Source organism: Fistularia commersonii, chromosome 4, assembly GCF_037954325.1.
Source record: "Fistularia commersonii isolate RoL2024-O1a breed Wild chromosome 4, RoL_Fcom_v1.0, whole genome shotgun sequence".
NCBI classification, from domain to species: Eukaryota; Metazoa; Chordata; class Actinopteri; order Syngnathiformes; family Fistulariidae; genus Fistularia; species Fistularia commersonii.
In genome coordinates, this window is record NC_141287.1 from 20934989 (window position 1) to 21000231 (window position 65243).

At 44.8% G+C, this 65243-nt stretch overlaps 3 protein-coding genes across 5 annotated transcripts; all 3 read right to left on the minus strand.

The window, feature by feature from the left end:
- Nucleotides 1-2419: 2419 nt before the first annotated feature.
- arsh (arylsulfatase H) lies at nucleotides 2420-13314 on the minus strand. 2 transcript variants are annotated; one of them, XM_086145959.1, is made up of 11 exons: nucleotides 13115-13314; nucleotides 12953-12991; nucleotides 12230-12575; nucleotides 12033-12155; nucleotides 10661-10863; nucleotides 9519-9739; nucleotides 9165-9301; nucleotides 8950-9087; nucleotides 6132-6291; nucleotides 5889-6010; nucleotides 2420-3722 (listed from the first exon to the last, which is right to left on the minus strand). In XM_086145959.1, the coding sequence occupies exons 3-11, from the start codon at nucleotides 12255-12257 to the stop codon at nucleotides 3340-3342; spliced, it is 1515 nt and encodes a 504-aa protein (XP_086002085.1). In that variant the 5' UTR covers nucleotides 12258-12575; nucleotides 12953-12991; nucleotides 13115-13314; the 3' UTR covers nucleotides 2420-3339. The 2 variants fall into 2 exon arrangements, with proteins under 2 accessions (XP_086002085.1, XP_086002084.1); XM_086145958.1 differs by lacking the exon at nucleotides 13115-13314 and having other exon boundaries at nucleotides 12230-12351; nucleotides 12420-12575; nucleotides 12953-13072.
- A 3103-nt stretch (nucleotides 13315-16417) lies between these two features.
- On the minus strand, nucleotides 16418-34689 carry LOC147235105 (uncharacterized). 2 transcript variants are annotated; one of them, XM_086145963.1, is made up of 12 exons: nucleotides 34394-34689; nucleotides 28579-28670; nucleotides 28066-28318; nucleotides 27632-27723; nucleotides 26711-26966; nucleotides 26419-26448; nucleotides 24783-24869; nucleotides 22769-22795; nucleotides 22045-22065; nucleotides 20848-20964; nucleotides 19870-19929; nucleotides 16418-19780 (listed from the first exon to the last, which is right to left on the minus strand). In XM_086145963.1, the coding sequence occupies exons 1-12, from the start codon at nucleotides 34455-34457 to the stop codon at nucleotides 19752-19754; spliced, it is 1128 nt and encodes a 375-aa protein (XP_086002089.1). In that variant the 5' UTR covers nucleotides 34458-34689; the 3' UTR covers nucleotides 16418-19751. The 2 variants fall into 2 exon arrangements, with proteins under 2 accessions (XP_086002089.1, XP_086002088.1); XM_086145962.1 differs by having other exon boundaries at nucleotides 22045-22068.
- A 724-nt stretch (nucleotides 34690-35413) lies between these two features.
- LOC147235106 (sorting nexin-4-like) lies at nucleotides 35414-44319 on the minus strand. The gene is made up of 14 exons (XM_086145961.1): nucleotides 44168-44319; nucleotides 43423-43547; nucleotides 42496-42637; nucleotides 41596-41745; nucleotides 40810-40857; nucleotides 40640-40695; nucleotides 40285-40357; nucleotides 39849-39910; nucleotides 39265-39330; nucleotides 39011-39100; nucleotides 38563-38662; nucleotides 38299-38444; nucleotides 36997-37111; nucleotides 35414-36675 (listed from the first exon to the last, which is right to left on the minus strand). The coding sequence occupies exons 1-14, from the start codon at nucleotides 44261-44263 to the stop codon at nucleotides 36628-36630; spliced, it is 1317 nt and encodes a 438-aa protein (XP_086002087.1). The 5' UTR covers nucleotides 44264-44319; the 3' UTR covers nucleotides 35414-36627.
- Nucleotides 44320-65243: the final 20924 nt, after the last annotated feature.

Genomic DNA, 65243 nt, shown 5'->3' on the forward strand with positions numbered 1-65243 from the left:
CCTTGAATTTGTATTGTTTGTGCGTTTCCCGCAGCTCTTCATCCACCACAAACAGCGTCGGCCTTATTTTAAGAAAATACTAAAGGGCACGGTGCACACAGTGCGTCGGAGACGGTATATAAATCATGAGGGAACATGACAGCTTTACAACATAGGTCAGTGAAATAGAAGAGAGCGCAGCGCCACGGATCAGACAATAATGTGTTCTGCTGATTCTCATGCAAATTTTGTGTTTTCTTTACACACCTGAATAAATAGCAATTTCTGATGAGGTTGAACGATCTCACAAATCTTCTCCTGCAGCCGCAGGATGCGCCTCCTCTGGGGGAATGTTATTTCCATAGGCAAAAATCTCAGAGGGTAAGCGTTAAAGTATCGACAGCAGGGGTGGGACTCGATTAAAAAATAATCTAATTAATTCCAGGCGTTGCGATTAATTAATCAAAATTAATCAAATCGTATTTGCATTGCAATATTTGACACGTGAAAAAAAAAAAAAATTGTTTCGTATCGAATCCATAAACGTCTGCTTCAACTTTAAGTCCTGTTTATGTTCCAATTAATCTACAGACCAAAAGATCAGTACAGAAAACACATTAGTGTCTCTCCTCAACAAGACCCGAGTTACTTCCCAACTGGTCAATTAATCCCATGTTTCTTCCTGGATTTGTGCACCGACAGGATGCTTAGCGACCATCGCTGAACGATATAGTTCATCTTACCGACCTGTATGTTGGCTCCGACATGTTTGTCATTGAGCCATTGGCGGAGGGTCGAGGCCTCGAGGTTCTCGCGTGAAGACCCAAGAACAGCACTTTTGTTTCCACTTCGATCTGGAGGCTTCAAATATTTGAATTTCCCTCCGGCTGCCATCATCCCTGCCTGGACTGTCATGTTGTCAACCTGTGCGTCACCGAAATCGGTTCCCCTTAAACTCCAGCACTGGGAGAAGGTTCCGCGGTGCAAATGAAAGCGCGATTATATTGTGCCGATTTTCTAAACGCACTTTGTAATGTAATTAATTAGTGCTTGAGATGAGGTAAACTCTGCTTACTTATGAAGAAGCTTTTAAATGATGGGGTAACTCCTGCAGGCATCGCTGGGCTAAAACCCATTTACTCGGTCACTGCAGAGGTCATCGGCTGCTTGAGCGAAAGTGGCTCGGGCTCTTGAGTCTTAAATATGCGCTCCCGTTAGCAAACACAAGCCTTTCAATGGCCGCGCCCGATTTAGTTGACAAAAGGGATAAAAATCTTTCACCGATACGGATCGTTTGACGCTTAATGCCAGCACGGGAATTTTCACGTCCGTGAAAAACGTCGAAATCGCAAACACATTTTCCCACGACGAACGAACTTTAAATCTGACAGCTACCCTCAATGTCGGACAAGCAGAAATCGGCAACCGGGTATCTCGGACAAAGCCCTCAGCTCGGTCTTTGTGTGTCGCATCGGTTCGAAATTGCCACGCATTATCATTTCAAGCGGAGTGTATCGGGGGCGATGCATGACAAAGAATGATATTAAACATGCTTTATGGCTCCTCCCGCGACGCTGACCTTTACATAAAAAAAAGAAAAAAAACACCGATCCACCGAAAACACGATAAACCCGGTCTATCTGTGCGTGAACACGCCCGGATCTAAACGTACGGCTCGGCATGAGCGCAGACGTGATGAACAGCCAGAAACACTCCACCCCACCAGCCATCATTAACTTTGATGTACAGCCAAATGTCATTATGTATGGTCGGCTGCATGATTTACCGCGCAAAGATAGAATGGAGTGGCTACTGTAATGAACTTGCGGCGTTTGATGTGCGCGTCTGTGCTGCAGGGAGACGAGTAAATACCATGACAGCGATTGCCGCGATTACAGTGATGATGCCGGTGACATTTTCCTCCTCAATTGCAGATGCGAGTGGAATATCTGGAGGGAGACGATGAGGAGGTGGAGGAAGAAGACGGCGAGGAGATGAAGAAAGCCGTTCCGAAGAGGACGCGGCGATAAAGAAAAAGGAGGAGAGCAATTACAAGGATTCTGCCGTGGAAAACTTTGATGTTTTGACAGTCGTCCGCCGCCGGAGGGAGACGGCGTGGAGCGTTGATGATGATGGGTGACGACGCAGAGGATGGAGAACTTCACGCGGTCTTTACCGCCTTTTATCGCGGGTGGGATACAGTATTTCGAGCCTCGGGGTGTCCTCCTCCGGGTCCGCCCGGCCCACGAGTCCTTGATCGGTGCCGTGACCTTCTTGGATGACCTTTTCTGAAAGGGCCTAAATGACAATTCCCTTTCCGGGGTGAAAATCTATCAAACTGTCATCGAAACAAGGCCGGCGCAGAAAGGGAGGAGAAAGCAGCGGTAATAAAGGGATAGAGAACGACAAGAGCAGAACACAAACCCTGCCTCGGCGTGTCCAAGGTTTTGCGATTTTGGTTTTAATTGCATGCCTTTTTGAAGCAATGCATTTCAAACAAATTGAAATTATACTACACAGAATTCTGGCAGATTTGACATTTCATCAGCAATCCTCTCACACCGCTTACACGTGATTGTTTCCTTTAAAAAAAAAAAGCCACTTCTTCTTCGCCGATGGACGCTTTGTCTATGACTGTCTATGATTTCAAGATCCATTTAAAGATGGAGGACGCATCCGGAGATGACATAATGGACCAAAGGACCGTCAGAAGAAAATACAGGTTTCATTCGAGGCAATAATCCATTCGCAAACGCACAAGGATACGGCTTATTATTTTCATTCAGAAAAAATCCAAGTCACAGCCTATTAATCATGACATGTTTTCAAGGCCTACTCCAACGGAGACAGTCATAATAATCATTATTTTCACGATTATTTGCTACATTCATGTTAATATTCTGGAGAATTTAAGCTCATTTGTAGGTATTTAATGCGGGTTATTGAGCAGAGGGGGAAATGGATTTTTGGTCATTACAAGATCATTTGGACTCGCGCATTCCAGCGCGAGTCCAAATAACTTAAAACTCATCCAGTGAAGCAAAAATTAAAAAACGCAGTCGTGTTTCGGCCACATGGGAAGCGTTACAGTCGGTCACCCGTCCTCGGTGGGGCGGATTTGCAGCGGATTTGACTTGTTTGCTTTGGCGGGAGCCGGCTTGGTGTGAGGATTCAATTAAGACTGCAGGGCGGCCTCTGGCTCTCAAACACAGTGTGACGCTGCCCTCTAAAGGCGGCATGCGTGAAAACACACCTTCAGGAATCCTGCTTCTATCGAGTCCTCCGTGAGACGTTAAATACCAGACACGATGCTTGACGCCGTTCATTTTTAATTGTGTCCTTCTAAAACGCTACTTATTTCTACTCCACTTTTACTCCGTCTATATGAGCGGCGTCTTCTTTGCAGCCGCAGAACGGGAAGGTCCCGCAGCACGGCTGCAGCCACGGCCTCCACGCGATCTTCTCCCAAGACAGCTGGTTCGTCGCCGTCTCGTCCGCCGTCTCGTCCCGATGTCTCCGGACGGCTTCGGCCGTCGCGGCGAGGATTTCGGCGTACCTCGGCTCGGAGCGAGGGGTCAGCGGTCGGGATTCGGAAGGGTCGCGGAAAAGGTCGTACACCAGCGGCGGGCGGTGGTGCTGCACGTGCTCTCCAAAACAGAGGCAGATCTTGCTGTCGTAGCATCCGCCGGCACCCGGCGGGGAGAAGTTCGGCGTGAAGAAGTGCACTTTGTAGATGGAGTCACCTGCACGCATCCAACAAGAGGATATTATTTGTGCTGAGAAAATAAAAATGGAAAAGACACATTAATATGTGGTTTGACTCTACGAATGTGAAATTCAGAGGGAGCGATTTACGCCTATCGTGTTATTTCGGAGGCGGCGGTTACCAAATGTCACAACTGCGTGCGGAGTAATTAACGCGAGAGAGGAATCTTAAACAAGATAACAAGTTCAGATGTTTTTGGATTTCCCCAGTTGTTCCCCACTGGTTATCTGCCCTTAAGGTTTACATCCCCCAACGCACGCAGAACATTTAAAGATGTTACGTGTCACCGGAGAAGCACGTCACCGGACGTTTTCTCAAGTTATTTGTGTAAACAAGTCAGCCGGGGGAACTTCCAAGCATGAATAAATAATGCATATCTGACTTTAGTTGTTCCTTGGTCATGAAAACCATTCAATTAGGACAAGAATGGCTTCAGTTTGGAAGCGCGGTAAATAAAACACGATTGTCTAAAGTGTGTTTCGGTGTTTGTCTGTGCCATTAAAACCTCATGTATTCATCAAGGGCTCCACTGTGCATCCCATCAGGTTCACTCTGGATGCTGAGTGAGAAATACAGACCTTCACGTGACGTCTCAGAAAATTTGACTATCATCATATATTTCAATATTTTTGTCACTCATTTCGGAAAGTGATCTATTAAATAGATGAAGGACACATAATGTTGTTGACTATAGCTCACGGATACAGGCGTTCCTCACTAAACCACATACTCGATTAATGTCGACGCAAAGTTACGACGGGCTTCGCGATGATATTAAAATACGCCGGAATGTGCTGGCAGCGGAGTTGTGAGTGAATATGTATTGTCGGCGCTTACCTGTGCTTATAATTGACCCATATTCGTGTAAATATAAACATGAAAGGGAAAAAAAAGGGAAAATAGCACGGTGCAAATGGCAGATATGTATGCAAATATTGTACGGCAGCACGGCAGACATGGTGTTTTGCTTAATGACGAAGGCGCTTGATGACAGACCCCTCGGAACGTAGCCCCGTTGTTAAGTGAGGACCACCTGTAATGAACTTAAAAATTGGAGAATTCAGGCAATTTTTTTAAGATGTACCCATAGCATCATCTTCTTCCTCTCTATTCAGCTTTTCCCTTCAGGGGTCGCCACAGTGAAGCAACTTTCTCCATCTAACCCTGTTCTCTGGATCCTCCTCTCTCACACCAACTACCTTCATACCCTCTCTCACTACTTCCTTAAATCTTCTCTTTGGTCTTCCTCTAGCCCTCCTGCCTGGCGGCTCCACCTTCAGCAACGTTCTACCCAGAGCTTCACCATCATTCGGACATGAACTGAGGAGTGTTCATGTCCAAGCCATCTCAGTCATCACTTTGTCTCGGTCATACATGTCCTGCACCCCTGTGACAAATTCTTCTTTTCCTTTGGGCTTTTCCCTTCAGGGCTCTCCACAGCAAATCCACTTTTTCCATCTAACCCTATTCTCTGCATCCTCCTCTCTCACACAAACTGCCTTCATACCCTCTCTCACTACGTCCTTAAATCTTCTCTTTGGTCTTCCTCTAGCCCTCCTGCCTGGCGGCTCCACCTCAGCAACCTTCTACCGGACATCTTCACCATTGTTTGAACTGAGGAGTGTTCATGTCCAAGCCATCTCAGTCATCACTTTGTCACAGTCATACATGTCCTGCACCCCTGTGACAAATTCTTCTTTTCCTTTTGGCTTTTCCCTTCAGGGGTCTCCAAAGCAAATCCAACTTTTCCACCTGACCCTATTCTCTGGATCCTCCTCTCTCACACCAACGACATTCATATTCTCTCTCACTGCATCCATCAATCTTCTCCTTGGTTTTCTTCTAGAACTCCAATTCCAGCATCCGTCTACCAATATATTCACTCTCCCTCCTCTGTCCATGACCCAACAACCTCTTCTCTCCAAAACATCTACCATGTGCCGTCCCTCTGATGGATTCATTCTTGATCCTCTCCATCCTGCTCCCTCCCAAAGAGAACCTCAACATCTTCATCTCTGCGACCTCCAGCTCTGCTTCCCGTCTCATCGTCATTGTCACTGTTTTTCCTGTCTGTACCCGAATATGACGGGGAAATTGAAATATTTTAGTAAAAGCTGCGACGGCGTTTTGGGCCAGAACTCACTGCCAGCTGGGTGCCACCGCGCTGCGTTCAGGTAGCTGCCGCAGTAATGAAACATGAACTCGTGCTCGGAGCGTCCGACTTTGCCCTCCAGCAGCGGCATCAGGTTATAACCGTCTAAGTGTCTGAAAGTGTGCACAATAAACGAGAGAGACTTTCAATAAAAAGGTAGGACATGAGGAAGAAGAACAAAATGACGTCGGTTACAGCGGTGTGAACATTAACAATGGTAACTGTAGGCGTCACCTGTCTGGTTGTGCGTCCTGCGCCAGGTGTTTCAGCGTCGGGTACACGTCCATGAGACTGGTGGGCTCGTCCACCACCCGTCCGGCCGCCAGTCGCCCCGGCCAGCGGAAAATACCCGGCACCCTGATGCCTCCCTCCCAGCCCCCCATGGCCTTTCCACCTGAAGCAGAAGTAGACGGAAATCAGAAGCTTGACTGCGACTTATCATCGCCAACCGCCCCTGATATGGAAATAACACCGATTAGTACAAATTTATTTCCTGTAATTTGCAGACTGTAAGGTGTTACTTTTTCCACACGCTCCAAACAACAACGCTGCTAATTGATAGCTTTTTTTGGGGCTAACGAGCTTCACTCCGCCAAAACATTTATCGTCGTCACATCGGAAAGATGAAATGAGCGAGAAATTCTGAGGCCGTTCAATTCCGACACCGAAAAAGACGACTTTAACTGGCAGGACAAAGAGACTTTTCCTTGTCTTATTTATTAAACACTTAAACACTTAAAATACTTTATAGCTTTGACTTTGACACTTTATATTTTTATTTGTATTTTTTATTCTCCCCCATTTTTCTTTACTGTCTATACAGTTTCCTACTATTATTTATTATTGCTTTGTTTTACTTGAAACTCTGGCACAACAATTTCCTTCAGGATAAATAAAGTTGTTCTTATTCTTATTATTCTTATTATTCATCTTTTTCCATCAGCTGTGCTGTAGCCACTGTTTGGGGGAAAAAAGCAGTACGTGTTTTGGATGTTACCGATATGTATTCCATTACTAGTGTAAATATCTCATGTTCCGACGTGGACGCATGCGGCTAAATATGTAAACATAGATTTATTTTCGTTATCTTTCGACCGTGACGCTTATATTCAGGTGCGCTCAATAATCTGGAAAAAAAAAACTGCAGAAAAATCTAATGTATTGGGGGAAAGATGGGATAATCTCTCATAATGATGCAGACTATCAGTGCCGCACAAAACAGGGTGAAGCTCATTAGCTCAGAGATTAGCCGCATGGATGTTTCATTCCAACTGGCCGATTATCACGCGGTTGCGATACGACGGCGTCGCTCTGCCGCCGCGCCTGACGGCCGGCCTGCAGATCAGACTCCTGCTGTGAATGTTCAGCTGGGTTGGTCTCCACTTATACGGTGCTTTCACACCTTGCGGTTTCAAAAGTGCTTTGCATCGGATTAAGTTCGCCCACTCACACACACACACACTCTCACACACCGATGGCTGCGGAGCTGCAAAGCAAAGTGCTGACCGAACCATCGGGGAGAACCTGGAAGCCGTCCTGGCAACTGAGACGCAGTTACTTAATGACTCCTTTTCTACGTAATCATATACATGCACTTGTAATACACATGTATATATCTGACATATTTTTATATATTTTACATACCTTTTTACTATTTTTATTAATTTATTTCAATCCTAATTGTTCTTTTTATTTTATTTTTATAATTCCGCTATTTTACTCTTTATTTTTATATAGAGTTCTATGTTGATTCTTCCCCATGTGACTCTGTAGCAGGAGCTGCTTTTAATGAAAATAAATTTCCACCTGCGGGATCAATAAGATACAGTGGACCATCACTTTTTGTGGGAGATCCACCACGAAAAAATGAATTTGAAGTAGAGACGTGATCATTTTGATGGTATTTACAGATATATTAACCCTAAACGAACCTCACTCTACCTTTTACGCTCCTCCCTGCATTTGTTTGCTTTACTGATGTTTTTTTTTTTTTCTTCAGAAACATCCTTATAAACAGTTGCTGCATCTGCTTTTTTTCTGGAAAAAAATGTTTTTCTAAAATATTTTGCAAGGCTTTTGCGGCATTTGTTTGGGCGCGAGACCGGTCTCTTCCATTTCTTCCTCTTCTTGTCACTTCTCTTCCTCTTCCTCGCCGGCAGACTTCATCATCTGGACCAGGTCCTCGTCCGTCAACCGATCCGAATGTCTATTAAGCCGTCGATGTCGTCAGGAGTCCAAAGGAGATCTCATATTTTATCAATTTTATAAAATGAAATTTTGTTTCATTTTACTAAATTTTACGACATTTTTACGACATTTTTACGACATTTTTACGACATTTTTACGACATTTTTACTATATTTTACTGTATTCACTATATTTTACTATATTTTTACTATATTTGACTATATTTGACTATATTTGACTATAATAACTATATTTTACTATATTTTACTATATTAGCTGTATTTTGACTATATTTTGACTATATTTTACTATATTTTTACAATATTTTCTGTATTTTACTATATTTTGACTATATTTTGACTATATTCTACTATATTTACTATATTTTACTATATTTTTACTATATCTTTACTATATTTTTACCAAATTTTTACTATATTTCATATTTTCTATATTTACTATATTCTCTGTTTTTTTTTTCTTCTTAGGCTAGAATATGGCTATTTCACCACGAAAACTTTTTTTTAAATACTGCAAAAAAAAACAACAGAAAAAAAACAATAAATTGCGACAGCCAAGTGACAGAAAGAAAACACAAAGTAGCAAGGGTCAACTGTATTCTGATTTGAAAAAAAAAAAAAAAATTTATATATATATATGTATGACTTTTTTTTTCCAGGTGAATTACTGTCACTTTTTATGAATTTTTAAAACTCATTTTCAGATCACCCAGATGAATTGAAATGTAAATAATTGATTCCTTCGCCTTGCCGCGCAGCAGCGCTCGCTGGAATGTGACGCCGACCTCACAACAGCTATTGTCCCATTTATGAAGCGTGTCTTACTGACCACGTTACAGAATTACCCTTATAGATGCCGTTCCAGCCTCCTCTCTGGCCCGTCGTTGGAGAAAAGTCCTCCAAATGCCCTCCGTGGTCTGAGGTGAAGTAGATGAGCGTGTTGTTGGCCAGACCCAGGGAGTCCACTGTCTCTGTGATTTCCCCTAGAAAGCAGGTTTTCGTTCACGGTTTCGGTCGCTTCCGGACGGATTTCTTTGTATCTTAAGCCGCCCTTACTCACCGATCATCCAGTCCATTTCCTCTACGTTGTCGCCATAGCGACCGTGGCGACTTTTGCCGGCGAACGCCGGAGTCTCGAAGAGCGGCGCGTGGGTGTGAGCCATGGAAAAAAACAGGAGGAACGGACGATCTGCGTTTCTGGAGGGAGGAGGGGAAGGTTCGACGAGCGAACAAAGAAACACAAGCCCAATTTTTCACCGTGGGATGTTTTTGAAATGAACCAAGTGGATTAATTCGGCCTGATTTCCTGACTATAGACCTGTGACACCTTGAGTACATTTTATTGAAAATTAATGCATAACTCGCATTCCATGCAGCCATGTCATTTTTCCACTCATGAACACGGTTTCCTCACCTCCTGATAAAACCCCGCGCCTCTCCCAGCAGCCTCTGTGGGAGCGTCTCCACCGTCATGGGCTGCTCGATCACCTCCTCGTTCCTCATGATGATGCAGTTCCACAGCGGGATGAGTTGAAAGGGAAAATACCAAACGGCGGTTGCCAGGACACTGAGACATAAAAGTGGCGCCAAGAGACGTAGATTCACTTTAAAAAGGCCCATGACGCGGACGCACACCTGCAGGAAAAAGGAAAAAAAAAAACACGCACATCCGCCGCCCAGTTAGGCATGGGCGCTGGATCAAAAAAGTCAACTGAATTAAAATTGAAGATTAAAAAAAAAATAATGCACCCCAAAAGTGCTAAAGAAAATAATAAAATAAAAATAAATAAATAAAATAAAAATAAATAAATAAAATAAACTTAAATAACATTAAAAAAATTATATATATATATATATATATATATATATAATTAAAATATGTGAAATTTTATTAAAATAAAATTAAGTAACATTAAAAAAATATCTATATTTTTTTTTTAAGTAACATTAAAAAATTATATATATATAATTTTTTAATGTTACTTAATTTTATTTTAATACAATTTTACATATTTTAATTTTATATATATATATACTTTTTTTTAAGTTATTTAATTTTATTTTATTCATTTATTTTTATTTTATTTCTTTTTTAGCACTTTTTGGGTGCATTTTTTTTATCTTAATTCAGTTGACTTTTTTGATATATATATATATAATTGTATAAAATAGAAAATTAGAATCAAAATTAATAAATAGAATTTTCTGTTTTATTTTCTCTGCCTCAGAGAGGCATGGACGTATGAATTATTGCTGACGATGTTCAGCAACATCTCTTTGTATGCGGCAGGAAAGTTCAAGAATCCCCGTTAAGATGGATGTTTGCCGTCATCGGGAGACTTCAAAAAGCTCTTTAAGGGGTGATTTGTTGCCGCTTCTTGTTGTTTTAGGAGGACACTTCCAGCCTTCTGGCTGATGCAGCTGTGGATTTCACAACAACGGCATCTGGTCCTGTTTTCTACTCATTTTATGTCTTATGGAAAGAAAAAAATAACCCGTCGGCCGACACGATGGATCTGAGAATGCGGTGAGGAAACACTCCTCGAGCCGCCGTACCAACGTGAGAAGTCCAACCCAGAGCAGCATCGCCAGAATCTTAAGTTTCTGCTGCAGCTTTGCCTGGATGTCGCTCCCCTGTCCAGGCACGCAGTCGTTGAAGAAGGTGAAGGGGATGCCGTAGTAGTAGCTGAAGCCGTGGCGGTTGGGGTGGTGGCAGAGATCTCCTCGCCGCTCGCAGTTCACGCCCAGGTGCCATTTACCTGCAACCGCACAGATGCTGTTACTTCTGCAAAACGAGGATCTACTAAATATTGATGCCCTTTTTCTCTTGGGGTGCCCAAATTTACGTACCTCCCTACTTTTATTGAAGTAATTATTGCTCACTTTCTGTAAATCCTATAAACTTCATTTCACTTCTCAAATATCACTGTGTTCGTCCGCTATATGATATATTTAACTGAAATTGCTGATCCGAACAACCAATGATTTATAAAGGAAAATCTTGGAAATGATCAGGGGGTACCCAACTTCTTCATACGACTGTACCAACAGTTTGGGGATGAAAGCAAACTATTTCAGCCACTCGTGCACGATTCTTTCCCGCACCGCGTTCAGGCTAAAGCCAGGTTACTCTGCAGGATCCAAAACAACTACAGGCCGGCGGCACGAGTCTTTCCGGAGGCTTGTAGCAACTCCAACTGTCTGCAGTTTAATACCGGCAGCGCGTGGCTGCAGAGGATGCAATCATCCCTGTGAGTCACCTTCTTTCACTTCTCCAGTGCCTTCAAGCTGCTGAGGGCGCAACTTCACCCCGACGTCACCGCCCGGGTCCCGGAGCAGCTCACGGGACGCCCGCAGCTTGTCGACGTGGACGGCTGCGTCTATTTATTTATGGACGTCTTTTGCTTCCTGTGCATCGTGTATTTGCAAGTGTATTTGCAGTCCCTATGTCCTCTATTGTAAGTCGCTTTGGATAAAAGCGTCTGCCAAATGCAATGTAATGTAATGTAATGCTTTTCTAATTGTCCGTCCATTCATATTCATAGTCATATTTATTAAGACTTATAACTGCCGTGACACAAGAATTTCATAAGAAGTTTTACACGATTCTGGAAGTCTCCCTTGTTGTAGGAGTGAGTCTGTCAGACACTGTTTACCCAGAACCTCCACAGCCATGGAGCCGGTGCCATGCCGCCGGCGTATTTGGTCATTCTACCCCTACCTACTGTTTACCGAAAAGGCGGCTCATGTTCAAATGCACGCCCATCATGAGCTGGTTTATCATAACCAGCGGCTTTGGACGGGGGACAATTCTCAGTTTCATTCTCGAAAATTAAAGAACCAACACTCGGAGGAGTGAAAAAAGGACTGAACCCTGCAGCAGGTTAGCTTAGCCCGTATCGCGTCTAGCATGGAGTTAACGCCTCACCGACCAAGCCGGTGGTGTATCCCTGCCGCTGCAGCCGCTTCGCGAAGGTGGTCTCGCCGGGCGGGATCCCCCCCGAACCTCCGAGGAAGAGCAGAACCTGGATCCCGCTGAGGCTGGACATCCCTGCGGGGGAAACAAGAAAACCGTCGCGCCAAAAGAAGCGAGACGTCATTTCGGGGGGGTTTATTTTGTCGAACCTGAGCGGAGAGCGTAGCGCCCCGTCATGAAGGCCGCCCGGCTCGGGGTGCAGAGGGGAGCGGCCGCGATGTGCTGCGTCAGCTTCACCCCTTCCGAGGCCAGTCGGTCGATGTTGGGGGTCCTGCGGGGACACACGGCGTGCACCACGGGCGCCGGACCACCGGGAATGACCAACTATTCGCCACTGACCTGATGGTGTCGTTCCCGTAGCAACCTACGTCGCCGATCCCGAGGTCGTCCGCCATCACCAGGACGAAGTTGGGCCTCCCGGCTCGGTCCTCTCCCGCGGCGACGGCCCCCCGAGCCAGGATGAGGGGGAGGAGGAAGGGCGCCACCAGGGGGCACCTTGGAGCCAGACAGGGGAAAAGATTGTTCTCACTGGAAAAAATAAAAAACTGGTGAAATCTGGATCCCGACTGCACGCCGACCCTCCCGGAACGGAAACGCCGTGCATGATTTATTACTCTCCCTTCCTGTAAAGAAACAAGAGAGGTGTCTCGTTCCTAAGGAACTAAACTTTGCGTTGACACAAGCTTTGCGTTACAAACCAGCAACAACAACAAAAAAAAACAACTGGCAGGTCTTTGCAAAGCTGGCAAATTGACTGAAAAATAAAGTTGGACTTTCTTTTTGTCAAATCTACCGCTTCCCTGTAGACTGTGGATGGTGAGAAGGGCAAGTTAGAGCAAGAGAAAGTCTGTATTTGATCCATTTGGACTCACCTCATGGCTGCAACACCCAGCCGTGCAGCCTGAACTCGCCTGTGGGGGGAAAAGCCACGCGTTTGTTCGCGGAGAGTCCGCCTTTACCGCACTGACCGGTGTAGACGCGCACACACACACACACGCATACTCATGAACACACACACACACGTACACATTTACCTTCATGTGTCAAATATTTGCTCCAGGTTGACGTCACAATTCGAGGAACACCGGTTTTATGATTTAAATGAAGCCTCCTTGTTGATGGTTGGTGTCAACGTGATGAAACCAGACTGTGTTTACATTTTGGGAAATCTGCCCAAAGGTAAAAATAAAAAGGAACAGAAAGTGAAATATTCAAACACTGTGTTGTTTTGCAATTCCCGTGTTGTATTTTGGATTCTTATGTTATATTAAAAAAAAAAAAAAAAAAAAGGTGAAATGAGCGTTTCGATGTCTCAACAGTGGTAATTTTCCACGCCAGAGTTGCAGTATCTCCAGTGTCCAGAAGATGGCGCCGTTTTCAGGCATGCAAACTGCAGCTTCGTTGAATTTTAATTTACAGAGCAGAGGACAGGTTGAGGAACATCTAGAGAGGCGGAGGTTTGATCTGGAAAGGACAGGAATGAAGACAGAATATATGTGTGTGAATGTGTGTGAAGACTAACATTGGTGAGATGATCTACAAACTGTGACAATGACCAAAAGACAGGAGGCAGAGCTGGAGGACGCAGAGATGAAGATGCTGAGGTTCTTTTTGGGAGTGACCAGGATGGAGAGGATCAGGAATGAGTCCATCAGGGGGACGGCACGAGGTAGATGTTTCGGAGAGAAGGTCAGAGAAGCCGGACTGAGATGGTTGGGTCATGGACAGAGGAGGGAGAGTGGATATATTGGTAGACGGATGCTGGAACTGGAGGTCTAGAGGAAGACCAAATTAGAAGATTGAAATTTATAGACGTCGTGAGAGAGGATATGAGGGTAGTTGGTGTGAGAGAGGAGGATCCAAAGAATAGGGTTAGATGGAGAAGGTTGATTTGCTGTGGAGACCCCTGAAGGGAAAAGCCCAAAGGAAAAGAAGTATTTGTCACAGGGGTGCAGGACATGTATGACCGAGACAGTGATGACTGTGATGGTTTGGACATGAACACTCCTCGGCTCAAACCATGGTGAAGATCTCCGGTAGAAGGTTGCTGAAGGTGGAGCCGCCAGGCAGGAGGTCTAGAGGAAGACCAAAGAGAAGATTTAAGGACGTCGTGAGAGAGGAGGATGCAGAGAATAGGGTTAGATGGAGAAGGTTGATTCGCTGTGGAGACCCCTGAAGGGAAAAGCCCAAAGGAAAAGAGTTACAGAGTAAATGCCCAGGAATTTCTTCCAGATAGTATGATGTTTTCAGAATTTTTTTCAGTATTGGACATATTTGAATATATAGATTATCTCTAGCAGGCCAAATATGAAATGAGGATGATACAGAAAAAACAACAACGATGATGATCATTATACGCTGTTATCACTTAGCTTGTGTAAAGTGTCTCCTGGTTTTGATTTGGCTCAAAGGTATCTTTTGTTGAAATGATTGAAATTTGGCAGCAGATAAAATCCTCCAGATCCAGACAGAGCAGAGCTGTTAAAGCTCTGTAGCGGGAGATTGACTCCGAGGATTATTTTAATCCCTCACTTTACATATGCTTTTCAACTGGCACAGAGAGCAGGTATAAAAATCCACATTTCAAGACGTGGCAAAATAGAAAACTACCCCTCTCCGAGCTCCAACGTCTGAAGAGACGCCCATTTTTAAACCCGATAAAACAACAACATGAGATTATAAAAGGCGTCCGTGATGCTGGTCTGCTTAAGTTTTCACGTAAAAGACTTGAAAATATTGCGCTTAAAAAAAACTCAATGGAACACTTAAACACACAATGTCAATCACACTTGTTTGAAATCAGGAACATGGATTTATTTGGACTTGTTTTGAGGACAATGACATCAACCCAGTGTGTTTTTCCACTTTTCCAGACCTCCATGGGTTCATACATTTGGTTCCCATCATCATTTTTGGTGTGATTTTCTTGTCGGCACATTTGACTATGTCAAGTATTTCATAAGAATAATTCATTCATTCATGTTATTTTAGTGTCCCCTTTATTTTTGGAGCAGTGGGTATCATTAGCACCACATTAGCATAATTGTTGACGCTACCTGTTTGGACATTTTCAGAGGAGGCGCGGTGGAGCTCTGGGTGGAAGGACGCTGAGGTTGGAGCTGCTGGAAAGGACGTCGAGAAGAAACAGGTCTGTCGCGATTGGCTGTGGTCGCTACCTGTTTAGCTTAGCATCGCGTTTCTCAAGGGCAAGCGTTCACCCTCTTGGCTTCAGCGATTCTGATAGTTTTCCTGACATTGAGCCCTGAACAAATATATCCCTTAAACCTCACGTGTCTGGAGGTTTCCTTCATGAAGCCCTGAGAACCTGCGGAGAATCATCTGTCCAGCGTCACCTTAAGGGAATTCAGAGTCCATAAACTTAATGTCCCCGAACGCTTCGGATATTTATTCGGTATAAACCGGGCAGCCGTTGTGCACTCAATCGTCGATTATGAGTAATAAATTGTGCTTTCAACGCTTGGACGGACGATCACAGGGACACTTTTGGAAAATGAAAACAAGTCGATACAAGTCTGTGATTTACTAAAAGCCATTTCTGTGGAACCGTGACTTAGATTTGCCTGAAACAGTCTAAACTTGACCAGACTAGAACAGAAGCTACTGTGAAATAATATTAATAATGACCAAATATACTTGTGTTTGACATCCCTGCTTTGGCTCATATTGGATGTTTTTAAGTTACTGTATGAGAATCTGCGTATTCACAGTTCTATCTGTATATCGCCGTTTGGTAATCATACTAATCACTATCTATTTGTACATAATCTGCACTTAACCATACTTGCACTAGTTGTACATATTCTGCTCATATCTTGTCCACCCATAGTTGCACTTGCTGTAAAAAAAGAAAATTCCACTTATTCTTCAATACTGCATTTATCTGTAAATACCGCACATTCTGTCCATATGCGCCTCTGATTCGATGCTAACCGCATTTCATGACAATAAAGTTGAATAAAAATAATCTAATATTTTGACTGATCGAATGCGAAGCCGAAAACCGACTCTAAACAGGTTTGTTTGTGTAAAAAAAAAAAGAAACACTCTTAACAGGTTTGTTTGTTTGTTCATGCGGGATTTGACAAATGGCGCGCACGTGCATACCTGTGACCAGGTGTGCTTTACAATAAACCAGTCAACATTCATTTTCATGAGACTCCTAAGTGCAAACTGTTTTTCATTTATAAATACCAAACATATCTGTCATCTCAGCTCAACGCTCAATTCCTGACATTTTTTTTCTCCTCCCGGTTTACGAGAGTTGCAGACGTCGCACATCAAGCGTGAAACGTCTCGCACGAAAGTCAGAACTCCACTCCCATGAAAACTGCTGTTTAATTCACTCCTCAAACATTATTTACACAAACAACACAAGTGCCAGATGACAAAAAAAAAAAAAACAAACAAAAAAATAAAATAAAATAAAAAGGCAGAAGGCAGTTTCACATCAAAACACAACAAAACATTTAAATTAAATGGAAAAGTCTTACATTTGTTGAAAGCAGAAGAATTGTGTACATTCACAAAGGGCGGGATAGCGCCTCTTCCACGCAAACTGTGTTGGTAAAAATGCACATTGGCACATTTCATTGCGGCACAGCGACATCCGACTTAGTCTCCACTCTGAGGAACGCTCCAGAGGTGGTGTAAGGCAGGAACGGACCCATGCATCATCGGGGAAGTGCACTTCCGGACCCCCTTGTGTGATTTCCTCGGTGACATTCTAGCTTGTTATACAAGAAAACTAACCGCTCGGGACTGAATGAGTGGCTGGTTCGCGGTTTATCTTCCACTTTGGGGGATTTAACCTCATTTTTTTGGGGTGTGTGTCTCCATCCATATGAGCTATGGATCATGTTTGAGTGTGCATTGTCTCCCATCATGCATGCAAACACAACACACACACACACACACACACTCTCTGCTTTGCGGTGACACGTTACAGCGAGCACGTTTACATTCACGCAGTAATCTGTTACGCAACGGTTCTTTTCGGCTTCGACGTTAGAAAAGACCGGTTCGAGGGATTTAGTCGGAACTCGTGGGTTTATGTTTCTTTACGCGAAAAAGAAAAAAAAAAAAAAAAAAAGTCAAGATTAAAATATTATCTGACAATAAAAGATACCATACTAGGCTGTTTACAAGAACACTTTAATTATCTGTCACCTCCATACATCTAAAGATTGGTAAGTTAGTGTAGTTTGTTACATGTACTGTAAATGCACTCATGAGGAACATCGCCGTCTCCAGTAAGGAATTACAAAAAAAAAAAAAAAAAAAAAAAAAATCCAGTAACTATATTACAGTTAAACTCCCCAAAAACAACTAGTCGCAAACACTCGCCGTCTCTCCCTCTACTGATCCGAAATACAAAATCGACCGATGCACTTTAAGCAGCAAGATACTAACATATACATTCAGCAGCTGGAAATGTTGGTTTAGATATTCTCGAGATAAGACGACCGACATCGCCGTCGGCTGCGTGATTCTTTTCCACTGCGAAGGAGAAACGGCACGATGTAAGGCTCACGGAAATACACCTCGGGGACGAGGACAGCTACTTCCGATGTGCTTGTTTTTTTTCTTTTTTTTTTTTTTTTTTTTTTCATTATTTTAACCCCGCCTGAAAAAAACTTCTGCTCGGATAATACAAGTCTGATAAGACAGTGTGCTGTTGTTGTACATTTTGTTCCACCGTGAACCGGCGAGATGTAAATAAGCAAAGAAACGACTTATTGACGGTAACAGGCCCAACACTGGTCAAGAGAAACCCGGTCTAAGAGAAGAGTACAAGAAGGCATTTCTAAGAGAAAAGCGAGCAGGCGTTCAGCCCACAGTTCAATACAGTAGAATTATTCAATATAACACCGCTTATTGATATTCATCAGCCGGAGGCTAGACTTTTAGCAAAGGTCTCTGTCCTGTATTGCAGCTATATGATTCTCTACATGTAGCACGTGCTACGTGAAGCAAAAACTCTATATAACCCTATTTTCAAATCTTAAAGGGAACAGAGCGAGTACAAAACTGCAAGGCGACAAAAATACATTCAAAAGTTAATATTTTTGTGCTACAGTGGAGGAGGAAAATAAAACAAAAAAAAAAAAAAAAGGGATTTTTTTTTTGTTTGTTTGTTTTTTTTGTTTTTTTTTTTTTGTGCCTTTCAGGCGTTTCACGACAACAAATCACGGACACCACGGCCAACGAGTCAGGCGAAGACATTCAGCGTCATTTCCGAGGCGCCGGAACGAGGAGCGTTTCAAAATGCGGGAGGCCGAGGGATAAATTAAGACCGAAACAGCAGCCGGCTCGCTCCGAATCGGACGAATACAATCAGAAAAGTTGCGCCGAGGCTGTCGGGAATTAGTTTAACAAGTCGTAACCAGGTAAATAATAGCAAACAAGGCCCACTGTGAATAGGAATACAGCAGCTGTGATAAACGATAGTGAAGCGTAATATAAAAAAGTCAGACGTGAGAGCGGCAGGTTTGTTCCAAATAGCGTTTTAGGTTTTCCGGAAAAGCATCTTTGAGGCGTTTCCCCCCGATTTCAGGCTCCGCCGAGCCGTGTCAGTGAAAGGCACTAGAAAGGAGGGACGTTTTCCTACCAAGACCACCTTCCGGTCTCATCCAGGCTTAAACCAGACTTCTGCTCACGTCGGTACATTTACAACAAGCGTTTTGCAGCCTCGGACGCCGACCTGGTGTTTTTCTTATTGCTGGAATCAACACAACGAATGACCGTCTTTAAAAATTTCGAGCGATCTATTTTTTTTTTTCCTCTTCCAGTCCGTTTACCGAGCAGATTCAAACCCACGCCTATGAGAAAACACACACATATAATGCGTACGGTGACATCGGCGGTGACCCGAAGGAGCAGCAACCCCACGTCGCTTATTGCTCGCTGCCAGAATCCAAAGAAATGGAGCTACATGGTGAAAACTAACTTGGGACCTTTACTTTTCTTTTTTCTTTCTTTTACAAATGAAGTTATGATGGTGAACCGTTGCCACCGGGTGTCCTGTTCAGCCGGGCCGCTCCACACCACCACAAAAAGGAAAGACGAAAAGGAGAGAAGAAGAAGAAGAAGAAGAATTAGAAGAAGAAGAACTAGAAGGAGAAGAAGAAGAAAACTCCACCTCTAAGAATTCAGTACAAAGTCTACAACATCGATATCTGTCACGATTTATATTCACATTGATTCACCATAACTGGATTGTAGTCATGCAAATATTATAAAAGGGTAGTTCTATAACTCTATCATTTTATATCTCTGTTAGATTTGGGATTTAATCTCTGGTTGAATCTCTAACATCTTATGATTTGCTTGAAAGTAGAAGGTCTGATCAATCATGATGTAACAATCATAAACCCCGTAAATTATCATTACTTTAATTGCTTTTTTTTTCCTTTTTTTAAAACTCCCCTTTGCCCGCATTAACACACACACACACACACACACACACACACACACACACGCACACACACAGACAGACGTCCACAATCAAACACACAAAGCCCTATTTTAGGGCCTCACAGTAACGCCGCTCTGCAGAGGACAGAGCCTAACAGTGAGATTGCCACTTTGCTTGACTGTAGCTGGTCCAGGCGGTCCCGTGGAGGGCGGGGGGGGGTCACGGCCGCTCCGAGTCTAGGAGGAGTTCAGCAAGTTGCTAAGAACTGCAAAAAAAAAAAAAAAAAAAAATTAAAAAATGTAATCCGGTATTTGATTTATTTTGATGGATTTGCCGTACGAGCTCACGTCGTACCCTGGGGATCCGACTGAGCCTCCACTGCGTCGGCCTTGCGAGCCGCCTCCGGATCCGCTTCTAATTATAGAGATCGGCGAAAAGAAGGGAAGCAAAAGGGACAAAAAAAAAAAAAAAAAGACATCACATGTCACTTTGGATTGTGGAAGCGTTTCGCTGATTGAATGACGCCGATTCATTAGCTTGTCCCCTCCCATTCTGGAAAGTTTATAAAAAGGGATTCGCTCAATCGTGGATTGTGAAGCTACACAGCAGAACTCATCGTAAATTAAAGAGGACGGCGAGAAGCCGGAGGGGAAGCGTCTGTCTGAGGAGCTTTTTTTCTCCTTTTTCCCCTATAATTACAAATCTGTTTCATTTTCCCGCTCGAATCTTCCCGTTTAACATCGGCGTCCGACCGGAGAAAGAGTCGTTACCGCAGAATAACCTGAATCTGGAGGCGTCGCATTCAAATCCGAAATTCTTAAAACACAGTAGCGAGTCACGAATGCTGGGCTTTGTGTCGATGCTTGTTTTCTGTGTGATTCTGGGGTTTGCTGGGAATAATGTGGATGCCGTTTGGGGCGCAGTTAATTCTGTTTTGATTTATTTTTTCACCTGGAATTGAGCGTAACAGTGAGTTTATCGCAGGCTCGCGTGGCGTTTCTGCAGCTATCGCTCATTAAACGGACGTTTCACCGTCGCCCGGGTCTTTCCCTGACTAAAACACTACAATACTACAGTCCTGGACCGACATTTGACTTTTGGCCTAAATTAGTGTCAGCTGAAAGGCCGAATGTTCCTGTTGACCGTAAACACAAACTTTGCTGAATCGGCGGTATTTCAATGCAGGACGCCGAGCTCTTCCGTTCTGAGCCAGACGGCGGTAACGACAGGACGAACGCGTTAAATTGCGCTGCGGCAGATGCTCACCTGTCGGTACGCTGAGGTACAAAACGAGACAGCGGGTCTCTACGTTATTTATTTAACCTCAATTACCCTGTGTGTTTTTGAAGCACAGTTTCTTCTTCTGATAGGTGAAGTATCCGGCAACCGCTCCCACGAGAGCCACGCCGATGACGCTCAAGATGGCCGCTACGGCGCTGGAGCCGCCCTCTGGAGACAACAACAACAAAAAAAAAGGCACACACTGAGGAGAAGAGGCAGATAATGTTCGGCGCCCCGTCGTCAAACACCACTTAGATTGTAGGGAAATGAAATAATGAATAACGAAGCTCGGTGACATGACAAAATACCCTCTCCCTCTACGCCTGCGTTTGCGAGAAAGACGCCGCATCTTTTTATGGCCGTATCGTTACCCGTTCTATTTGCCACTCATCGGTCTGCACCTGTAACCTGGTTACCATGACAACCGGGATCCGAGCAATTTTCACAGCGCGCGGGCCGTCGTCTCCCGCGGTCACCGAGGGGCGCCGAAAGACATCCGGCACGCCGACGCGTCATCCCGCTACAGAAACGACAACAACGCCGAGCGCTCGGGCGTTGTCTGCATTTTTACTTTGTGCTAAAGTGAATTGTTTTCAACTGTCATTATTCAAGAGACCACAAGCGGCAAACCAAAGCTTGTTTTCTTTTTCTGCGGTTTATTATGATAGGAATTAGCGATCGAAAGCGTCATTACGCCGCTTCGACGCGCAGCTTGTGATTTTTCAGTTTGAAAGCCAACGTGTTTGTCAACCTTCGAGCCGTCGGCCCTTCGTGTGTGTGTGTGTGTGTGTGTGTGTGTGTGAAATGGGATGACCGGAATACGCACAACAACTAAAAAGTCAACAATTGAGGCGTGTTTTCCCTTGTTATTGAAGACAGAGAAACAAATATTGATATAATAATAGATAAATGAGTTACGTGCAAGGGAGGGGGGGTGCGTGCGATCTTATCAGTCGGCGCAAGAAATACGAGGAGTGTGTGTGGTAACAGGCAACAGGCGTGTGTGTACATGTATGTGCGGGGATGACACAACATGCAGACACACCAGTTGGGCCGGGATCGTCTCTTATGCAAACGTCCACGCCAAAAGACGGGATCTGACAGGCTGCCGTGTTTTGACTCCGGTGGCTAAAATATGAGGATTAACTCCGACCGAATATAAGTAAAAAATCGGTGTTGAACAAGTTATGGGTCTGATGGCGGTTTGTTTCCTGACGGCGAAGCGGTCGGAGGCGAATCGACGCTCACCTTTGGGTTCGGGAGTCACCTCTGCTGCGAAGAAAGAAACAAACAGAAGCGCCGTCACAATGCAGTGAATTCAAATTAAAATCAGCGTTATTTTGCATATCAGCGGGACGAACCGCTTGATGTGAGACAAAGAAGCTGGTATTCAATACCAGTTTACTTATTATTTTTCATTCTCTTTCCGGGATGACTCATGCTTTCATTAGCGTGTTAGTCATGGCAGAGAAAACAAGGAACGAAAGGGAAGCCGCACCTTGATTGGAAGTCGCTCGCGAGTCGACTCATGAATCATTTCATGGGAACCGCATGGGAGTGCGAAAAAACACGCGTGTAAAAGCGACACGGGTATTCGTAGGTGAACACGGGTCGGCACGTTCCCCGCAGTGGCTGATGCTCCGAGAGCAAACGCACGCATTCGGTTACCGACTAGATCTCCTATCCCGCCGTCAAGGTCGCGGCGGGGCTGAGACGGCCGCCATTGGCCGGGGGGGGGAAGGTCACGACCTTGACAGAAAAGCCGTGGATCACGGGGTTGTAAAGAGACACACCACCGTTCACCAATCTGGGCGATTTAGTCTTCGGTTGACCGACGGCGTCTTTTGATTTTAATAAAACGGCATCAGAAACGCCGACAGCAGAACGGGAGGCGCTATCTGGAGTTATCTTGCGTAAAGATCGGCGACAATTCGCGTTCGGAGACTTAAGAAAAGGACGAGGGGAAACTTACCGTCTCTGGCGGCTTCGGCGACGTGAGCTGGAGAAGAAAGAGGAGAGATTGTTCAGTGGTTCAAGATGGAAAGCTACTTTCTGCAACGTCTTCTGTTGTTTAAAACATCTCAACAAAAAGGACATTTGCTTGGAACGGACGTATTTGTCGATCTTATGTATCGTACCCCTCCGACCCCGATATGTAAATAAAGGAAATAAAATGAGTCCAAAAGCCGGATTATTCACACTCTTTCTACCCCGGAGACGTCTCGGGCTCTCGGGTTTCAGCCCTAATCTGTCTAGAATTACACACACACACACACACACACACACACACACACACATAGATGGTTTTATTGAAACACTGGGAAGAGCGGTGGGGGTTCAAACAGCCACATGACTTTCTGTGATCTTCGACTTGATCTCCATGCAAATAGTGAAGTTTATCTCCCTCTGTGCCGTCGGCCCTTAAAACGCCTGTACGTGCACGGCCGTGCGCTGCCTGCGCCGACTTGACAAAGCCGGCGATGACAAAGCGTGCGAAAGCAGCGCCTTTCACCTGGATTATAACCATTATGCTGACCTGGATGAATCAGCTTTCAGGTGAAGAAATAAAAGAGTGAAAGAAAAAACAAAATCTCGCCTTGCCCTCGTGTGATGTCGAATTGCGTTGTTTGTAAATTATTTTGTAATTAAAGTATGTCGAGCCACGAGGGGCGGGGAGGACGGTAAATATGTTTTTAATTGCTCCGCGGTTCACCTGAAGAAATGTCTCAAAGCACAAATCATTGGCTTTTAAGATGCTAGAAGACCATCAGGGGGAATAAAATGATCGCCATTGATTATATTTTTGCCGCACGGAGCAGGATCGGGTAAACATGAGCGACTGACGCGTAATCGTGGCCACGGAGCCGGCGTGCACGCCGTGAACCTGGGGTTCAGCGTTCGGCGTGCGGAAACGACGAGCTCGCGTTTTTTTTTTGGGGGGGGGGGGGGACGCCCGCTCGATACATTTCATTAAATTATTTTGGCTGGCGAGCCACATTTCTAACTTCATTTTTATGCATGGGCCGACTAAGTATCATGTGCATTGAACAAAATAAAAATTCAAATATTAAATCTTTTTTTTTTTTTTTTTTGCCATTTTATTTCGACTTTTAAATCATTCATGATCATATAAATATACCGACATTATTTTGGATGTAATTATCCGTACAAAATTAAACAAAAAGTAAAAAATAAGGAGTTTTTAAATCTAGTATTGATTGAAAATTCTTACTTTTAATTATAAACTATAAATTATAAATTCAATGCATTTTCAAAGAAAATGGTTTGGCATTTTATTTCGATTTTTAAATCATTCATGATCATATGAAAGTCCCAATATTATTTTGGATGTAATTATCCGTACAAAATTAAACAAAAGTTAAAAAATAAGGAGTTTTTAAATCTAGTACTGATTGAATATTCTTAATTTTAATTATAAATTATAAATTTAATACATTTTCAAAGAAAATAGTTTGGCATTTTATTTCGATTTTCAAATCATTCATGATCATATAATTGTACCGACATTATTTTGGATGCAATTATCTGTACAAAATTAAACAAAAGTAAAAAAATAAGGAGTTTTTAAATCTAGTATTGATTAAAAATTCTTAATTTTAATTATAAATTATAAATTGAATACATTTTCAAAGAAAATAGTTTGGCATTTTATTTAGATTTTTAAATTATTCATGATCATATAAATGTACCGATATTATTTTGAATTAATTATCCGTACAAAATTAAACAAAAGTAAAAAATAAGGAGTTTTTAAACCTAGAATTGATTGAAAATACTTAATTTTAATTATAAATTATAAATTTAATACATTTTCAAAGAAAATAGTTTGGCGGGCCGGATAAAATAGCTTTTGGACGAAAAAACGCTCGGACGCCGTTTGGACCGATGGATTGGAAAAGGGTTGAGAGCTAACGGCTATTTGCTAATCGCTTCCTCCGATACATTCGACGCGCGTCATGTCTGACCTCCAGCCCCGGAACTACGGCTGTTCCCCGATCTGGACGGCTTTTCCGCCCCTCCGTCAAGAGCGTCCGCCAAGTCGAATCCGTCATCTGAAAGAATTTGCAGATATCAGTGGTTAGAAATGGCGGGATGCGTCCAGATGTTCTCCTGCATTAAACGCACCGTTGTTTAGACGGCGCTCCGGAAGGGTTCGAACCACCCTAAACCTGGATGTATTTCTCATTTTCAGTCCCCGACGACCGCGAGCTAACACCCCGCGGAGCTGTGCTCAAAAAAAAAAAAAAAAACAACCTTGAAACTTTAGCAGCTCCGAGGCAAAAAAAAAAATAAAGGGCGTCGACGGCGATCGGATGAACTCATGATGACTTTGATTAAAGGAGATCGTCTATCGGGAACAACACCTGACCCCGACGGCGTTATTATCCCGGGGAAAACCCCGAGAGACCGACACGCCACGCATGAGTCACTGTCAGAACGCGCGAGAAGGACGTCCGTTTGTTTTACGGCCGATACGAGCTTTCGGACACCGAAGGTATCCGAGAATTCACTCGTTCATTGATTTTTTTTTTTTTGTCGGGAGGTTGTTTTTGAACCGGTAAATCAGAACTCTATCGACGTCGTAAAGCCCGTGTTTCTCACAGGAGGGTGACGAATGGTCAAGTAATGAAACTACACCTTGATTTATCGTTCTTCTCTCGCCCCTTATCTTCTTTTATCCTCCCCGCCCGGATTCTCCCTTTTTACTGATTTATAAAAACACTTTTCATTCTTTATCGTCCCCCAATTAAAATGGAAGAAACCTTGAAATGGACGACCCGCGATGCAAACTGTTCCCGAGTGACAGAAATACCTGATGTTAAACTAGCATTTTTCAGCGCGCCTGCAGACGCCGAGCTCGTCGACGGAGCGCTAAATGCAGATTCGGCCGACGTTTGCTTTTTGGAGTTCCAGAAAGCGTAAAGGGAAGGGGGTGAGGGGCGAGGCGGGGCGCACCTCGGCTCCCACAGACCCACGGTGAGGTCATCTGGGAGGCTCCGCTCTCCAAACACAGCGAACCCCAATTCAGGAGATAAATTCAAACGCGTTTAAATCCAACCTTATAAGCTGCCAAAAGTATTTGTGTTTTGAATAATAACACATCTGTTTCCTATATATTTTTACGCGGACGACCGCCAAAAAGAACGCAACCCCGCTTACGTGTACGGTTATTATAACGACTGACGGAAATCGGAAAAAAAATATATAAAATGCATATTTGTGTGAGTTAATAGAAATTCCTGGATATAATTACAAATCGACCGCGGCTAGCTGCTAATGGAATGGCGGCACCGGTTTTGGTTTGATATTGGAGAATAAACAGTTTTAAGTCACACGCACGGTCGGGGTCACGGCTGACGATTATTGATCCCGCAGAAAAAGGCTCACAATTGATCACGTCAATGAACTCGATAGTCATCTTGATCGGTTCGGCTCTTTGAAATTGTCACTCTAGATAAACTTTTCAAATTGCTCCGAGCACTGTTTACTTTTAGCGTTTATCTGAGGAGCGACTCGGCGTCCGAAGGTCCGAAGGTGAGTTACTTGGATTGTTAATGGACATTGCTTGAAGAAGAAGGAAGAGTAGAAGAAGGGACGTACCAGAGTTGACCTTGGGTGGCGGGGCGCCCACTTTATCGGCAAAAAAAAAAGGAAAACTGAATTATTTGGATGACAACGTTTAAAGTGCAGTCGCCGCTTGTGATTCGTCCATTCGCGCACACATGTTATCACACACACGTCATAAAATTCACTCTCTCGTTCACGTCCGCGCAATTTATGGTCTCCAAAGAATCAGGAATATGTCAATCATTTGTTGATGAAATCTAATAAAAAGGAAATCTGAAGGAAGGTGTGGTCGTATTGAAATACTGAGTGAAAGCCGTGTCCTAACCTTCTGGAGCTCCGGCCTTCACGGGTATCAAGACGTCCGTCACCCTTTCTTCCTCGACGACTGCGTCCTCTGGTGTTTCCGTAGCGTCGTCTTCTTCATCGGCGTCCATGGCCGCGTCATTTGTGTCTTTCTCCGCGCCGACGTCGGCCGAATCTGTCGTCGTCCCGTCATCCCCGGCGCCCGTCGGTCCCTCGTCGGCTGTTTCTTCGACGTCAGGATTCTGATTCTCGACGGACACGATTTCGACTTCATGATCCTGTCGTTTCGAGCAGCACAGAGTCGTGAACAAAGTGCGATTTTTATAATCCGTGTAAATAAAGGACACGTGAGTAACACTGTGCGGTACGCATGAGGGTTTGAACCGGTGACGTGCAGTCAGGGGAGGCAGGAGAGGCCGTGCCTCACATGCCAGTCTTGGAAAGAAAAAAAAATGCAAAAAAAAGAAAAATGAAATGGTTATATTTATCAGTGATTTTTTTTCATTGAACTTCATCAGTTCTAGATTGTTTTGATTTAAAATGGCTGGATTTTCATAATGTGACGTTCAAATACTGAGAGGCGACGTGCGGCGAGGCAGTGCACTGTGGAGCCTCAACGTAGATTCCGCAACGACGACCGACTTCCGGCGTCCTTTGCACAAAGACCGGATCGCCGTCTCCATTAAAATGTTTAAACCCTTTTGCTATTTGAACTACATTTCCAATTTGTCAACAACCAAATGTGCGCTACTAGTTTCTTGTGCTGAGCGATCACAAAACGGCTGCCTAGAGCAACGAAGTGAGGCACGCAGGTCTCCCGCCTCACGGTCGGGGGGCGCCCGTGATTCCGGGGGATTCTTCTCGCGACCGATAAATCTGATTGTGACGAAATCGGCGCCTCACCGGCCGCGAACCTCACCGCACGTCACTGGTTTGAACCCACCTCTTCCTGTGCAGGCGGTGCGTCCGTGGCGGCTGCAGGTCCGTCGTCCACATCGGACTCGGGGTCATCCGGGACCGGATCGGCCGCAGGTACTGGGGAATGAAGGAAAGGCCTTGATTTTTCTCCTTGAGATCTCATTATGCGTTCCCCTCCCCCCAGTTTAATCTAGTTTAAACTCAATGAATGAATGCGATCCCTCGTGGCGCGGGGGGGCAAAATCACAAACACCCATCTTCGCTTTCACGATATTTTGTTTTCCCACTCGCCCGACGGTTAGGAAACAGAAAATCCGAAACACATTTCAACTGCGCCGTCAGTTTGTCAGTTGTTCCTCCGGTTGACTGTTTTTCCAAAACAATCGTCTGATATTCACACACGCAAACCGTATCTCATTCCTCGTCATTCTATACGTGCACGCCCGAGATCCTACTGACAGCTCTCTGTTGTTGCAGCTGCTTCCTCCTCCGTTCCATCGATCCCAGCCTCTGCATCCTCATTTGCAGAAGTGGCCGACTCGGGGACGTCGGCTTCGGTGGCGTCGGCTTCGGCATCGGCGGCGTCGGCTTCGGCATCGGCGGCGTCGGCTTCGGCGGCGTCGACTTCTGGCGCTCCGACTTCGGGGGCTTCGGGGGCGTCGGCTTCAGGGTCAGCGGCGGCGTCCTGGTCGGTATCTGTCGTTGGCACTTCCTGCGATCAGAAGACGAGTCGTACGGCTTGAAGTTAACGTCCCAAATTCACCTGCTTCCCGTTTTCGCGTTTTCTAGCATTTCGTTGCGGTTCGACTTCTGTGTCTTGGATCTCAGAGCTGATCTACGCTGCTGAGATGCAAAGGACTGCCAGGATAAAGTCTTAAAAAAAAGGCGGTTTCACCAAAGGGCTATTTAACGCCGACCTACAGAATGTGATTTTGGATTAAAAAACAAAAACAAATCAAAGTTCGGAATCACCTCTACCGTTGGCTCGATTCCCTCGTCCGCCTCCGGCTCCACGGCGGGGTCGGCGTCCGGGGCCGAGTCCTCTGGGATTACGGCATCCTCTTCTAAACAGAGACGTGTCGAGGTTAGAAAGCGACGGAATTGCGAATCCGGAGCCGGCTTGCAGGAGATATCGGTTTCAGGAGCAGAGGAATGAAGAGGTGCTTGGAAAAACACCGGGACACCAGGATGAGCGAAGGAGGGACGGAAGAAGTGCAAGAGCGCTTCTTCGGGCCTCTGCAGGCATGCAGGTGACTGATGCGAACAACTTTATCCAGCAGTTGATTATATTACACACACACACACACACACACACACACACAGGCACACACCGGGGTGACAGACACATTGATCACGGCTGATTTGCGTCGTATCGAGGTCTCAACCTCCTCTCTGGAATTGCGACTGTGTACTAATGAGAAAACAGAAAGTGCACATCTTGGTCATTTTTTTTGTGCGGCGAGTGTGTGTGTGGGTGTGTGCGCGCGCGTGTGTGTGTGTGTGTTTGAGAGAGCGCTGTGACATTCCCCTATTGTATGTGAGCAGCCGGCAAAATGGCAAACCGAGCTGATCTCAGTCGCACCCTGTTGATGGGAGAGAGACTCTCCGAAAAAGAAACTGTGCAAACTGTCTTCTTCAAATTAGATTTTACATTTCGAATTTTCCTCTTTTTGGGATTAAATATATAACAAGGACGTATTCCTGTAAGTGTCATAACTTTTTTTTTCCGTTTTTTTTTTTCCTGCTCTCAGGAAATAATAAGAAACCGGTTGTTCCACGCCGTGCACATTCGCAATTAAGTCTCGCCGCGTTCGCCAAATGAGATTATATAAGACGGCGAAGGCTCGGGGGAGAGCGGCGTGAACACATCTGAAGTATTTCCATCACGTCGTAAATTCTCCGCCAGCGAAGCCGCGCTGGTGACACCTGGGCGCCTTTCTCGCACACGCAATCACGTACGTGCACGCATGTACTAAAACATGGGAATAAGACATGCAGACGCACCGGAGTTGCACGCTGACCCACAGAGATAAGAATGGCCTCTTTGTTCTCTTTCACTCATGTGACACCTGGGTTTCCAAGATAAACATTAGTCAGCACCCTCATGGATTTATTTAGGGATGAAACACCATTCAAACAGACGTAAACAGGACTACAGATGTGTGTGTGTGTGTTTGGGCGTGGTTCTGAATTTTGGGGCTTGGCAATCAATACACTGAAAATTTTCCATTTAAAAAGTTAGGCTTCCAAAACTTATCATCGTGTTAGAAAAATGTCGACAATAAACGAAACAATCCATTAATACACGATTGTTTTTGTTATTTATTGGTCCGAGTCGAAGCTGTTATCGATTATAGTCAACGACCGACGCATTAGTCATCGCGGCGCTACGATGAAAGCCGCCTTATCTTAAATCTTATATTTCACGCCATAAACAAGCAGCCGCGGCAGAAATGACTCACAAGAGCGACGACTCACCTGAAAAAACACAAAATATAGACCTCATATTATGAAAATGAACGTGTTACAGTTTATTGACAATTCTATTTGCGCCATTCTAAGCATGAGGTTAACGGTTTTCATAAAAAAGACCTATTGCTCTTTGTGTGTGTGTGTGTGTGTGTGTGTGTGTGTACACGTGCACGTGCGCTTGTATGAATGCAAGAGAATGAAAGAAAGCCTGTGTGAAACCAACAAAAAAACTCTCTCACATGTCACATGATAGAACATTATGTTCCCATCTATCATTGTGCCACTTCCTCCTTCAACTGCCTCCCCTTAAAACGCTCACACACACACACACACACACACACACACAGGCCCAACATGCAAGCACGTGCGCGCACATGCACTCACAAGTAAAGGGTGTATATGTACAAACTTTAAAAAAAAAAAAAAAAAAAAGAAGAAACCTCCTCCTCCCCTTTCCTTCGGCACACACACAAGCAACCACATGTTCACACACGAAGCGCTCACACACATTAAGAGTGAGGGGTCTCCTGTTTTGTGTTAGTGCAGCAGCGGCACAAAGGATCTCACACTCCTCCTTCCCTAACTTTTTTTTTTTTTCCCCCCTCCACTCGCTCTCCCGCCCACCCCTCCCCTATTTTCCCGGGACGCCGCCGTCCCTGGAGGTCAGTGAGTCATCCGTGTTTCCTCTCCGACATGGTCACACGCTATCGTACTCATGTACGGGGGCCCGAAAGCGCCGAACCCCGCGGCGGTCCGAGGATGTGCTCGCCCTTCGGCCGAACCGCTTTACGTCTGTTACACTGTGTTCTTTTTGGGAAAGAAAAAAAAAAAAAAAGAAAGATCGAGATGGCGATCGCGCCGACTTTAATTAGTGCGAGCGCTTCGTCGGAGGCGGATCTCGTTTTAGTGAGTTCGGCCTAAACCGAAGGGCGAGCGTTTGATTCTTTTGGCTTATTGCTGGACAACTCCCAGATAAGACCGGCCAAATCTCCATTTCATCGAACGTGCGCGCGCGCGCTAACCCGCGACCTTCGACGCGCCGCGCCAGAAAACAAGGTGACATTTATTTCCCCCTCTCGAAAACAGGCGTTTAGCTATTCCACGTAAAGAAAATAATTCTGCGATTAAACATTACATCCGCACATCAAACAGTGGATAAACCAACATGTGGGCATTTGTTGTTCCTGTTTGTTCAAGGAAACAGGATTTTGGCAACACCCGGGGCATTCCTGCGCGGAGATGTGGGCGAGCACAAGGCACAAAAGCCGCCTCATCATCCCGGCGAAGGTGCGCGGCGTGCAGGTTTGTGCGTAAGACGCGCCGCGCACCCGATGTCAGGGCGAAATAATCGACATTGTTTGCACGGGAAGAGCAATTATTGTTATTTTCGACGCGTTCGCGCGCCGAAGCGAAAACGCACCCAAATGATTAGTCGGCACATTCGGTCGAGGCCTGTTTGGATGTATTTCAAGAGGCGCTGAATCGCATCGCACTTCACGTGCACGACGCGCACATTTAAAAGCTCAAGTGAATCGTCAGTAAAAAAAAAAAGACAAGGTGACGTTTATCCACTCCCAGACCGCAAAATGGTTAAGAAACTAATGTTAGGCAGCATAGCGTTCAAAATTCACATGGAATCAATTCCAAATCTCTCTATACATGTAGAAAATCTTTCACGCCTCATCATTTCTGAATAGTTTGACGCATCTTTTCTAGACAGGAATGAATCATCATCCATTTAAAATGCATTTTGTTCCGTCTTGTTGCGTATGGAGATGCACATGGGAGCCAAAACACGGCGTCACGGGAGGAACCTGGATGAAAACGTTGCATCGGGGAAAACACCGAGCAACAAGCCGAACGGTCGGGGTCGTAAGAGGTCGGAGATGTTTGTCTCAATTCAACCCCCCCCTCCCCTTTTTTTTTTTTTTTTTTGTTTTTTACTACGACTCAACAGTAAAACAGCAGTGAATTTTGAAACGCCTCGCTCTGTAACACTTGTATAAATCAGATCCATTACAGATTGACGTGCCAAAGTGCAGATCGCGCCGTCGGGAGTGGAAGGAGGAGGGGGAAAGTAATGCTATTAGATGTCCCGGAGCCGCTCTGCCGAGCTACTTACTCAATATCTGAAAGGTGACGGCGGCGCTCCGCCTCGCTACGTCACAGTATTCAAAATTCAAAAACTCGAATTACAACTTCACGGCTCTGCCGGGCAGAAAGCGGCACTCGGATGTAGTTTTCGGATGATGATAAGGTGCGAAGCTTTACAACGCCCGTGCTATGAGAGCCATGCCGGGAATGTTTTTACCAGCCAGGAGTCACAAACTCTACTTTCTGATTTGCTGGGACAATGTGTGAGATCATCTGTGCTGCGCTGATGAATGAGTAATATATGTGAGCGTGCAACTGCCGACCGTGCCTTGCCAAGTACGTAACAGTACACCTGAAACTCTGTGTGTGTGTGTGTGTGTGTGTGTGTGTGTGTGAGACATGCGAAACTACAGTCAAGCACAGTTCTATTGTGTGTTTATAGGACAGAAAGTTTGTTTATTCCAATAATGCACGCCGCCCCCATACGAGCGCAACATGTGTGTGTTGTGCGATTCACTCATCCACTCAAGGGGGGTTTCATGTGTTGGCAGTGGAAAGTGTAAACACACACACACACACACACACACACACGTCTACTATATCTATAAGCGACTCATGCCTGCATACTCACCTTTAGAAATGAGTCTCAGTATTATACATGTGCTGTACCTTTAGATCATAGCTAATGTGCGCACACACACACACACACACACACACACACACTCGCGCACACACACAGATGCCGAGGGCCCTGGGGAGGAGGAAGTTTGCAGAAACTAGTTGCGTTGCTGGGTGTTGTCTACAGCTGGAGCTGGATTCGATTACCGAGAAAACTCCCTATCCATCACCTCTGCATTGTACATACTGTACACACATGTGACCAGCAGAGGAAGGACGTGCATCTTCTGGTCTAATGTGAAGGCCAAACGGGTTTCTCATAAGGCTACAGATGAACACTTATAGGAGAAGAAAGAAAGACGGATTAATGTGTGTGTGTGTGTGAGAGAGGGTGGTTCCCCTTCGATGCTTTGTCCGTTAAACCTGACCTGCCGGGGTGAAATAAGCCCTCGTCAAGATTTCACTTGCGTGATAAAGACGCCCCCCCGCTCCCCCCCCTTTTTTTTTTCTTTTTTTTGCTTTTACTCCTCTTCCATTTTCACACTTAGTCAGCAAGATTATTTCCCTTTCAACATCAAACACGGCGTCATTTCATTGCATGTTTGAACAATCTGAAATCGTTATATGTGATGTTGCCGCAGGGAACGGGAGGGTCGTCTGGGCCAGATGAAGGAGGAAGAGGAGGAAGAAAAGGGGGAATATATGAAGGCTGGAAATGAGTTGAGGTCGAGAAAATGACGGGAAGCGCGGCGAGCGGCGATCTCTGCTCGGGCCCGCTCTTTTAAACTTTTAGCGGGGCTGTAAATCCTTCCATTAACAGGTGACATTTTCACCGAAATCCATGAAATATCAGCGGCGGGAGGAAGGCTGAACGGGAACGACGAAAAGGACACATCTCACTAAGAGGCGCCTGGATCTGATTGGCTCTTTTCTCAGCCATCGATGCGCAGCTTTAACAAGTTTAAGCCAGAAATGGCGTTATCATTTTTGCATAATCAAACAACACACACTCACACACACAAAAAAAAAAAAAACAGGGAACCTCATTGGCGAGGAAGACACGGCGGTAAGGCAGAATGGAAGAGGAAGCCCAGCACAAAAGACAAAGGGTTTCACCACACCCCGCGTGGGTCAGACCTCGTGTTCGCAGAGACTTGACACTCCGCCGTGCACACCTCAGTCAGCCTGCTGACTTATTAGAACCACCACCATGATGATGATGAGGAGGATGAGGAGGAGGAGGAGGAGGAGGAGGAAGGGCAGCTTCTTCAGCCAATCACAGCCAATCAGGGGGGAAAAAAGAGGGTCTGGCTTGAAATGCAAACAAGGAGCAAAGGAGACAGGCAATGGCACACACACACACACACACACACACACACACACACACACACACACACACATGCACGCTCTTTCTCTGGCACCCACCGGGATGGATGAGCAACGAGGTTTGCAGAGGAAAAAGGGCAAATAAAAGACACTCAGGTGAGCTGGGTGGGTGGATAAGGCAGAGAGATAAATAGATGGATGGATGAATGAATGAATGAATGGATGGATGGATGGATGGATGGATGGATGGATGTGAGTGGGGTGCAGAAGGGCCCACCTTGCGCGCCGGCGCCTCCGGCCAGCAGGCTCCCCAGGAGCAGGATCCACAGGTATGACATCATGGGAACACGGTGTTCTGGCTTCCAGTGAACCGGGGAGCGCACACACACACTCACACACACACACACACTCTCGCTAAAACACACGCACACACTGACGCACACACGCAATCTCGCGTCTCGGACCTTGAACCGGTCAGCGGAGGTGCTCGCCGGTGGTTGCGGAGGGCGTGTTCGCCGGCGTGCTTGCGCGTCGGGTCGGTGGCGCTCGGATGCTCCGCCGTCCTTCTCCTTTTGTCTGGATTGGAAGGGAGAAGGTCCAGTCTTTATCAAGGTGGGCGGGTCTTTTCCTCCAGAACGCAGACATGCAGGCAGACAGGGCTGGGTTCGGGTGCTGGGGAGACGCCCCCCTCCCTTCCCCTTTCTCTTACACACACACACACACACACACACACACACAACCTCCTCCCTTCAGGATTAAAAACCTCCAACCACCACAGATGCTCTCAACTTCATTTTCAACATTTCCATTGTTTCCCCCCCCCAGACACATTCTCTACTGACAGCCTTCGAACTGCGAGGAAAAAATATTAATTGGTTAAATTAAAAAAAAAAAACAACATAAAAATGCTCTTCTCGCCCAGGGCTTCCACGGATGCGCACCCGTGGTGGATTTATTATCTTCCCCGGAGGAGAGTCGGTCTCCTCGCCTTCTCTCCCCGCAGGAGGTCTTCCATGGCCCCCCTTCTCTCCATCCACCTGTCCAGACAGAAGCAGGTACCCGCTTGGACGACAGGAGGCGCCATCCGCCGATGGTTTTCACCCACACCTGGGGGAGATTTCCAAAATCGAGAAGCCTGAAAACCCGCATCCATCTTCCGGATACGATGAGACATCAATCGACCGGAAGTGGGTAAATGGAGGAACATTGTGGAACCGGAGCGTCACGTCAGCTGGTGACATCACCTAGATTCCTGTCAGGCCGGTTTGGCGTAAAAAAAAAAAAAAAAACCTTCACATTCAATCGTAAAAAGAAACGTTTATTAGTGTCGTGACACGTTGATTACAGGAACATAAAAAATAATCATCTCCCATTAACAAATCATTTATAAAAACAATGAAAGCGCCCAGATGATTTCTGTTATTCTGTTAGTTACAGGATCGCTTTACACCCTCGTCCTCAGACTCAAACCACAGGATAATGAGCTTTGGGATTACGATTTCTCCAGAAATGCGGATTTCAGGTTCTGCTTCAACCCCTGGGCGACAACCGTCTGTTGGACAAAGCCGATGTTTGTGTTCTTGGTACTGATAGAGCATTTTTTTGCGACGATGGAGTGCGTTATTACGGCTTTGGGTCACTTGGCAGGTCAGTTCATGCACGAGAGCCTTCACGAAGGCCCAGAGCAAGAGAGGCCGAGCTGTTTCCAGAGTGGTTTCATGCGTTCATGAGGTCAACCGACACATTTTACCCCGAATCGCTGAACTCCCAGCGGAGCTCCGACAAAGCCTTCCTCAGACCAAAAGCAAAGCGGCGGTGAAAATGCAGTCTGTCACGCCTCGGTGTGACTGCTCTTTTATTAAAACCAATGTTTATTTCTTTTCGGGTTTTCGATTAAAACGCAATTATCCACGTGGGATTACTCGTATTTTCTTTGCGCGTGTGAAAACCCGACATGCCAGAGGAACCCACGAGGCACATACGGCAGTTTGCTATCGAAGGAGGGCGACTCTAAAATCGGTCGGAGGAACCGTTTCCTCAGAGCGCCGGGCTTCGGTATCAGTCTGATGTGCTTTTCGGGCTTTCGGCCCGAGAGATAACGTACGTCACGTGACCGAAACGGAGAAGAGACTCCCGGCAGGAACCCCGAGCACGCAACCGGTGCAAGATATCACATCGACCGACGGTTCCTTTCCAGTCCGCTGTCGGCCGAGGAGGGAGAAGTATTGAAGGCGGCCTCCGCGGAGAGCGGCCGCTTTTGAGTCAAGGGCGTTTCAAAAGGGAGGGAATCAGTAAAGCGTTTCCAAATGTACGAACGTGCACGTCCGTCCGAGGGAAAATAAGAGAGTCGATCTCAACAGCGTCCGCTCAGCAAACAAAGTGAAATCAAGAGTTTTCACCGCCGCGGTCCGTTTCCGTAAGACTGCAGCACGACGACTGGCTGGCGCTTCAGAGCCCCGCGATCTGGCAGAATATTTGTGCTGGGGGGGTTGAACTGGACTCAGAGGCCGGTCACATTTTGTTGAAACACTCCTTGGCGTTGGACCACACTTGGATTCCCTGCAACGGAGCGGAAAAGCAGTGAGGCGGAGCTCAAGGATACGGGGCGAAAACGCGACAGTCTACATCTGACTTCCTGGCAGAGCTGACCACAATTCCAGAAGGAAAAAAAAAAAAAACAACAAATAAAATAAAATCACAAGTAGAATAACTTGTTTATTTTGATTCCAATAGAACTGTGGCATCCAATCGCTAATTTTGAGTCTATTTAAATAAATATCTGAATTTTCTCGCTGCCCCTTCAAGTGTTCAACCTATCCTTTTCTATGTAAATAACATTATAGCGTTTGAAAAATGGTAGAAAAGCGCAGACGCCCGTACCTTCTTACACATGCTGATCTGCATGATGGCGTAACTGATGAGCGCCTCACGCAAATCTCTGTCCTTCTGCTCCTTGAAACGTTCAATTTCTTCCCAAGCTGTTTGCACAAACTCTCTGATGACAGGGAAAAAAAAAATGAAAAAATGAAAAACACAAAAGCCTCACTGCCGCATTCTTTTCAGGCGGGTGGGCAGGAGCCCGAGACGGGTGACACACATCCTGAGCAAACACGGCAATTGCCATTTTGCTTGGTTTCTATGGCGCGTCTCATAGAAGTCCATTTCTCCTACATTGTACTTGATGTCAACTCTACATCACCGAGCTAATGATTAAAATCATTTAGACTTAAAAAGGTCAACGCTTTTGATTGATGGTGCTGTTTCTGCGGGTTTCTGCACGTAATAATGCCGCGCTTGAAACGGGAGAGTTGTTTCCGGGCGGAAGGAGTCCGAGCTTCCGGGAACCACGAGCCGACCGGATGTCTCGAGGTCAAACTGTGCCGACCGGACCGGCGTCCGGGATGCGACACGGACGTCGATCCTTTGGCGTCTCCGTCAGATGTTTTAGTTTCGGAAGCACGATAGTGAGCGCACACTGCAATCCGTCAGCTTAGATGAGGGCTTTTTCTGTGACTGCGACGCAGCAACGCAAACCCTCTCAGTGCCATTTTTCAATCACAAACATGCCAAACGGCAAAGCTGAATGTGGGATGCTCATTGTTACGTTTGACATTTTGATTTTCCAGAGAGGTCCGGTCAAAGAAGGGGCAGAACAGTAAAAAAAAAGGAACATCTGCTCCTCCGTCCACATGTAAGGAGGAGCTGAATCAACCCAACCTTGCTTCCTTGCCAAGGCTCTGTATTAAACCAACCAGACTGGCAGGTACTCCTCTCTGCTTGCGGGGTCTAGTCTTTTCATGTAGATGTTTTTCTAGAAAACTTCCGCCCCCTCGGTGGACATCTGACGTAATAGTAAATGAGAAGCCTCGTCCACGGAGATGCCGCAGCGCAACAGAACTTCCGGGGCGTTTTCAAACAAGCACCCGGTGCTTTGAGCATGAAAGCGACTCTGTGCCGCTCCATGCGGCTCCCGCGCTGCCTGCAATACCCGGCGGACAAACCTGGAGATCCTCCCAGGGGAGCAAAGAGATTGGAGTCCTGAAGCGCCGTCGCCATGCTCGTGATACACAGCGCCATCAAAATTACACCGAAAAATGTAGATCGAGGGCGAAACGCCGAAGACTATCGGTGTTGTAGGGGGAAAAAATTGTAAGACCACCGAGTCTTCGGTGCTGGGCTTACTGGCACTCCATGTTCTTCTCCTTGAGTGTTTGTTCTCCCTCCTGGATGCTCTGCTCGAGGGCGGCTAACCTGTTCTCCCTCTGCTCCTGGCTCTCCTGGCCAAACAGCTTACTGGTCATGCCCTTCAGAGAGAAAACACGCACCGTCTACAAACACATAAAAAAAAAAACAACACAGTTAGGGACGTCAAATATTCCTGTATAGGACGCACGGATGAACTTATTTTTAAAGCCGAATGTGAAGAAAACGAAGAGATGGCGGTACCCCGGAAACCAGCTCTTCTTTCTGCTGCTTTTTGTACGTCAGGTCCAGAGCCGCCAACTCCAACTCGTACTGGATCAGTTCATGTTTCCGACATACCGACCTAAGCGGAGGGACGGCGATGGAAACACGGCATCGGTGAAAAAATAAAAAATAAACTAAAAACACGACCGTCTGATCTGGGAATATCAATTTGCCTTGAATACAGATTTACCCGGCGGCCAAAGTCTATTCCTCCCAAATACTAATTGTATGTTATTCTTTCTCCAGCCGGGCAGATGTAATGTTTTATATCACTGTATATTTTCCTTTCGGCTGAGACTATTACGACCGTTCCAGACCACCGTGCCGGCTGTACCGCTCGTGTGTCATAGCAAAGCAGCTGACCGCCACATTTCCTTTCCAAACTAATGGAAAACTATCTCGAACTTTGAAAGGCCCACAGGCTTACCGGACGGCTTCGGTGTAGAAGAGGTATTCTTTCAGTTGGTCTGCATAGTGCTCCTCTTCTTCCAGAATGTCGTCTATCGATGCGGCATAGCTGAGCGTATACGCAGAAACAAAGTGGTGTTTGAAAGAGACATCTTTTTTCTTAGATCACGCTCGTGTGTGATACGTTTGTTTATATCCCTGCGACACTTTATACAAGTGTTGAAGAGCTGCGGAAATACTGGAGAGAATGACGTCTCTTTCTCTTCTACATACGTGTCCATGTGGTGGCCGGCGCTCTGCAACCCGTCTCCCATCTCTTTCTCGATGGCGCTCCATTCACTGGACGCACAAATCAATGATTCTAGAACTTTGTCTTTGATGCAAGTCAACATACACAGCTCAGTTGTGTTGCTTTGTCTGTTAAGCATGTAAGGAAAAGCCTCCACATCATAAAGCTTCCAAAATCCGTAACATAAAAGGCATCCGTAAATGCAGCGATGACCCAAATATTATCTAACATACGTACACATTCGAGGTTTAAAAAACAAACAAACTCTTCATCTGATTATTCAAAAACAAATAAACTGATTTATTTTTATTTCACTGCATTTCCCTGCACATCCCACACCTTGCTAGGACCAGTGTTTATGGATATCAATCGGACGACTTCCGATGACTGTGAGATTGGCTGTTCCTTCTCTTGCGACTCAATTTTGTTGACGTAGCAACTGAAACGAACGGGTCTTGCGGTGGACATGATACGGTGATACCGATTGATTTTTACTCGGTGCCTTTTGTGACCTTCTGTTGCTGTGATACCGGAGAAATGAGCCGACATTAGAACAGGTCTTTCTTACCTGAAGACTCTCCCATAGTTACCGTGGACTTTGTAAACTCCATACAGCCTGTCTGCCACCCTCTGGAATAAAAGCAAATAGATAGGAGTTGTGAGGCAACCAAAAAAACCTGTGCAGAGATATGGCGGATTTTTCCCTAGGTGTTGAAGACAGTTGGGTTGTAAATGGGGTGTAAAGTGCAGCTGGGGGATCTGACAAGACTGATAAAGCGTATCATTAAGAAAATGAGTTAAACAACTGTTTCCGGGATAAATGTTCTAATTTTGCTGTGAAATCACAGAGTCTCGTCTGGATTAAGACAATGTATACACCAGGACGCTGCCCGAGTGCACGTGATATAAAACAACATTTACAGACAGTTTGCAGCCCTGAGCCGAACCAAGCGCACAGAGAAGTCGAGTGACTTCTTGCTAGTGTGTGTGGATCCTGTACTTACCGCTCGCACCCTGAGAAGCTGAGAGATGACGCTGTTTAGTTCATCACTGTACTGTTTCAGTGCTGTGAATCGCCTGACAAAGAGACACGGAAACAAAAACAAAACTGAAAGTTGACTCTGCATTTCAAGCTTTGCAACAACAGGTTTTACGAGGGCGCAACCGTTTTGGAACCACAGTCGGCTTTTATCGGACGAGTACTTCTGCGTATGCTAGGTGTTTGGCTCCGGGTTGCAGTTACACCGCAACGTCAGAAAACTTAATTGGAATGAACTGGGATTCCACTCTTCTGAAATTCCCCTACAACTTTCCAACTTTTTAACAGGAAATAAACAAACATTCATGTTTGGTACCTACTTGTCGGGGTTCTTGACCCTGAACATGGCACTGAGAGACTTGAGTCTGGAGTCCACCTGAGGATGCAGAAGAATGAACACTGAAGGGATTTGGTTTTGCCGTGGAGAAAGAAGACGGCCTGTGAAGACAAGCTTCTGATTTGACTGTCTGAAATAAAATGTCATACATACCTTATCTTGGAAGCCGGTCTCTAAGACAACATCTCTCCATCCCTTCTCCTGAGGAATAACGATTGACAAAAATGACCAGCCATATCACAGCCGGGCTTATTAGGATTTCAACCAACATAACCTATTTCAAGTGAAGATGTGAGTGACACATTCACTTCCGACCGTTAAAGTCAAAATACTAGATCAAATATAGCCACTTTGACAGAATCTCTCATTTTTCAGATGATCAGATTGCTCGATTAAATTAGTTGAACATCAGCTTGACGTGAATAGACAGCTCATGGTGCTGCTACAGTGTGAGGACAAAAGACAGAAAGTTTGGAAAGTCGCTTGGGATATTTAACACCTGAAAAGCAGAATTGAGAGGGATTTCAAATGTGCTTTGAAGAGACATTTACAAGTAAGTCGTAAACACGTATTGACCCTGTAGCTGTTTAACCTGGCGTGTGCATGTTTTTATCTTCAAGCCAACTATTTATAGGTTTGCTTTCAATGAGAAAGAGATATGAGGACAACCGGTTTGTTGGTATAATGGGATCCAGCAAGTAAAGGTGCAGCTTCCATTTCTTTAACAGCAACAAGATGTGTCTTGCGACGGGAAATCATTATCTTTTTTTCCAGAAACATTTTCTCTGTGTTTTCCTTTCTCTCAATCTTGAAGCAAGGACATGAACACCAATATTCTGGTGCTTTTAAAAACCCATGAGTTTCTCAGTTTGTTCTTTTCCGCGTCTATCAGATGAACACGTCATCACGACATTGCGTGTTCTTTGCTGAGATACTCACCTCGGTGAGGAACAGGAAGAAGATCCTGTCATTGGAAAGGACCGGATGTGACAAAACACGCACCAAGAAGTTTTCTAGGCCGACTCTCCGCCTTTCAACGAAGTCTGGGTCGAGGTTGTCTGCTGACAGTTTGTGCCACACAAACTCCGCCTTCAAGAGACGTAACAGAGATTGCATCACTTATTGGATGCCTGAGACCCTTCACAAATCCCTTTCCTTTACTTGCTACAGATGCATGTTTGATCTTCGCTGTGTCTGATTTTATTCCCACTTTGACGGTAGCTTCATAGATGAATGTTTCAAAAAGTCATTGAAAAAACGAGATTTGGAGGCATTCTACAGATACTATCTACAGTTTTGTCTCCACGCTTCTTCTGCACGTTGTAGTTTCAAACTACCATACCAGTATCGCATGGTTTAGTGGTTGGTGTGGTAATTAGCAGGTTACTGGCTTAAACCACAAGGCATCAACTTAGTCAACATGTAAATACATGAATTTATCAATGTCTGTTTTTTTAAAATACCGTTTTAAATCATTGCTGTCATTACTAAATTGAAAGCAAGTACTTGAACACAAGAGCCTAGCGAGTCCTTCCATGCCTCCTAGTGGCCATTTTGTGGTAGGATTCTTTTTCATACAAAGTTCAATTCCACGTTGAGTTCTTCACGGCACTATGAAGTAATTATTTCTGCTGGATGCGTTACAGAGTCAACAAACTGCATCTTTGTTTACCAACCACATTATGAGGTAACATTTGACAAAACTGTGGTGCTTGCAAATATTGCATTTGTGGTGATAAATATTTGATGTAGAGCAGAAAAGTTGCAGCGTTTTCTCTCCGCTGGGAGTGGGAGAGTGTACGTGTACATGCAAACTTCCTCAAACTGCAAATTACCTACCCTTTTCTCTGGCAGAGGGGGGATAATGATGTAGGGGTAGGTCACCAGGAGGTATGTTCTGAGTAGCTCAAACTCACTGTAACGCCGCCAGAGAGAATCAGGGGCAGCCACTGAACCCCCGTCTGGGACAGTTTCAGCAGGCCTGCAGACAAAAGAAGCCCATTTCCGACGGTTAAATCAGAGAAATGACAAAAGCAGGCAGATCAACTGCCTTGTTCAAAAGGATGTTCAGCAAAAAAGCCAATAAAAACAAATATGACACGCACTGTTCCATTTCCCATGACTGATTCTGTGCAAAATTGTGAGTATTTGTTCCTTATTATTGAGTAATCCTTCTTTAACATTTAGCAATTTCTTGTCGAGCTTTAGAGAAGCAAAATATAAGTAAATGGAAACTGCCCCCATGTCTCTTTCCATTATTGCACATATGCATATAACCAGCATCTACAAACATTCTGGAAATAATATCACAATATCATCTAAGATTTGAACAAAGATTTGAAGATTCCTCTTCCCTTAGCCGCAGGAAATCTTCAAATCTTTGTAGTTAACAGTTAACAGTTAAGACAATTTATATTTTATTGTATTTCTTATTCTTCCTCCTTTCTACTATTAACTATTACTGTTATGTTTTTACTTGTAACTCTGGCACAACAATTTCCTTCGTGATAAATAAAGTTGTTCTCATCTCTCATCTCATCTCATCTCATCTCATCTTACTATCCATCTGGCTGAACTTGGCTTTGGTAGGTTATTCTTGTTACCCTAATTGTTTATTTCAGTTTATTTCTGTTTGTATCAGAATTAGTGCTATCTTATTGATTCTGCAACAAGCTGTGTGATCCCAGATTCTCCAAACACACACACTGCTTAAGTTCTTCAACAACAACAACAACAACAGGCAGACGTATGCGTTTGTTGACTCACCGTGTTTCAATGAGGTAGACAGTGTAAGTTTCTTGGATGTTTACAGTATTCTTGCCCGTCCTCTTCTCGGCCTCGGCCACATTCACCTCCAGCTTTGAGAGCAGCCCGGTCCCTTCCTCCACCATCTGTGAAGGCCACGGCATGTTTCCAATGAGAGACGCCCAAGACGGGAATCAACGGTCGGGTAAAAAAAGTGACAGGCGTGTGCAGGTCACAAGACCCCCGCACCGCACCGCCGAGCATTGGAAAAGAGGGACGTTTCTCCACGATACGCGGGTCGTTTCCCCGCAGAAATCCCGCTGTAACGGCTGTATTTGAATCCGTGAACCGGGAGGTGCAGCCCGGGGAGAACCGTGGCAGCTTCGTGTAAAATAACATCTTCGCTTTGGAGCCGTCTTGGCGGAGTTAGACTCGCTAGCTTACAAGCTAACTCGCCTCGTAAAGTTTTCAGCCATAACTTCGTGTGAGTGTTGGTGTGTCCCTTCGCGAAAGCGGTGTTTTTCTTCACGGGTTTATCGTTATTGTTACATGACTGACTTTCACAAGGAAATCAAACAAAAACAACCAGATGTTGGAGGTGTAGAAATGTAGCAGGGAAAGTCTCCCACTAACTCAGCGCATCTGACACCGACGTTAGCTAACATTTTCGCTAGGCCCGTCTCTCGCAAAGTTTCCCCAAGTCCAAACCAACTTTTTCCGGACGCCTCTGTGACAATTCTCAGACGGAACAGTAAAAGATCGTCACCGTGTTCACGATGTTGTTCTCCGACTCCGCCGAAGTGATGTCGGTGTTAGCAATCACAGCTGTTTCTTGGTTGCTCCCGGAGTCTGCCATCATCATCCGGCTCCAACCGAAGCGCCGCTGTTGTCAGCTGAGCTGGCACCGGGGGGGAAGCGGGCTCATCTGCGCATGCGCGGCCGAAGACGCTTTGCCTTGCAAATCAGCTCAATGGAGATTCTTTTTTTCCACATGTAACATTTCTTACATTTTCGCATTTAAAATCAACAAAAAATTCAACAGTGATTTTTTTTTTCTTGCATTTGCACTGAAATGCAGTTTGTCTTTGCAATGGCGCAGTTACAGTGGGAGCGCTGCGAGAACTGGCTGGATATATTTCTCTCTAGACGTGCATCTGCTTTTGGTTTTCTTGAACATGACTGACATCTGCTGGTGAGGGTTTTCCAAGCAATTTCTTTGTTTCCAATGTTCTCTCAATGTTCGCTCCTCCTCAGTGTGCCCGGCAAAACAAATTAGTAGTTTGAACGTGCTCAGAGCTCCCTAGAATAACTAACCTAAATTTACCACTGAGCACAATATGTAAAAAGTGTTCATCCTGACATAAATGATGTACTAACATTTTCTTCCACATTAAAAGTTCTGGAAACGCATCGCCAATAACAGAGTACTACAACTTGAACGTTCTCGGAGCTTTATTTATTTTTCTCCTCGGATAAACTCCGAAATAGGTGCTGTAATGATGAATTTCCTCACTTTGATGACATCACCGGCCCCGCTTGCGTTCAGCGTGGATGGTTGGAGGCCCAGATGTGAATAAGAGGGATGCGGTGCGCCTCAGGCTAGTAAACAGCGCAGAAACACGGCCTTTTAGTTCCTGTGGTCACACTGTTGTGCAGCGTTTAATGTCTAAAGAGAAGGGTGGAGCAGCATTCAGTAGGGAAACATTTTATATGGATGGCATAGAATGGGGCGCTTTAAATGTGGAGCCGGTTAAAAAATAAAAATAAGATGATGTTCGGCGGGAGGGGGGGGATTGTATTAGCTGATTCGGCGATTAACTGTTAAAAGAGGAAAGCAGGTATGGGCAGCTGGCGGTGGGAGGTGGCTAAAGACTGCAGTGTGTCAGAAAAACTCAAAGCCCCGGCAACATAGTCACAGCGGCAGCATAGTTACTATTCTTTCCTGCCAATGACCTCAAACCAGCCACTACCACTTCCTGTCCGGACACATGGGCAAACACACACACACACACACACACACACACACACACACGCACACACACACATAAACCATTTACACAGATATATGCATACACAAACCCACGCACGCGGCTCCAACTCCAGCTGTAATTAGTTGACTGTAATTGGCCGTTTGACAGCTTTTCAGAGCCAGCTTCTTCTCTGACCAACCATCTTTTACACACACACTGAAAAAGATTTGGAGTGTGTGTCTGCCTGTGTTTGTGTGTCTGTGTGAGTCTAAGTCTGTCTTGTCTAAGTTAGGAAAATTCTGACTGTAATTTAGATGAGTATGGATATATGAGTCATGATATTTATACCAAATGCCCAAAATAATAGCTGTCAATAACATAAAGCGGCTGAATATGGCAAGCCAATGTAGTGCCGGATATTTTGGAGAGAACATTTTGAATTTGCATTACTCTGCTTTTTAAGGCACAGACTGTTTATTTAACATGTTTTTTTCCTGTTTTTTTTTTTTTTTTTTTTAAATCCAATATATCTAAATTTAATGTTGTGTGTTGTCATTATAAACGCATTGACAAGAGGATAATTCCGGTACCTCTTTAGTTTGAACGTTGAACAGCAGAGGGAAGCAAAATTCCAATTATGTCCACGTGGGCTTGCAGAACATAAAATTCATCGAGAGGAATTTTATGGCATCATGGTATTATGTGTATAAGCCATCAAAACAAGCTACTCCATTCACATTAAACACCCGGATGTATCAGTGTTCAATGTTATGATAGAGAAACTTTTGTTCATGATAAAAACAGCATAATTGCTTCAGTCTCATTTGAAAAGACCAATGTGATTTGTGTGTGCGAGCGCCTTAAGTAAAAATTGACTTCATTAAAGAATGAAAGTAAGTACAGGCTGCTGGTGTGAACTGCAAGGCCAACGCAAACGTGCCGGTTTTATGAATGCATGAAATCCCCCGTGGATTCGGTGAGCTCTGCTTCTTGGCTGCGGCTCACGTCTTCGGCCTCCTCCAGCCAGGGTTCTCCTCTAAATGGAAATATGGGGCCGATGAAAAATAGAGTTTAGTATTCTTTCTGAAAAGGGGTTCGTACATGGATCCCACAACGCCGGCGCAGCGTCCCGATGCTTCTCGTAGGCCGCGTAGGCCGGACCAAACAACAACAGACGTGCGTTCTTCGGAGCGGACGGAGGGGTGGCCTCGCTGGATGCAAAAAGAAGTCCGATTGTAGTGAAGTCCAACGAAAACACCAACAACTTCAAAAATGCTAAACTCGGGGCCTGGAATCCACAAATGGTCGACGTCATGATGGCTGCATCCACTCCTTTTATGCAGCCCATGAACGCTGGTCACGAAGGTCATAAAGAGGAAGTCCTTGTGGTCACTAGCAAGGAACACATGTTTTGTTCCATGTCACAGACTCCTTCCTAAATTACTCTCCCCTTCATCCATCTCCTCCTGACTGTGGTGGACATCACATGCAATATTTAGAGTCGCTTTATCAAGATTTTTTTTTTTTTTTTTTGCATTATTGTTCTGCACTTTGAGCCCGCAGAGATCGCGTTGTTACTTTAATTTGCTTTATTTCAGTCCGAACGCGTCCCCTTCGCTTTATCCCACATCGCCGTAGTTAGTTCCTTATTTACGTGCCGTCTCGCCCCGATCTCATAACATGTTTTTTTTCTTTCTTTCGCTTATTCCGCCATCTCTCTCTCCCTGCTATCCATCACAATTTGGTTGACAAATTAAGACGCACGAGTCTGACTGAAAGCGCCTCTGCATGACTGATGGTGTTCTCCAACACGCGTACACAGAGTCTCTCGCACACATATGCAAACGCACATGCGGAGTGTGAGCAATGCAGTGTAATAAGCAGTATGGCAGCGATGTGGTCGGCTTTGCCCCACGTGCAATCGTTGAGAAGCCACATGAAGGCTCCCGGGTATTAAAGGACAAGCCTTGGTTGGCTGGGAGGGAATCTGTCATGCAACAAGAAAACTGTGTTTTTCACCCTTTTCCCCCCTTTCATTTCATCTTCTCATTCCCTCTTTTCCTTTATTGCTCTCACCAAGTTCTGTCTTTCACCAAATTCTCTTTTCTGCACGGCTTTTTTTTTTTTTTTTTTTTTTCCCCTTTCTTCATTTCTTTCATTCTGTGGCATATTAGACTCAGTTGTAACGCTCTCCGTCTTAAAATGCTCAGACCACTGGAATGTTCTGTCAAAGAAGTGGGCGGACCTTGGGGGGGCGGGACAGACCAATATAACCAATTAAGGAGGAGATTGAGGTAAGACGGACAGCTTCTCAATGGTGTAATAACAACCTACTAAAATGTAATTACAATGCAATAGCAATAGACACTTCTAATGACAGGATGTATATGCCAATGCGATTTCCTAAGTATGGCTTTGGCAAAATGGGTGACTGTTAACATGGCGTGGAGATTATAGAGAGGTGTCTGAATGCACCAATTCAACCACATGGACTTGTAACAGTGTTGAAGGGCATAATGGCCACTCAGAAGAATTAATAAGAGATGGTATGTTGAGAGGAAGCCAGCTCGACATTTAATTCATGATTATAAACATGAGTAAGAAATGTAATTAGGGGCTCTATATTCTTCTGGATAAGCGTATGGGTCCGGAAATCAATGTTTTTTTGACCCCCGACAACAAGTTGTGAGCTCATAATTTCACTTTTTGCAAATGATCAGACTTATGTTGGTCCATGTTCGTTCCTCAGACAGCTTATATCTCCACCATCCATCCATCCATCCATCCATCCGTCCGTCCGTCCGTCCGTCCGTCCGTCGGTCGGTCGGTCGGTCCGTCCGTCCGTCCGTCCGTCCATCCATCCATCCATCCGCCCGTCCATCCATCCATCCATCCATCCGTCCATCCATCCATCCATCCATCCATCCATCCATCCATCCATCTATCCATCCATCCATCCATCCATCCATCTGTCAATCTATCCATCCATTCGTCCGTCCGTACGTCCATCCATCCATCCAGCAATCGATCCATCCACCCATCCATCCGTCTGTCCGTCCGTCCGTCCGTCCATGCGTCCATCTGTCCGTCCATCCATCTCTAACAAGAAGAGTGGATGGTGGCGTCCATTATTACAGAGCATCCCAGAATAGAGTCTCGTTTTATTACAAGTCCCTCTGGTCGCCGTGGCTACCCAAATTACAGGCCTGCCTTCTCACACATAAAAAAGGTTGCGCTGCCGAAAACCAGCCACCTCAATAAAGGATGGATTAGAAAATCCTTTGCTTTTTTCCTTTCCTTTCCTTTTTGAAAGGTTTTCTGTACATTTTTCTCCCTCTGGTGTTTTGTTTTATGTTAGGGTGCAGCGGTCTTCTTCAGTGGTTTTGCTCCCCGACCCTGCGGTGGGAAAATACGCTCACTTGTGGGTTTCTGGGAAGGCAGCGGTGGACGAAACATCTGCTGGGAGCAAGATGTATTTAAGTTTGTGCGCATGTGTTTTTATGTGTAGGCGCACATGCATGCGTGCGTGTAAATATGTGCATGTGAATAGGGACAGTGCCCTGGCACCCAGTTTGAGATTACTCATCTGTTTAAGTGATGGCAAATTGGAATAATTCTCAACATTAGCACAACTTTGTTAGTTTCGCAGGTGCGGTGTGGAATCCGGCTGGATCCGACACCGATCGGAGCCCGCTGAGAAAGAAGAACCTTCAAGCAATTTTACATTCATATTTGAATTTACTGCAGTTTACCGCAATTTACCTTTGTACAGATAATAACTGCTGAAGGTCTGCAGGAACATCGGATACAAACTATGCCGAATATCAAAAAAAAGGGGAAATGTAGGTGTATTGCAGATCTAGATGTCCAACAATCAGTCGCAATTTATCTTCACGTCTAGTTGGACACACAAAAACGATCGCATGTGTTAAATGCTTCATTATTACACATCCTAAAGTTAACCTAATATGTGTTATTTACATATTCAGCGCATGTGAGTATTTAAAAACTGCATGTTTCGTTACCCCTGTGAGCACCAGATTAAAATCTTTTCATTGTACAAGTGGATTTGTCTTCCTGTGTGTCGTCATTGAATCACTTCAAGCCATTTAGACCTGACCTGACCTTTGACCTCTGACCCTAAACCATCTCGCTGTCACCATTCGGCTGCGCAGTCCAAGTGTGAACTTGTCCCGACATTTTCAAAGCGTTCCCGAATTACCGCATGATACCCGAAACTCGATACTACCGTGCACAGCGGGGGTTTGCATTAAAAATCTAATATCTATAACATAAAAAGTCAAAGCCAGTATGCCTGAAATGTATCCTCCCTGCGCAGCACACAGCCCGGACTGCAATATTTCTACAATATGAACGGGAAAGACAACGCTCACGACTCATCGCTCTCATATATTAAAAAAGACTACAAACATGGATTCTTTCTACTGTGTTTCTTTGAAATGAAAAACTCCCATCACCATCTGATCAGAATCAATGGATATTGATCCGGTCTTCTTGCATGGATGCAGTAGGTGGAGTCAGAGAAGGTCATTTTTCATCGGCGTGAAAAAGCGCAGCTCTTAGTCATCTTGAGAAATCATCCAAACCAGGTAAGTAGACTGATGGTCAAAGAAGGGATTATCCCACGAGAAAAAAGAGGAGATCTAGCGATCGGCCAATCGGCGCCATATTGATGTCTGATGTTTTTTTTCCTTCATGGTCAAAGTAGGGCAGTGGGTCATCGGCGACCTCCAACCTTGGAATTTAACATGTTCAATGAGTGTTGCACTGTTACATGAAATAACCAGCTAATTCAGCCTGATGGCTAAAGCTTGCCTAAAAATGGCAGATATGAATGGCAGATGTACAAATATGCATGTGAGGTTATTACCGATGAATCTTCATGGTCGACATTTTTACATTTTTATCCCCCAACAGTCTTTTTTTGATTCTTCTTCTTCTTCTTCTTCTTCTTCTTCTTCTTCTTCTTCTTCTTCTTCTTCTTCTTCTTCTTCTTCTTCTTCTTTCGGCTTTTCCCTTCAGGTGTCGCCACAGCGAGTCCACTTTCTCCATCTAACCCTATTCTCTGGATCCTCCTCTCTCACACCAACTACCTTCATATCTTCTCTCACTACGTCCATAAACCTTCTCTTTGGTCTTCCTCCAGACCTCCTGCCTGGCAGCTCCAATTCCAGCATCCGTCTACCAATATATTCTCTATCCCTCCTCTGTCCATGACCCAGCCGTCTCAGTCTGGCTTCTCTGACCTTCTCTCCAAAACATCTAACATGTGCTGTTCCTCTGATAGACTCATTCCTGATCCTCTCCATCCTGGTCACTCCCAAAGAGAACCTCAACATCTTCATCTCTGCAACCTCTAGTTCTGCCTGCTGTCTTTTGGTCATTGGAACAGTTTCTAGTCCAAACATCATCGCTGGTCTCACCACTGTCTTGTACACCTTTCCTTTTATTCTGGCTGAAAGTCTTCTATCTCTTGGTACCCCTGACACTTTTCTCCACCCATTCCAATCTGCTTGGACCCGTCTCTTCACCTCTTTTCCACACTCTCCATTGCTCTGGACTGTTGACCCTAAGTACCTGAAATCCTCCAGCTTCTTGATCTCCACTCCCTGTAGCCTCACCGTTCCACCCAAGTTCCTCTCATTCACACACATATATTCTGTCTTGCTGCGACTAACTTTCATTCCTCTCCTTGCCAGAGCATACCTCCACCTCTCTAGATGTTGTCTGCTCTCACTACAGATCACAATGTCATCTGCAAACATCATGGTCCATGGGGATTCCTGTCTAACCTCATCTGTCAGCCTGTCCATCACCATTGCAAACAAGAAGGGTCTCAGAGCTGATCCCTGGTGGAGTCCCACCTCCACCTTGAACTTCTCTGTTACCCCTACAGCACACCGTACCAGCGTCTCACAGCGAGCATACATGTCCTGCACCAGTCTAACATACTTCTCTGCCACTCCAGACTTCCTCATACAATACCAGAGCTCCTCTCTTGGCACCCTGTCATATGCTTTTTTTGATTCAGCACCTTGTAAAAATGAAGCGTCTTTCAGAAATATATATATTTTTTGGCTTGACAATAATAAACCTCCGCGCAATATAAAACTATTAGTACTTTTCCCATCCGGAGTTGACGGAACTCTCCACAGGCAACCCGATCGGTGAAAATAACAGTGGCAGCGTCGTCATAGTAACAGGGCACGGTCATATCCCGGAAGAGAAAGATTACAGAGGTCCGGAGGTAGAAATTAAAGCTGAGGGCGAAAACTCCTTGATGGATTGGGGGAAAGGATGGGTGGATGGAGATATCACCCATAAAACGGGATGTTTATGGCAGCTTCTTAGCATTCTCTGCTTTTAAACCCAAAGGAGAAATCCAGGCCAGGATGGAAGCTCATTAAACGATAGAAGAACTCTTTATCATGTGGCAGCCCACCAGAAGGAGGCATGTCACCCATCTCTGCTTCCGACCCACTGTTTAAGAAGTGGAGGTTTTACGAGAAGTGTGAATGCAGCGTACGATGAAAGGATGGGATGAGGTGTGTGTTGCTGCACGTGTGTGTGTGTGTGAGCGCATATGTGTGTGTGTGTGTGTGTGTGTGTGCTTTTGTGTTTCAAGTGATTTTCAGTGCAAGCTATTATTAGGGTGCTGTGGTTGTAATGATGTAAGACTCTCACAAGGGAGTAAACAAGTACAGCACGCTAACATGAAAAAACGTGCTTCTCGGTGAATCCACCGATCAAAATCTTCATTCTGACCGACCGAAAGGCATTTCGTCAAGCAACATTTTTCATAACTTCACTATCTCACCCGTCCATTCACGTGTCGTGCCCTAACTCTGTTGTCTTTCTTATCCTTGTTGCTCTCGGCCCACTCGCATCCTGCCTATTTTTGTTTATTTGTTTTATTTTTACCATTGCTATCGTCGCTGTGTTGATGTTGTTGTTTAGTTTTGGTTGTCTATATTCACCCTTACTGTCTTTTTTTCCCCATTCTGTCGTCCATTCTTATCCTTGACGTTGTTGCTGTTATCGTTCTCACTGGTGTCTATTTATTTGTGGATGTCCTTTGCTTCTTTCTAATTGTCTCTCTATTTATGTTTATATCCATATCTTATTTTACACCCTTACTGTTCCTTTATGTTGTCAATTATTATCCCTGGTGTTGTTGCTGCTTTCTGTTTATTCTTGGATGTCTTGCTATCTTCTGTCTTCTGTCTCTCTATTTATATTTATATTCATATTTATTTTACTTTTTGACATTATAAATGTTACTCTGCAGTGACGAAGCAATATCCCCAATGGCGATCAATGAAATGATCTTTTCTTTTCTTTTCTTTTCTTTTCTTTTCTTTTCTTTTCTTTTCTTTTCTTTTCTTTTCTTTTCTTTTCTTTTCTTTTCTTTTCTTAATTTAAGTCGTGCATGTTATTTTGTCATGCAAAATAGAAAAATAGAACATTTCACCAAATTCTGCACACAATCTCAGCAAGGGAGTCAAAATAAATATACTTTTGATATTGCTGATGATTTGAGGCTTTGTTATGTGTTACTGCAAGACGATTATACTATTAAATTTTGATTATTTGACATGTCATTTTGATGTGATCCTTTATGCGTTAAGCTGCAGTCACACATCACCGACTCCTCAGCTATAGTTGATGTCAACAAAGATGCCAAATGTGCCCTATTGAGAAATCGCAGCTCGTGATCCGACAGCTAATAAATATGCAAGCGTCGCTCTGGTTACCGGTGGTTTCGTGCAAACACACGATAAACACGATTGTTTGAATGAACTTTTTATCAAAAAAAGCATTTTCTTTGTCTATCTGACACACGCAGCCTGCAAACATTAGCCCGTGTCCATACTGACAAATCACGTTTAATACTATACATACCGTATTTGATTTGAAATAAAAGATACACTGATTTTACAACTTTTACGAGAACGCGCGCGGCGTTGCTTTAAACCCAAACAACCATGGGTCGAATGGTGGAATGTTTTCAACCCGGGATTTTTCACATGCCTCGCACCAGACGCCGGCTGTGGACAGGAAAAGGTCTCCAGAAAAAAAAACAACAAATTTCGCGTGTGGATATTATGTGGCCGGTGGCTGTAAGGGGTTTTAAACTACATGATAGTTATTATGATTTCAAATGTACAGTGTGATATTGTTGGGGCAGCACACCGTATCACAACAGAGTTGAGGTTTCCAGTTTTACTGTAAGAAACAAGACGGCGCTCGGCTCTTAGCATGAACTTGAAACTCCATTCCATCCTTCCAGAAACGTCTCTGAAGAATAACGGACATCCTTTAACTTGGATGAGCGTGTCTCGTGATTGTTCAACACAGCGATATTATGATAAAACCACCACATGTCAATCAGTCTGAGAAAAAAAATAAGTTGTTCAATCTCTCTGTTGGCCACGTATGTAATTAAAGTCTGCCTGTATGTTGCTAAATACGCCCCGGTGCTCGTCTGGTCTCGCTGGTCATGTTTTTTCCTCCCGCCGGCCGTGTTTGAAGCCCTTATAATTGGCAGAGGCGGCGTGTCGGGATTCGAGTCTGTCGGTTTGAAACCCCGACACCCCTCCTTTCCCCCCCCGGCCCCCCCACGCTGACGTGAAGCCCCGTCCAACCCGTCTTCATTTTCTTCATGCCGCACGCAAGAGACGATAATTCACACAGAAAGGAACTGAACGGGCGCGGATAATTTACTATTTGCCGTTCCTTCTGACGCGCAGGACAGGAATGCTAATGTATTTTAGCAATGACAAGAATTTAATTTGTTTAATTTATTCATTTTATTTATTCAGATTTTTTTTTTTATTTAATTTTATTTTGTTCTTGTCATTGCTATTTCACTTATATCATCGTTTAGATATGCTTGTGTATTTTTTGTCCTTACTGTTCCTTTATGTTACCCCTGTTGCTGCTGTCTATTTATTCCTGAATGACTTGCTATTTTCTGTCTCTCTATTTATATTTACTTTACTTTTTTATATTTTGACATTATAACTGTTACGCTGCTGTGACAAAGGAATTTCCCCTATGGGAATCAATAAAATTTATCTTATCTTATCTTATCTTATCTTATCTTATCTTATCTTATCTTATCTTATCTTATCTTATCTTATCTTTATATATATTATATTAAGATAAGATAAGATAAGATAAGAATAACTTTATTAATCCCGAAGGAAATCGTTGTGCCAGAGTTACAGAAAATATAACAGTAATAAATATTAAAAAGAAAAGGCAGAATTAGAAATAAAATAAACTATAAACTATAAAGTGTCTTAGTAAATAAGTGATAAAACTAATATTATATATTATATTATATATATATATATATATATATAAGATCTTATATACATATATATATCTTATATATTCTATTGTATTTCTTATTCTCCCTCCTTCCTACTATTATCTATTACAGTTATGTTTCTGCTTGAAACTCTGGCACAACAATTTCCTTCATGATAAATAAAGTTGTTCTCATCTCATCTCTCATCTTATCTTATCTTATCTTATCTTATCTTATCTTATCTTATCTTATCTTTTTTTTTTATGCATAACACTAAATACACTCGCAGGGATATTTTCTTTTTCTTGTCCCCCCCGTGTGCGCGACGTGCGCGTGTCTATCATTATATTTGTTAATCTACCGTGAATAACACCGTTAGCCTTGTTAAGAGCTTTTACAAGTGTAAATGAAGTGGCTGTATATTTGGCTGGTGCCTGCAGGACGCTTGCGGTCTCCCGTCTTCCTCTCTCATCTCTCCGCCCCGAAAGAGTCTCTGCAAAGCGACCGGCTTTTCTTTCACCTTTTTCGAGACGTCGGCCCGAAGCCGAAAACAGGGGACGTGTTCTAATGAAGCATAAATGCGCCTTGACATTTTATTTTATTTTTTTTAACGGCGCGGCAGGGCTCCCCCTGTCTCCCGGGCTGTACCGAGAGCCCTTGTGGGTTCAGACAAATGAAGGTTTCTTGTGGCATCAAAGCATTTAGAGTTGAAATGATGGCGCTGATGGTCAGTGATGTCAGCAAGGATGTTGACTTTGTCTGAGTCAGAGCACTTTCTGGTCAGTAGAGCCCCTAATTTCTCGGTCGGTCTGTCCGTCTCTGTCTCCCTTCTACCGTCTCTCCTTTAACCTCTCGTGCTCTCACATCATTTCTGTCCGTCTCACCCTCTCTTACATCTAAAAACTGCAACCCTGCTATCCAGGTCGGTGTGGTGACCTGAGCCATAAGTACACGCGTCCCTAAATCTTTGATGTGCTTTATAGAAATGTCGCGCGAAATTAATTTCGGGGGTTTAGTTTCCATTAGTACCGCTCTGTGCGGTGCTCTTCTTTGCGTCGTCTCACTTTTTCGTGAATCACAAGCGTGTTTCATGTTTATTTACACGCCGAACTTTCCAGTCTTTCTTGGCATCCGTACGTATACGACTCCAAAAAAATAAAAAATAAAGGGAACACTTCAACAACACAATGTAACTCCAAGTCAATCACACTTCCTTCCGCTTAGGAAGCAACACGGATTGATTTGGACTTGTTTTAAGGACGTTGGATCAGCCTAAAGTGTGTTTTTCCACTTTCATTTGGGGTGGGACTCCAAATCCGGACCTCGGTGGGTTCATACATCGGATTTCCAGTCATCATTTTGGTGTGATTTTCTTGTCGGCGCATTTAACGATGTCAAAAACAAAGTATTTCACAAGAATATTTCATCCATTCGTGTTTTTTTTAGTGTTCCCTTTATGTTTTGGAGCCGCCTGTTTTGATATAAACAACCTGATTACTATTTTCTATGTGGATGTAAACACAACACTACATTAGCATAAATCAAGGTCAATTTAAAATGAAAAAAAGCATGTCTTTTCCTTTGGACTGTTCTTTTTTTTTCATGAAAAGAGCCTCAGAGGTGATTTCGACACCTGCCTCAAATGTTTCTTTTTTCTTGTTCCGACTCGAACCGCCCAACTTTAATGAAACGCAAGGCTTTGCGACGTCAATGAGAGGGAAGAACGGTGAAACCGAGCGCGTTCTTCCCCCCGCCACCCTCCACCCACGCTTTTCACGTGACCCCGCTGACGGACGGAAAGACGTGGACATTGGTACATTTCGGCAAAATAGACAGACGTCGAGGTAAAAGGAACGTTAAAAGTTCTTGGCAGTTACCTTCCAGGGGTGAGCCATCGACCTCCTCCTTCCCTTTTGGGTCGCTGCTATTTCGGGCTCGACGTCATAACGGCGTGACTCCGCTCTTTCTGATCAGAAACTCAATGTCAGGGCTCTTTGGATTCAAAACTGCAATCAACCTCATGGTGTTAATTAATTCCCAGATTTCTTTTTTAACCGATTCACCGTAAAATCTCAGTTGTGAGATGCCTGATGGAAATGGCATGCAGATGTTGTTGATGGGGAACGGAGGCTGCTCGAGGTATAATTATGGTAAGGTAAAATAAGGCTGTTGATGGTGAATAAAGTCAAATGAAGACGTTGATGACCGGGGTGTTATTTTCAGTCACGCCTTTGTATGTGTGTGTGTTTCTGTCACAAACATGTTTTTGAACCAAGGAGTGGGAGTGGTATGTAAATCCCAACTCACAACGGTGGAACATCATTTCGTCTCACACTCGTGCCCCTTTCCTTTCGGTTTCCTTCTTTGACTAAAAAAAAAACACTTCCTTCCTCAACAGAAGGGGTCGTACAAGCTTGGCTGAGGTAAACAAGGCACCGGGGATTCTTTCAAATAACAGAAAACTGTGATTTGCGTCCAACACATCCCTAAGTTTGATCAGTTTCAACTGAAATGGCAAATAGCATTGTGATCCTGTATCTATTGCAGACAATAGACCAAATATCTTTTTTCTTTTCTTTTCTTTTCTTTTCTTTTCTTTTCTTTTCTTTTCTTTTCTTTTCTTTTCTTTTCTTTTCTTTTCTTTTTAATTTTATTTTATTTCACTTTCTTTTCTCTTCTTTTCTTTACATTCCTCTTCTTTTCTTTTCTTTCATTTTCTTTTCAGTTCCTTTCTTATCTTTTATTTCACTTTCTTTTCTCTTCTTTTTTTCCATTTCTTTTCTTTTATTTCACTGTTTTCTCTTGTTTTCCTTTTCTTTCCGTTTCTTTTGTCTTATTTTATTTTATTTTATTTTATTTTGTTTTATTTTATTTTATTTTATTTTATTTTGTTTTATTTTATTTTATTTTATTTTATTTTATTTTATTTTATTTTAATTTATTTTATTTTATTTTATTTTATTTTATTTTATTTCACTCTGTTATCTTTATTTTATCTTATTTTATTACATTTTACTTTATTTTACTTTATTTCATTTATTTTATTTTACTTTGTTTTATTTATTTTATTGTATTTTATTTTATTTTATTTCACTTTGTTTTCTTTTTTTATTTTATTTTATTTTATTTTATTTTATTTTATTTTATTTTATCATAATTTTGACAGCACAGTAACGCAATTTGGAATCTGAAAGGCGCTGAGTTGCCGACAGACGCCGTATTGATGACGTGGTCCTTCAGCGTGGAGAAGATGCGGGTGAAGAAGAGTCTGGAGATGCTGGTGAAGGAGAGCAAGATTGTAAACGGAGGGAGGTCTATCACGACAGGAGAAAAAGAAGAAGAAGATGGAGAAGAAAAAGAAGACGAGTCTCGGAGGCAACATGAGGCCCTGGAAGGATTTTGAATATTGTGAACATGCGTATGTCCTCTGTTGATCTACCAAAAGGAGAAACACGGGTTAACACTCTTTCTACATGTTCTGTCACGTGTCCTGCATTTGCCACCTTTCTGACTCTGGAACTGAGATGGAAACTTTTATGTACAACATATTGGATTTGTTGAATAATAACATTTATGATACATAACAATCATGTAGCTTGAAACCACATTTTTCACGGCTTCATTTCAGAGATTTAAATGAGTGGATAATTCATATCATTTTCATGCCAGTTATTGTCATGACGGGTCCGTTGCGTTGTTTTTAACACATCGACACGACAAAATGACAGAATTCAGTATGGATATTTCAATAATATCAACATTTAAAACCGTGGCCCGTCCTCCATGTTAAAACTAGCGACAGCGCAAAGATAACGAATGACGAACTCGATCGACCCGAACCGTTTTCACGTTGGCGACGGCGAAAAAACAAAATATGTGGCGTTTCTTTCATCAACTCGTTTTCTAGTCCTCGTAATAAAAACGCCGTCATTCCCCTCGTGGCCTTTTCACCCTCGGTGTCATATTCCACAGTGCACGTAGTCCGCGCTGCCCTTTTGAATGGACTTTATAAAAACCATTGTAACTGTAAGAACAATGGCACGACACACTGAATAGAAATGTCTTCATTCAATAAACAGCCAAACAATCAAACACCATGTAATTTCCCTGGCTTCTGTTTCGCGCAGAATAAATATTCCTTTGTCTCGGCGTGTCCGTGGGCTGGACTGGGGATGCCTGTCGCAGAATCTTTAAGTTTATCGTTCAATTTTTTCTTCCGTCGAAGGTTCGGGCCAAACGGGACTCTGTATCGGGAGAAAAAGTGGATTTTTTTTATTCGTTTTTTTTTTTTTTTTCCGTAAATGCGACCGAATCGCGACGATTGAAAGGTCGCGACCGGTTTTTGTTCTCGAACTTTTCCATTTTTCGTCGTCTCTCTTGTGATCTACTATACATCTCTGTTAACGTCTCTATTCCTCTGCAAACACCCCCCCCTCAGACAGCTGTCTCACCGCAGCACAGATCTATGATGTGACGCTGCGCTATAAATATGAGTACACATGGACACATACAAACACATACATACACACACACACACACACACACACACTATAAATACCGTTCCTTTGCAAAACACACTGCTGCAGTATAAATATTTGAGTATAAATGCGTAATGAATTTATTGATATGTTGCCCATTCCAGCAGGCACTGTTTTAAGCCACAGAGTGGTGAACCAGTGCGGCGGGATTGAAGTGGCGTTGAGGGATTGTGGGAGCGCATGTTCCGAGTTAGGCAGCTGACCAATCGGTGGGCTGGAAGCTTGAAGCCGCATCACAGAAAGAGCTTCTGATCAGTACCAGTCCTCCGGACGTCCATCTCTCTTATTTGCTCCGTCTCGCCTTTCTCCTTTCTTTCCCTTATTTATTGAACCACGTTTATTCAAACTTATCCCTGTTCTCTTTATCTCTATTATCCTATTTTCACCCTCAAACTCTTGACTTTCGCCCCCTTCTTTCTTCTGACTATTTCTTGTGTCAACTGTCCACACTGTCGTTTGCACCTCGGGGCGACAGTAGGAAGGGGGTTTGGGTTGGTCCTCGCTTTCAGACGGTTTAGCGGCTCATACCCGGTTTTGGGTTAAAGATAAGGATTTAGTTTGGGTTTAAGGAAGCGTGAGGTCGGGCTCGGTGCTAATTTTTTGATGGTTATCAATGGGATCAAGGGAAAATCTGTGTCGAAGACTGACAAATAACGATATTGCTATGCAGGGACACCAGGAGTTGGTGAATGTATTAGTCAGTTACAAGTAACAAGAAAAAATTGACATTTGGGTGTGTTGGTGAATTCTGATGGTAAACCCATCCATCCATCCATCCATCTATCCATCCATCCATCCATCCATCCACCCATCCATCCATCCATCCATCCGTCCATCCATCCATCCGTGCATCCATCCATCCATCCATCCATCCATCCATCCATCCATGCATCCATCCATCCATCCATCCATGCATCCATCCATCCATCCATCCATCCGTCCATCCGTCCATCCGTCCATCCGTCCATCCGTCCATCCGTCCATCCGTCCATCCATCCGTTCATCCATCCATCCATCCATCCATCCATCCATCCATCCATCCATCCATCCATCCATGCATCCATCCATCCATCCGTCCGTCCATCCATCCATCCATCCGTGCATCCATCCATCCATCCATCCATCCATTTATCCATCCATCCATCCATCCATCCATCCATCCATCCATCCATCCATCCATCCATCCATCCATCCATCCATTTATGCATCCATCCATGCATCCATCCATCCGTCCATCCATCCGTGCATCAATCCATCCATCCATCCATCCATCCATCCATCCATCCATCCATCCGTCCGTCCGTCCGTCCATCCATCCATCCATCCATCCATCCATCCATCCATCCATCCATCCATCTATTATCTCCAGCACTCTGGTTACATGCTGTGCAAGCGTCCTCCACCTCACCGCCATGTCATATGAAGATATACAACCGTTCAGCCTGTCATCTCAGGGTCTCCGATGAAGCTCCTTCATGTTTGTTGGACTGTGGGAGGAAGCCAGAGAACCCGGAGGAAACCCACACAGGGAGGCTCCGTGTCAGCATCCAATCAGGGAGCTTCTTGCTGCAAGGCAGAGGCGCTAACCACGGCGCCGCCTGAGTGTAAACTAAAGTGACCCCCCCAACACACACACACACACACACACACACACACACACACACACTAAAATCCCTTAACTTAATGATAGTATACATCTGTGTAGCATGTATTGTAGTTTGGATTAATAGTGGCCACCCATTATCACTTCTTTTTTATAACACTCTCAGTTAACCCTATAGTTCCTTCCATTTAAAGAAGGGAAAGGATGTAAGTTATGAAACCACAGTGATTTTTCTCATTTTGGATTCATTACGTCCAGTTTTTGGGGTCTACCTTCCCGAGAGCCTCCGGTTTACTGCCGAGAGCCCACCGGGATTCGCGTCATCTTTTTCAAAAGACCGACGGAGGAACCCACCGGATATAAAGGATATAAAGCGACATCGACGGATGTTTAACGCTTGTAAACAAACCTTGAATTGCACACACCGTTGCAAGACGCAACAGAGAACTCACCTATGGCCACGTTTGCCGTCCCAAAATCGACGTTTGGCGATAGTTTGTTCCAACTATCGCCGTGCCGACGATTATTTTCAATCCTCCGACATCTCCAAGTGGAGCATCACCTCAATCTCCGGCAGGAGCAAATGAACTATAAGCTCCCGGCGGAGCGCCGACCTCCCCTGCATTCAGAGCAAAACTCCCTCTGCAATAAATAAGGAAGTCCCGATTGTTTCTCACAACGGCAGAGATAATAATATCGGTCAGTTAATTAACAGTTCATGGAATCGAGCAAAGTGTCCGACTGATGCGGAAGCTCCGTATGTTTCTATCTCCCCCTTGTTTACCATCTGTCATGGCGCCCGCCACCTTCTCCTGACCTCCTCTTTCCCCGCTCGTCCTTCCCTTTATCCTCCCGAAGCCACGTCCCTCTGTCCTTCCTCTGGCTCCAGTCATCGGAGGTCACCGCTGCTTCTCGCGCGCGTGTGTGTGTGTGTGTGTGTGTGTGTGTGTGAGGGTCTGTGCGGACGTCGTCCCGTTTCTGTGTTTACCGTTGAGCCGTCTTTGTGATCGTATCGTCACGGCCTATTTTGAGGGGTTTCCGATCGGCGCCTGCGCTTCACCTCTTCCTCGCGTCCCGCCTCGCCGCCACCTTCCTCGGTCCTATCTCGCTCGTTGTTTACGTCCGTCCGCCCCCGCCCATCTTCCATCCCTCCCTGTCTTCCTCATTTGTCCTCCTCCCCCCCCTTTTTTCTCCCTTTCCTTCTTCCTGCCCAAACGTTCTGCAGCCCAGCTGGCACGGCTTTCCTAGTGGTGTAGTAAAATATAAATATAATAAGGACGTTTTTGAGCTGGTGAATCCATTCTGAGCAGAGGAACATCACCGCAGAACCCACAGATGTGGCACACAGTCAGGAGAGGGAGAGAGGGCTGGAGAGAGGGAGTAAAACCCCATTTGACATAGGGAGACTACAGCAGGAGCATTATTGTTGGCATTACCTTCTGGGCTTGTTATTAGGACACTTCATACCAATTTGAGTCAGGTTTTCTTCAGAGTCTCCAATCTTGGGAGCATAAATCTTACTCAGCAAGTCTCTTATTTTAAGAATCCCTTCAAATAGACTTAAAAAAAAGGCCATATGCAATTAATGAAACTGCTATTGAAGTGCACTGACACAGTAACTCGAGTCCCCACCTGTAGCTACATTTCGGTTCCCGCCGAATAAAATCTTATTTCCGATAAAAAAGAGTAGCAAAGAAAGCGTCGTATCCGCTTCGTCGATAGAAATATACTTTATCGGCCCGTGTCATTACTATCATCCGTTCCCTTCCGTTGTAAAAAGGAGCCATTAATCCTGTTGACTATATAAGTGTTTGTGCGCGTCCGTGCCGGGCTGTATATAACCATGTTTGCACTTTTTCACTGTGTAGACATGCATGAATGCTTAACTTGGGCCCCGTGCCTGCAGCTACCTGCGTACTTGCCTGTGTGTGTGTGTGTGTGTGTGTGTGTGTGTGTGTGTGTCAGTTTGTGTGCGCGCCCGTGCGTGCGCGTGCTCTGGTCTCTCTGTGCACGGGCTTTGTATCACAGCACAGTGAACTTCAGTCCCTTGGGCTGCTCTTTGTTTGTTTTAGCTGTGCAGTGGCTAGCCTTGCCCGCTAACTCCAAGACACATTTAGCCTATACTCCGCTTTTATATCACCATGCTTTTATTTTCCTTCTGTCTACCCTCTGACCAAACACGCTGCACTGAGCTGGCCTTCAGCAGGTCTGGTATCGGCGCTACTCTGGGCCATCGATACACATTTGGCCGTCGTGGTTTTCGCTGGCTGCCATCCGGGTAAGCATCAAATTAGCTCTCCCCGGCCCGACGTGTAAAGGCCTCAGTTAAAAAGTGCCCGTTGAGGGAGGCATTCCAGTCGAGTTTTTATCCACTTGTCTCCGGAGATTAGGACTTACACGGTCTCGGACGGAGCCACCGAGAAGCCTCGTGCACGGGGACAACGTTTTAGGTGTTTATTGTGGTCTGGGGTTGGAGGCCGAAGTGTGCGGAGGGACAGAAGCGGGAGGAGGAGGAGGAAGAGGGATGGCGGTTTTAGCCACCGGCCGCCGTTACCTTGAGCATAACGTCCTTTAACCCCCATTACAGCGAACCGCCGCAAGCCACAAACACGCTAACTCCCTCTGACTGAAAAACAACACCGGCCCACTTGTTTACCCGTTAATGTGGCGTGTAGTCACTCTCTGCGGTGACACACAAATCATCCGGTGTCACCGGGTGTCTCCCCGAATACCTTCGGAAAGAGTTCACACCCTCCCTCATTATCATTCCGTAATCTCTCCATCCCCCTCCGTTCCCGGACTATTTTTCGTCCCCCTCGCAGCCTTTGTTGGTTAGAGGCACGGCTACGCGCGGGTAACCCTGGTGCCCGTGTAAAAACCCTGCGCCGCCGACTCGCCGAGCCCCGGCGTCGGCGGATGAAAGCGGGGACGGATTCCGGGACTGGCACCCATCTCCCTCTGTCCTGCCTCCGTGGCCTCTTATTTGACAGAGAAAATTAATAACTTTAACAAACATCAATGAGCTGATGCCTGGTTGGCTTGTCGGCCGGCCCGGTTTGTGTGACCATGTGCGCAGCTATGTGTGTGTGTGTGTGTGTGTGTGTGTGTGTGTTTGTTTACGGGCCCGCATGTGTGTTTGAGCTCATACCTTAAAATACGTGACCCGCCGCTGCAGTGCGAAGGGACAGGAATCGTGTATCGGTATCGGGTTCGTCCGACGGGATCGTTGCCCGCTCGTGTCCTTTCTTGAGGCAAAGAAGAAGTGAGAGATGGATGGATGAAGGGAGGGATGGACGGATGAGAAAATGTGACCACTTCTGAGGCATTGTTGACAGCCACGCTGAATAGGCAGCGGGCCTGCCGAGAGCCACGCCTGTATTTATGATCTTCAAAGGAAGGATGACACACACACACACACACACACACACACAGACGCCCACAAAATATCGATAGTTACAGGAAAACATATGCTCGCGCGACTGTGCGCACACACGTTTGCATATTGATGTCGGGTCTCGCGTGCAAAGCGATAAACGGCAGCTGCTCCGCGTGAAACGGGTCACAATGTCGGATGATAAAAATCCATGTCACTCTCATATCGCGCAGTGTGTTATGAACGCCGTCTCGTTTTTTTGCTTTAAGTTTTCTCTTAAAAGAGCGACAAAATGCTAATTATCTGAAAACCCACATGCGATGATTTCGCGCCATGTTGATTTTGTTTTTACCCAAAATCCCATCACGATGTCCCGGATCTCACGGATAAATTCGTCGCCGCCGAGTCCTTCGGGATCGGAAACGTCCCGATCCGGTAGTTTGGGGCGGAAGCCGACGGGGACGTCCACGAATCCCTCATCATCATATCATCATCATTTCTGAATCGAGTTTCCCGAACGGCGAGCTATAAGGTTAAACTTTCGACAACCCGAAGCGGCGGCGCCTCGGTGATGAAGCCCAGAACCTCGGAGCCCGTCTCCTGTCGGACCTCACAAGTGTTCTCCTTCTCCCCTGCGAGTTGTTTGGATTCTAAGCGGAGCTTTATCATCGGGGTATTTCTGCCTCACAAAGCTGGTAACAAATCGGGGAAAACACTGACGCCTTTGTGACGGATTTCGATTCGACTAAACGGGCCCGTGTGTTCCACCTCCAACGTCCTAATGGATTTACACAAGTGTCAGTGGATGTTCTATTTCAGCTAGAAAGTAAACACAAGCACAGAGGGCTGTTTACCGTGTGTGAATCTCTGTCTTTACTTTTCTCAGTTCCACCGAGAGACATGAAAAGCAGCAGTGCGGCAAAAATAATTTATGGTATTTACTCTCGCAAATAATAAAACATAAATTGTATAAACCCGCAGCCTTGTACAGTTCAGCTCATTGAAAAGAGCCCGCCTTAAG

Coding starts and splice junctions, on each gene's coding strand:
- arsh (XM_086145958.1), bottom strand. Junction 12,352..12,419: donor TACGGGAACGACACCATCAG/GTCAGTGGCGAA, acceptor GTGTCCCCGCAG/GACCCCCAACATCGACCGAC. Junction 3,723..5,888: donor GCGGTGGCACCCAGCTGGCA/GTGAGTTCTGGC, acceptor GGATGCGTGCAG/GTGACTCCATCTACAAAGTG.
- LOC147235105 (XM_086145962.1), bottom strand. CDS start 34,457: ATGATGTCATACCTGTGGATCCTGCTCCTGGGGAGCCTGCTGGCCGGA. Junction 22,796..24,782: donor CCGTAGTTCCGGGGCTGGAG/GTCAGACATGAC, acceptor TTTCTTCTCCAG/CTCACGTCGCCGAAGCCGCC. Junction 20,965..22,044: donor GGTGACTCCCGAACCCAAAG/GTGAGCGTCGAT, acceptor TGTTGTCTCCAG/AGGGCGGCTCCAGCGCCGTA.
- LOC147235106 (XM_086145961.1), bottom strand. CDS start 44,263: ATGATGATGGCAGACTCCGGGAGCAACCAAGAAACAGCTGTGATTGCT. Junction 42,638..43,422: donor GTCTACCTCATTGAAACACG/GTGAGTCAACAA, acceptor TTTTGTCTGCAG/GCCTGCTGAAACTGTCCCAG. Junction 36,676..36,996: donor AGATCAGCATGTGTAAGAAG/GTACGGGCGTCT, acceptor GCTCCGTTGCAG/GGAATCCAAGTGTGGTCCAA.